Source organism: Triticum urartu, chromosome 4A, assembly GCF_056163025.1.
Source record: "Triticum urartu cultivar PI428250 chromosome 4A, HENAU_Tu73, whole genome shotgun sequence".
NCBI classification, from domain to species: Eukaryota; Viridiplantae; Streptophyta; class Magnoliopsida; order Poales; family Poaceae; genus Triticum; species Triticum urartu.
The window spans coordinates 490,274,182-490,346,270 of NC_141876.1; the positions used below are offsets into that span (position 1 = coordinate 490,274,182).

General features: G+C 47.1%; 2 protein-coding genes across 2 annotated transcripts; both read left to right on the forward strand.

Annotated features, from left to right (window-relative positions):
- The first annotated feature begins 27,075 nt into the window (after positions 1-27,075).
- LOC125552255 (putative mitochondrial import inner membrane translocase subunit TIM21) lies at positions 27,076-32,866 on the forward strand. Its single transcript, XM_048715749.2, has 7 exons — positions 27,076-27,290; positions 27,795-27,813; positions 29,044-29,192; positions 30,083-30,261; positions 31,540-31,588; positions 31,681-31,800; positions 32,222-32,866. Exons 1-7 carry the CDS (start codon positions 27,174-27,176, stop codon positions 32,378-32,380), a joined length of 792 nt encoding a protein of 263 aa, XP_048571706.2. The 5' UTR covers positions 27,076-27,173; the 3' UTR covers positions 32,381-32,866.
- A 7,433-nt stretch (positions 32,867-40,299) lies between these two features.
- Positions 40,300-41,927, forward strand: LOC125553996 (uncharacterized). Its single transcript, XM_048717628.2, has one exon. The coding sequence runs from the start codon at positions 40,731-40,733 to the stop codon at positions 41,718-41,720; it is 990 nt and encodes a 329-aa protein (XP_048573585.1). The 5' UTR covers positions 40,300-40,730; the 3' UTR covers positions 41,721-41,927.
- Positions 41,928-72,089: the final 30,162 nt, after the last annotated feature.

Here is a 72,089-nt window from a genome sequence, read left to right on the forward strand (position 1 = left end):
GAGACATCCCTGTGGTGGCATGCAGATCTTGGTGAAGACATTCAAGATCAGATACACCCTTTAGAAGATGATGATCCTTGGCGGGATCCCAGCCAAGGAGGACCACAAGGCCCCCGGCAAGAGCCTTGCCGGGGATGACAGCAGGCGCCACGGCAAGACCCTTGCCGGGGCCCCGGCAAGGCCCTTGCCAAGAACACCCGTAGGGCCACCATCAGGCCCACGCCAGTCAAACCTCCATTGCCGTTCGCATGCAGCTGCCGACCCAACCAGCTGGGCAGGCACCTGCGTGGCGGCATGCGGATCTTCGTGGAGACCCACCACTGCGCCACCTCAGCTGTCTGCCTGCCTACATGGCACCGCGGGCGCCGCTGGCCAGGGCGCGTGTCGACACGAGAGGGAGCGGCAACGGACGATACATGGCTCTCCCCCGTCCCCGATAAAGCAAGGACACCTGGGCAAGCCGCATTAAATATGCCTTGTCATGTAATGCGAGGGATAACCTCACATCACTGTACCCTTTCCACCTCCTGTGTGCCACTGTGGCAACCCCTTTCCTATAAAAGGAGGCCCGAGGCGACCAGGAGGGGGATTCGGCTTTTTGGAGCTCCTCACGCCCCATAGCTAGCTCAAGAACACAGATGTACAATCCACCAAAGCAGGAGTAGGGTTTTACGCATCCTCGCAGCCCGAACCTGGATAAACGAACCGTGTGCTATCTGTTTGATCCGCTCTTCTCACGACCCCGTGCCCCGCAACCGTAGCAGGGATTCTTGTGATCCCATAGGTGTCGTTCCCACCGACATCCTTGGCGCGCCAGGTAGGGGGAGCAGTTGTGAGAATCGGCTCTAGCAGTTAGCCCGGCACTCCTTCATCTTCGTGACCCTTGAAGAAGAAAGGAGGGCAGAAGATCGACACTCGAGCGATCACAAACAGAAGCTAAGTTGCACTGAACCCTTATTTGTGCTACCCTTCTTATTTGAGGTTATTCCCCCCGGAGATATTTGCTTTGTATGAGAAACCTGCATGCCAGGGGGCTCTGCCACGATCGGCAACGCCCTTGACCTGTTTCGAGTCCGCTCAACAGCTCCAGCGGCTGCGTCGAGAATGGCAGAGTAGCCTTCCGCGATCTGCAACGCCCCCGATTCTGACTCGAGTCAAGCTCGACAGTTCGAGCGGCCGCGTTCAGAATGGAAAGGTGGCTCGTCCGGCAGCATGCGTACTTGGCCGGCCATGGGGATCCGTCCCCAAAATGCCGCTAGGGGCTTCCGCACCGGCAAGCCTTCCCGATTGACGTAGGGCACGCATACAAAGAGGAATTGAACGGGGAAATAACATGCATGAAAATTAAGAGTACTTCAAAGTTATATTACATCACATCATAGCTGCGGTTCTAACTAAAGATAAAATTTGTCTTGGTCGGGAACCCGTAGCGGCGAAGAAGAACGGGATGCCTAATCCCGGCGCTGGCCTTCCACCCTCTTGATTTCGTCGATGCAGTCGGTGATGGGCTTGATGCGCTCCTTGAGCACCATGAGGTCAGCACCATCCAGCAAGCTCTTCATCGCGGCCGCGAAGTCAAGATCGGCATTCCAGTACGCCATCTTGGTGAGGACCTTGGTCACGACCCTCCGGCAAAGTCGTCGGGCCTCCTCGGCCAGTGTGGCCGTCCTGTTGGAGTGGAGATAGGCCAAGGCTCCGAGGACGCCCTCGAAGAACAGGGTCAACTTGGTGTTGACGGTCCCGCTGCGCTCAGGGGCGTACCTCATGTTTGGCATCCCCATGGTGGCCAACTGCGAGGTGACCTTGCCGGCGACCTCCTCCAGACGGCTGATCCATCTGTTCTCGCCCGCCACATAATCCTGGTGGGAGGCAGCCTCGTTCGCCCGCAGTTGCTTCTCCTCCTCCAGGCTCCTGGTCAAGGTCTCCTCCCGAGCCCTGCTCTCCGACAGCATCTTCTCGAGATCCTCCAGCTTCAGCTTGAGGTCTCTGACGGAGTTTTGCGCTTCGGAGAGCTCCCCAGCCCTGCTGATGACCGCTCCTTGCGCCTCCACCAAGGCGCTGTTGAGCGTGCTCTTCTCGTTGGACAGCTTGAGGGCCTGCTCCTTCAGTTCGTCCTGCGCCACCTCCAACTCCCTTACCTTGATGGCATGGGCCAGAGCCTGGGCATCGAGTGCCTCCTTGTGCCTCTGCTCCAGCTCGCGAGTCCGCCACGCGACAAGGGCCTCGAGCTCCTCATCCTTTCCACGGAGCGCTGCGGTAAGCTTCACCCCACGCGCGGTGAGGTCCTCTTCCTGGGAATCCAGTGCGGCTTGATGTTGGTTCCGGACGGCCTCGGCCGCGGCAGCCAAGTTCGCCGCCCGTTCCTGGGCCTTCTCGATGTCAGCCATCTTCATGGTGAGCTCGACATTGCGCTTGGCCAATTCCTCCTGAAGGGCCCTCTACTCCTTGCGAGTCTGGTGGAACCAGGTCTGCATCTCAGCAACGCGCGCCTTGAAATCCACCTCCGCCTGGTCCACCGTTGCCATCCTGGACTTAACCTTGTCTAGACAGATACGGTAGAGCGCCTGGAGTTTTCGGAAGTTGGCCCCCATAGCGCGGAAAAGCTGCTCTTCCGGAGAACCGTCACCGCCAATGCCCGGATCACCGACAACCTCAAGCCTAGTGGCGGCAAGCACCTCGCCGTCAAAGACTTCCCCTTCGGCGGGCGCCCGGGAACTTGACGCCCCTGGGAGGTGGACGAAAAGATCGTCGCCCACCTTCAGATACCTGCCAGGGCCCGAGGTTAAGGAGGAGGGAGGCTGATCATCAACCGCCTCTTCCTCGGTGGTGGCCTTGCCGGCTTCCCCGGCAGGCCCACCATTGGTGCCCTCGGCAGAAGCCTCCCCGGTCGCCTTGGCGGCCCCCGCCGTGGTGTCCTCGGCAGCATCCTTGGCGGCCTCATCAGCGGCGACCTCAGCAGCGTCCTTGGCGGCCTCCTCAGCAATGTTCCCAGCAACGGTATCCACGTCCTCCGTACCTGTTGAAGGAGGGTCTGGGTAGTAAGGGGAGCATGGAAGCCAAGAAAAGAATAAGGGAAAAATAGAGACGAAGGACATGCGACTCACTAGTGCCAGGCTGTGAAGCAGAAGTCCCCTCTCCGCCAGCATTTGGCGCCGTGGCAGAGCCACCAGCGCCCAAGTTCCCCTCTTCCTCCATGGGTGTGGGCTCCGTGCCTGATGCCCTTGCCAGGGACGCCCCCCGTGGCGGTGTAGTCGATGGGGGTGGTGTGTTAGGAGTAGCCCTCTGTGGCTCCTCATGCTGCCGCTCCCATCCTGCAAACCCGGCAAGGTCAGCATCATAGCATCGAGCGCCTACCACATGTCGAGTAAGAAGAGGGTGGCAAACTTACGCTGGGGGCTGCGCCGGGGGCTGCTGTCCGGGCTGCTCAACACCACCAGTGGTGTCTTTGAAGCCCCAGTCGGGGGCTGGCTGCTCGCCGAGGTCCTCGCCCTCTTCACCCTCTGGGCCAACGTCTCTGCCTCCCTACGGAAGCAAAAATGGATCAAGACAAGCGACCCAATTCGAGGAAATGGAAATGACAGTAAGGAACGGAGAACTTACTCGTCATCCGTCTCCCCCTCTTCCACCAGTTTCCTTTTCCTCTCCGGGCTGAGAGGCCCGAGATCAAAAGGGAGCTCCACATCATCATCCGAGTCGACGCCTACCGGAGGAGGCGAAGGAGGCGGCGGGATTTGTGCGCGCCCGGATGAGGAAGGGGCTGTTGTCTTCTTCTTCTCAGCGGCCTTCGTCAGCCTCTTGGCTGCCGTGGCCCTCGTGTGGCGCCCAGACCCCTCCAGAGTCAATTGAGGCCGCGCAGCCCTGCCGGGCCGGACCGGCTCACTGGAGCCAGCCCGCCGCGGGACTCGCCCTCTTCCCCTGGTTGGCGTCAAGCCTGCCGCCACGTCCTCCTCCTCCCCCGACGACTCGTCGGCCGCGTCTTCGACAAGCGGAGATCTAGTGTCGGCGCTGCTGACCTCCCCGGAGGCCGCCGCCCACCGGGTGAGCTCCTCTTCCTCCGCCGCCATTGCGGCCTTGTCCTCCACGCCCCTGGCACTACCGGCCTCCATGGCAAGCTGTGCCTCCCTCGCCGTAGTGGCGATGTAGTCCAGCTCTGCCTGGGTGGTGGCCATGATAAGCCACCGCTCGGCGTCGGCATTGACATACACCTCAATCAGGGTGTCGAAGAATTGCTGGACATCCTCGTCCTTCGGCTTCTCCCAGCTCGGGACAGGGCCGTGCGCATTATAGTCTGGCATCATGGCGATGATCTCGGACCGACGCAAATTGTTGCACAACGGGACCACCCCCGCTGGCAACTTGAAAAATGGCCCCTTGAGGGCCTTGCCAACCTTTGTGGCAGCCCTCACGGCCTTGCCGATCCGCTCGACCTCGCCATCGCGACCCACATCAAGCTGGAAAAGCCGCTGGCAGAAGTGGGCATGCGCCAGCACTGTGAAGTTGTGATCGAGGCCGGGGCGGAGTCGCATAATGTCAGCCGGGTTCGTAAAGAGCCAAGCTGGCCTCCCCTTGTTGTGCAACGGGGCGATCCGGCGGCGAATGAAGTCCGCCCCGATCATCTCAAGGGTGATTCCGTCCTGGGTGAGCCGGAGAATCCTGGTGGTGGCGACGGTGAGCCTCCCATCGGCGGCGTCGACATCGCTCCAATCGCTACCGCGGACCGGCGGCACTCGGCGGACCTTGCAGAATTCCGGCGGATTTTCATCTTCAATCCAGCACCACCGGCCACGCCATTCCTCCCTCCTCTCCTTCACGGCACCGTCCGGGTACGCCCCCTTGGATCTTGGGATCCAGGTGACGCAACCGGAGACGGCTCCTCCCGGCTGGATTCGAGGGAAGAAGTAATGGCGGAAGAGCGCCGTGTTGGGCTGCACCCCGGCAAAGCCTTCGCAAAGATGCGCAAAGAAAGCCATGCACGCCACCGCATTCGGAGTAAAATCCAAGAGGCGAAATCCGAAGGGGGGCATAACTCGCAAGAAAAGTAATCAACGAAGAAGGGGTACCGATTTGGGGCAGGATCAGCGCAAGCGGCAGGAATGACGCGCGTCGCCGGGTGTCCCGAATCCTCTCCCCCCGTCTTCACTCCCCATAGGGGCTTGAAGGAGGCCCGGAGCTCTTGAACATCAACCGTTGAGGGGAAGAAGAAGGCGGACTTCGTCCGGTCCCCCGACAGCGCGCTCTCCGGCGGCTCCACCGTCCCGGCGCCCTTAGCCACCCCCTTGCCCTTGGCGAATTTGGGAGCCATGGCGACCAAGAAGTTCAGAGGGCTGAGGAAGGGGGATGGCAAAGCAACGGCGGCGGGCGACAGCGAAAGCTTAGGAAGGAAGGAAGAGAGGGAACGACGGCTCTGAGATTGGAAAAGGCATGAGGGAAGAGGAGAAAGTGAGAAGCACGCCCACGGTTATTCCTTCTTATGGGGGAAAAACGCGGGTGTCGGATTTTGGGTTCCGGCAGACCCTTGAGGTTCGAACACTAGGGTGTGTGCGGAGATTTCGCCTTCTACCTACCTGCACCCCTCCGCCTCGCTAAGATCTAAGCTATGGAAAGAACAGCACAAGAGACACATGGTTTATACTGGTTCGGGCCACCGTTGTGGTGTAATACCCTACTCCAGTGTGTGATGTGGTGGATTGCCTCTTGGGCTGATGATGATGAGTAATACAAGGAAGAACATCCTCGCGAGGGTCTGTTCTTGGCTGGGGTGACGAACTGCTAGGAGGAGTTCGGTCACCCTTCCCTCTCTCTGATTTCCCCCCTTCCTACCCTGGGGGTGTCTAGTTCTATTTATAGGCAAAGGCCCTGGGCCTCTTCCCAAATATTGAGCGGGAAGGGCGCCAACAATTGGCCATTTTAAAGGGGGACATCTGGTACACTTATCCTGACTAAAGTTGGTCCTCGCCTGCCAAAGGCTCTGGTGGTGACGATGGCTTGGGATCCACAATGACTTCCTCCCTGCCGTTGGGCTAGTCTTGGTCTCGTTGCACCGAAACGGGTGCCTTTGCTTGATGCCCTCGCCTGCGCTTGCTCCCTTTGCACCAAAGAGGAAAGGAGGACACTGCGCGGGCTGACGCCCGCCTGGCACCCTTGGTCGTCATGGCTTGCGTCACGGGCACGTCGTGAGGTGCCCCGCCTTGATCTCTCCGCCTCCTTGCGAGCCAGCCTAATGAGGCCGTGCCTGAGGAAGCTCTGTGTCGTCCGCCCCGCGAGGCTTGACCCCTCGCGAGGGTCTTGGGTCTGTGTTGATGAAGATGGGTCGTGCTGGGCCCCTCCTCGAGCCATGCCGCAGGCCACAGGCAGGCAAGTCTGGGGACCCCCGTTCCCAGAACACCGATAGTAGCCCCCGGGCCCAAGGCGCGCCCGGACTTGCCCGTGCAGGGAGGCGAAAGGGCAAGTGCGAAGCGCCGCGGGCCCTAACAGACTGCGGCCTTGGGCGCCACGTGGCGGTTGATTGGACATGGGCGTCTCCACTTCCCCACGGTGCCTCGTCAACTGCACGGATTGGACAAGTCCCTGCATGCAAAGCGGGTCATGATTACCTGCGATCATGGGGACCGACGGTTGGCCCTCGCCGGTTATAAGTACGGATCGGCGCGTGCCCTTCCAGTTCATTCCCTCTTGCTTCTCCTTCTCCTTCATGGCCCCGTCGAGGAGGTTCTCGACCGCAGAGAAGGGGAAGGCTCACCAGGTTGAGCCTGCCTCTCCCCCGCCCAAGCGCGGCCGAGGGCGCCCTCGCAAACATCCTGTGGCCACCACGGCAGCTCCCCGCGGCCGTGGAGATGATTCCCAGCACGGTGACGGGTGGACTGCTATGGCCGGGGGGCGCGCTTCGGTCGCGCGTCCCCCTAGGCCGTGCTTTCGCGCTGCAGAGGTGCTGCCGGAGTTCGTTGTGTGGTCGGCGGAGCCGACTAGCACCTGGCTTCAACTTCCTCGCTTCCTCCTCGGCGAGCTCCCGGCCGGCGCCCCGGGCGGCCTCTGGCTTCAGGCAAACGGCTGCTGCAGCCAGGCCTCATGGGCTTCACTGGAGGTCTCCGCAGCCGGGAGCCTGGCCTTGACCCGCAGTTGGCAGACGTTTGCCCGCGCGCATGGCCTGAGCCGTCGGTGCACCCTGCACTTCAAGTTTGACGGCGATGCCACCCTCTACGTGAGGGTGTTTGGGGAAGATGGTCGCCGCGCAGGGTGTTGTCCTGAGGACGACGACCGCGGCCGGGAACCCAGCCCCGGCGATGATGGAGAGGGCAGCGCTCGCGTGATTGGCGGCGCTCAGGGTTCCCCAAGCTTCACCGGTTCTTCTTCAGGCGGCGACTCTTCTAGCGATGACCGCGGTCAGCCCCCACGCCGTTGTACCTGCTTGGGAGGTGGTAGCGTGTCTGCCCGCCGTCGCGTTTCGGTGAAGCGCGAGAGGGAGTTTGCCTGAGCCCCGGAGGCATCTCGAGCCTTCCCTGCGGGCCGGTGTGAGGCGAGCTACGCCTGATTTGTTCTTTCTTTTCCTTTTTCCTGCGTAAAAAGACAGTAGCGTGGAGCCCCGCGGGGGCGTGTTTAGGTTATTGCTGCTAATCATCGCTTTTCTTCCGTTATCGTGCCTTCCAGCTATGTGCCCGCGTGTGGATAGTTCCCGGCCCCAGCCGTGGGGGGCGACCGACCCAGGCCCTGTGTTCGTGTCGCGGTGCCCGTGGGGCACGGACTGGAGGGGTGCTCCTATAATGGACCCAGGTCGCGAAACCTTTGAACGACTAGGACAGGAACACTCGCGAGGGCGCTCGGCTGCCCACCTCGCGAGGCCTTGCATAAGAGAAATCGAGGCAGGAGAGTGAAAAGTCGAAGAACCACGAGCCAAAGACGGCAACAGCTTCAATAAAACTTCGAATGAGAATGAACAAGCCAACTGCGGAAAGCAAATGAAAAAGCCGTGTCCGGCACCTAATCTAGTCTTCGACGTCTTCTCACCAGCGCGGAGCTAAGTGCTGCCACTGGGCGTGGGAGGGAGCCCCAGGGCCTGAGGCCGGCGCTCCTAAGACTCCGGGGCATGTACAGCCCCAACTCATTATTACGTGAGAGTGTCACGAGCGGCGAGCTTCACAGGCGTTGGCCTTCTTCACAGGCTCCGGGACTTTCTTGGGGGAAGCAGGCTTCACGGGCATTTGCCCTCTTCACAGGCTCCAGGCCTTTTCCAAAACGCGACATCTTCACAGGCATTCGCCTTCTTCACAGGCTCTGGGCCTTTTCCAAAACGCGACAGCTTCACAGGCATTCGCCTTCTTCACAGGCTTTGGGCCTTTTCCAAAAAGGATAATCTTCACAGGCATTTGCCTTCTTCACAGGCTCTGGGCCTTTTCCAAAAAGGATAATCTTCACAGGCATTCGCCTTCTTCACAGGCTCTGGGCCTTTTCCAAAACGCAACAGCTTCACAGGCATTCGCCTTCTTCACAGGCTCTGGGCCTTTTCCAAAAAGGATAATCTTCACAGGCATTCGCCTTCTTCACAGGCTCTCGACCTTTTTAGGGGTAGAACCTCCGGAGGTGCTGGATGTTCCATGTGTTCTGGACCGGCACCCCCTCCTGAGTCTCCAAGCGCGTGGAGCCGGGCCTGGAAACATGAACAACCTTGAACGGGCCCTCCCACATGGAAGAGAGCTTGTGCAGTCCCTCCCTGGAGAGAACCCGCCTGAGCACGAGGTCTCCTACCTCGAGAGTTCTGGGGCGGATGTTGCGGCAGTGATATCGTCACAGTGCCTGTTGGTACCTCGCCGCTCGCAACGCGGCTTCTCGGCGACGTTCCTCCCCCAGCACGAGGTCCATCCCCCGCATGGCGTCCTGCTGCGCCTCGTCGAATGCCATGACCCACGCGGAGCGACGTCTAACCTCGTGAGGGAGGACCGCTTCGGCTCTGTAGACCAGGAAGAACGGGGTCTCTCCAGTCGGCTTGGTCGTGGTTGTGCGGATGGACCACAACACGGACTAAAGCTCGTCGTACCAACCTCTGCCGCAGGCCTCCAGCTTCTTCTTGAACATCCTGGTCTTGAGGCCCCTCAGGACCTCTGCGTTGGCTCGCTCGGCCTGGCCGTTGCTTCGGGGGTGCGCCACCGAAGCGTAGCATATCTGCGTTCCAAGGTTAGCATAGTATGTTTTGAAGAGGTTACTGGTGAACTGCGAACCGTTGTCTGTGATGATGCGGTTCGGCACCCCGAACCGGCTCACGATGCCCCTGATGAACTTGACCGCGGAACCCACGGGGATGGTGCGGACGGCCTCTACTTCAGCCCACTTTGTGAACTTGTCCACGGCGATGTAGAGGTAGCGGTAGCCCCCTGGTGCCCGAGGAAACGGGCCCAGGATGTCCAGCCCCCAGACTGCGAATGGCCACGAAAGGGGTATAGTCTGCAGGCCTCCTGCCGGCTGATGGATTTGCTTGGCGTGGAACTGGCAGGCCTCACAAGCTTTCACCAGTTCGACGGCGTCATTGAGTGCGGTGGGCCAATAAAACCCACTGCGGAATGCCTTGCCGACGAGGGTCCGTGATGATGAATGATGTCCACAGTCTCCGACGTGTATATCTTCCAGCAGTTCCTTTCCTTGCTCCCTGGAGATGCAGCGCAGGGATACATCGTTTGGTCACTTCCGATAGAGCTCTCCATCCTTGATGCAGTATGCCGTGGCCTGCCATGCCACACGCTCCGCTTCCTCCTCCTTCTCCGGCAGGGTCCCTTGTGTTAAGTAACTCCGGAGCTCCGTGATCCAGCACCCCTCCTGAGGTTCCATCGTCAGGAGCAGGCGTGCTCCTGAGGCCGGGCCACAGACCGGGGCTCCTGAGGTAACTGCCTGGACGCCCGTTTGGCGATGTCGTCGGCCTCCTGATTGGTGCCACGGGGCACATGCTACAACTCCAACCCCCAGAACTGCTTCTCCATCCTGCGGACCTCCGCAAGGTAGGCTTCCATGTGCTCATCTTTCGGCTCGTACACCTTGTTGGAGAAATTGACAAGGAGCTGCGAATCGTCCTTGATGGTGAGGCGTTTCACCCCCAGGGCAGCTGCAGCCTTCAAGCCCGCTATTAAACCTTCATACTCCGCTATGTTGTTGGAGACCTTTTCACCTTGCTGGAAACAGAGTTGTACAGCGTAGTAGAGCTTGTCCTGAGTGGGCGATATAAGCACCGCCCCAGCCCCAGCGCCATGCCTGGAGAACGCCCCATCGAAGCACATGACCCAGCCTTCTGGCGCCTCGCTTCCCGGGGAGAGGGACCGATCCTCGTCGGCCTTGAGGCATGGTGCCTCCGTCCATTCTGCCACAAAATCCACTAATGCTGCTCCCTTGATGACTCTGGTCATGTTGAATTCGAGCTGAAATGCTTGCAGTTCTATGTTCCACTCAGCGACCCTTCCAGCTGAGTTAGGGCTCCTGAGCACTCTCTCCTGTGGGTATGACGAGACGACCTTGATGGGGTGACCCTGAAAATAGTGCCGCAGCTTGCGCGAGGCCACCAGTAGCGCGAGGAGGAGCTTCTGAGGCATGGGGTACCGTGCCCTCACGTCCCGCAACACCGTGCCGACGAAGTACACTGGGTGCTCAACGAGGTTGGGTGCGTCAGTGCTGGTGGCGCCCTCTGGGGACCATGGCGCCTCCTGAGGCGATGAGGCCTCCTGAGGCTGGCCATCTGGGAGAGGGGCCTCTTCCGCCTCCGGTGCACTCCTCTGCGGCGGCTGATCCTCCTCAGCCGTGGTGGCGGTTTCTGTGGGCCTTCCTTGTTCCTGTTTTGCCTTGTCCCGGGTTGCTGCTGTGGTTTTGATTCGACGCTCCTCCCTAACCGCCACCAGGGCTGCGCTGGCGGAGTAGGGAGTGGCGGCGAGGTAAAGCACCAGGGGCTCTTGAGGGCGCGGGGCCACCATGATCGGAGGGCTGGTCAGGTATCTCTTGAGATCCTGGAACGCCTTGTCGGCCTCTTCAGTCCATTCAAAGGGCCCCTTTTTCTTCATTAGCTGGAAGAAGGGCAGCGCTCGCTCCCCCAACTTGGAGATGAAGCGCCCCAGTGCGGTCACGCGCCCAGTGAGCTTCTGCATTTATCTGAGGGTCTTTGGCGGGCTCATGTCCTCGACCGCCTTGACCTTTTCCGGGTTCGCCTCGATGCCTCGGTGGGACACGAGGAAACCCAAGAGCTTGCCCGAGGGGACTCCGAACACACACTTCTCTGGGTTGAGCCGCAGGTTCACTGCGTTGAGGCTCGCGAAGGTTTCCTCTAGGTCTTGTATCAGGGTCCTGGCCTCCCGAGACTTCACCACAATGTCATCGACGTAAGCCTCGACATTCTTCCCGAGCTGCGGGCCCAAGGTGATGTGCACCAGCCGCTGAAAGGTCGCCCCTGCGTTACGCAGCCCGAATGGCATGCACGTGTAGCAGTACACCCCACACGGGGTTAGGAAGGCTGTCTTTTCGACGTCTTCTACCGCCATCTTGATCTGGTGATACCCAGAGAAGGCATCCAAGAAGCATAGCAGGTCGCATTCTGCGGTGGAATCGATGATCTGGTCGATGCGGGGGAGCGCGAACGGATCTTGCGGGCATGCCTTGTTGAGGTTGGTGAAGTCGACACACATGCGCTCCTTCCCTCCCTTCTTTGGTACAACGACAGGGTTGGCCAACCAATCCGGGTATCGGACCTCGCGAATGACCCTAGCGGCTTCTAGTTTGCGGGTCTCTTGGACGATGAAGGCCTGCTTTTCTGTGGACTGCCGCCTTGCCTTCTGCTTCACAGGGCGCACGTTGGGGCACACGTTGAGGTGATGCTCGATTACGCTCCTAGGGATCCCCGCTAACTGGTCAGACTCCCAAGCGAATACCTTCTTGTTTGCGCGCAGGAACCTGACCAGGGCCTCCTCCTGCTTGGGCTCGAGGTTGGCTCCTATGGTGAAAGTGGCATGGGTGGACCCGTCCTCATCGACGGGTATCTGCTTGGTTTCTGCCTTGTCTTGGGTGAACAACTATTTCTTCTTGGCGGGTGCAGCCCCCTTGGGTTCAGGGGTCTCCGAGCCGGCGGGCTGTGCTGACGCCGCCGTCTTGAAGGCGAGCTTGAGCACTCGCAGCGCGTCTCCGGTGTCCCCGTGCACGGTGAGGACACTGCTGCTCCCGGGCATCTTCATGAGGTTGTACGCCGGGTGCGTCGCGGCCATGAACTGGGCCAGCGCTGGGTAGCCGAGGATGGTGTTGTAGGGGAGGCCGATGGGAGCGATGTCGAAGTCGACCAGCTCCGTGCGGAAGTTGTTGTAGGTGCCGAAGGTTACTGGGAGCCGGATCTGTCCCAAGGAGCTGGATGATCCACCCCCAACGCCTGAGAAGGGCCGGCTGGGTTGCAGCCGTTCCAGGGGTATGCAGAGGAGGTTGAAGGCCTCAACCGAGAGCACGCTGAGGCCCGCACCACCATCGATGAGAGTTCTGGTGACGGCCACCTGGCAGATGGTGGGGGTGCACAGTATGGGGAGCGCACCCGAGCAGGCCGAGTTGGAGGGGTGGTTCTCCGAGCTGAAGGTCAGGCCGGCCTTGGGCGCCGCCTGGTCCGGGAGAGCCCCCTGCCGCGTGGAAGCGGCGCCGACCCGGCGGGTGAACGGCTTGACGTGGTGACTTGTAGGCGGCACCTGCGAGCCGCCCAGGAGGGCCGCGACGACCGGGGGTGTTGGTGTAGCGTGGTGGGCGGGGAAGAGGCTGCGGAGCTCTTCCCAAGAGGCCACGGAGGCTGCCGGCAGGTGGAGCAGCCATGCGCGCGGAGCGCCGGTGAGGGCCGTGGGGATCCAGTTGGCCATGACCCTATCGTCACCTCCAGCTTTGAGGATGGCCTCCTCGTACGCCAGCAAGAAGGCCAGCGGATCAGTCGCGCCGCTGTAGCACGGCGGCGTCGTTGGCTTGAACTTGTCCGACCACCGTACCCGTTGCAGGGCCGGGGCCAGGGCTCGGAGCCCCCTGGCCCCCGTGCTGGCGCCGGCGGCCGGAGCGGGCGACGCGCTACTCATCGCGAGGCAGGTCATGGCGGTGGCGGAAGGGAGAACTCCGGTGCACCCCTATGTGGCGCGCCAAATGTCAGATTTCGGGTTCCGGCAGACCCTTGAGGTTCGAACACTGGGGTGCGCACGGAGATTTCGCCTTCTACCTACCTGCACCCCTCCGCCTCGCTAAGATCTAAGCTATGGAAAGAACAGCACAAGAGACATAGGGTTTATACTGGTTCGGGCCACCGTTGTGGTGTAATACCCTACTCCAGTGTGTGGTGTGGTGGATTGCCTCTTGGGCTGATGATGATGAGTAATACAAGGAAGAACAGCCTCGCGAGGGTCTGTTCTTGGCTGGGGCGACGAACTGCTAGGAGGAGTTTGGTCACCCTTCCCTCTCTCTGATTTCCCCCCTTCCTACCCTGGGGGTGGCTAGTTCTATTTATAGGCAAAGGCCCTGGGCCTCTTCCCAAATATTGAGCGGGAAGGCCGCCAACAATTGGCCATTTTAAAGGGGGACATCTGGTACACTTATCCTGACTATAGTTGGTCCTCGCCTGCCAAAGGCTCTGGTGGTGACAATGGCTTGGGCTCCACAATGACTTCCTCCCTGCCGTTGGGCTGGTCTTGGTCTCGTTGCACCGAAATAGGTGCCTTTGCTTGATGCCCTCGCCTGTGCTTGCTCCCTTTGCACCAAAGAGGAAAGGAGGACACTGCACGGGCTGATGCCCGCCTGGCACCCTTGGTCGTCATGGCTTGCGTCACGGGCACGTCGTGAGGTGCCCCGCCTTGATCTCTCCGCCTCCTTGCGAGCCAGCCTGATGAGGCCGTGCCTGAGGAAGCTCTGTGTCGTCCGCCCCGTGAGGTTTGACCCCTCGCGAGGGTCTTGGGTCTGTGTTGATGAAGATGGGTCGTGCTGGGCCCCTCCTCGAGCCACGCCGCAGGCCACAGGCAGGCAAGTCTGGGGACCCCCGTTCCCAGAATGCCGACAGCGGGCCGCCTCCTTTCACACTAACTGGGATGTGATGCATGCCTGCGGGAAGCAGCCCCACGCATGCCGCCCACGTCACACACGCCTCCCCATGCCGCGCCACGCGCGGGAAGCATGGGAAGCGCAGCGCGCGAAGAGACTTACCGCGGTAAAAACCGCCCCGCCTGCCCGCACACCGTTTTTAGGCCTAGCCCAACGACGCGATTGCGCTTACGTGTGGCCCAGGCCCGGGGGCTCCTGTCGGTGTACAAAAAGAGGGGTACGCTTTTTGTACCCCTATAACTGTGCACGGGCAGTCTGAGCCACGGGCACCACCACACTGAGCAAGGCAAGGGAGGTGAGCCAAGGTAAGGCCGAAGCTCGAGAGAAGTAGAATGACGCCAAGACCAAGCCCACAAAGAGCAAAGGAGACGAAGCGGACTCCCCCCCGGCAAGATCCTTGCCGAGAGGCGGTTTTAGCAAACCCGGCAAGACCCTTGTCGTGGCAGCTCGCCCCACACCTACGGAGTGAGTCACCCTTGAGTCCACTGCCCCCATGGGGCAAGGATTCGGGAGACATCCCCGTGGTGGCATGCAGATCTTGGTGAAGACATTCAAGATCAGATACACCCTTTAGAAGATGATGATCCTTGGCGGGATCCCAGCCAAGGAGGACCACAAGGCCCCCGGCAAGAGCCTTGCCGGGGATGACAGCAGGCGCCATGACAAGACCCTTGCCGGGGCCCCGACAAGGCCCTTGCCAAGAACACCCGTAGGGCCACCATCAGGCCCACGCCAGTCAAACCTCCACTGCCGTTCGCATGCAGCTGCCGACCCAACCAGCTGGGCAGGCACCTGCGTGGCGGCATGCGGATCTTCATGGAGACCCACCACTGCGCCACCTCAGTTGCCTGCCTGCCTACATGGCACCGCGGGCGCCGCTGGCCAGGGCGCGTGTCGACACGAGAGGGAGCAGCGACGGACGAGACAGGGCTCTCCCCCGTCCCCGATAAAGCAAGGACACCTGGGCAAGACGCATTAAATACGCCTTGTCATGTAATGCGAGGGATAACCTCACATCACTGTACCCTTTCCACCTCCTGTGTGCCACTGTGGCAACCCCTTTCCTATAAAAGGAGGCCCGAGGCGACCAGGAGGGGGATTCGGCTTTTTGGAGCTCCTCACACCCCATAGCTAGCTCAAGAACACAGATATACAATCCACCAAAGCAGGAGTAGGGTTTTACGCATCCTCGCAGCCCGAACCTAGATAAACGAACCGTGTGCTATCTGTTTGATCCGCTCTTCTCACGACCCCGCGCCCCGCAACCGTAGCAGGGATTCTTGTGATCCCATAGGTGTCGTTCCCACCGACAGATATGGTTGAAAGAATTGCACTCCGGATAGCAAGATGAAGAAAACTTGAGCTCCTCAGAAAAGAATCTTGATGAACACTTCGAGAAGGAATTAATCCTTGATGAACCATCATGTAGAACCTTCATGAAGAACTCCGGTAAACAAAAGGAATGATCAATCGAAAAGAAAGGCCTTGCAATGATTAGATGAAGCTTTGCAACGAGATAAAGTGGAAACTTGGAACTCTAGAAGGAAAGACAAAGCATCTCAAACCAAGAATGTGGTATGATGAACCACTCCGGAATAAAGAATTAATCCCTTGGATGAAACAATAATAAGGATTACGTTATGCGTATCCTTCACCAATTTAGATTGATGGCAAGCAACGGATTTTGCACACTACTTATTCTTGTAGAAAGGATTAAGATAGATATAGCACAAACTTGGGAAAATCTTCAATGAACCACCGGTAGAATTGAAAACAACAAATGAATTGATATGATAACAAGGTAAGAAGAATCTTGAACGAACCACCGTAAGAATTGAAAAAGAACGAATAAAAGATAACGAATCACTGGGAAGAATTTGCAAATGAACGAAGATGCTCGAGAGAATCTAGATACATGAGAACGAAGGGATCACGAACTGATTAGAGATCACTTGAACGAAGCACCGGTAAGATTTGGAGAACCATAGCTAAAAGCTGAGAATGAATAAATTCTGAGATGATGGGCTCCGGAGAAACAAACTAAAAAGAATCTTGAATTGCTCCGGATGGGTGAAAAGAATTCTCACGACCAAAACAATTATGAGAGGATGGCATCGCTCTAGAACCATGAATCTTTGAGAGAATAGATAAGATATGGAGGAAAAACTCTTCTTCGGTCTTCAAAATCCGAGAATGACGAGGAGAAACACCACCAAGAATTGTTGAGATACTCCGGGAGAATGAAAAGCGAAGAGGTAGAGCCAACAATGAAAATAATTTGAAAACGATCTTGGAGAAGGCATTTGACTGATGATAACTCATTCTTACGTCAAACTTCAAAAAGAATTTAGGATAGCTCCGGGAAAATAAGAAGAGTCAGGTAAGATCCTGGAAAAAGACCTGTGGGTTAGGGCCCACTGAAAAGATACACCGTTGAAATGATTTACAAGATAGATTGCGCCGGTTGAATTAAATGGCTTGAATGAGATAACATCCTCGAAAGATCTTGACCGAAAGCAGAGTAGAGACATGAATCTTCGTAATATCTTGAGCACTACGGAACAAAAGAATAGCAAGAAGTGGACGGTTAAGAGGTGCACCGGCATGAGAAGGTATTTGAAACAAGGAAAAGGGGGTATGATCAACAAAGCTTGACTTGGATCCACCGGAGAAGAAAAGAATGAATAATGGTGAACTAGAAGAACACCTTCAAGGGAACCACTGGGTAAGAATAATGATAGAAAAGAATGGAGAGACTTCGCATCAATAAGATGGATACTTGATTAAGAAATCTTAGTCCTCGAAGAAAAAGGGAGGGTGGGCGGGAAAACAAAGGCAGCTTGGAGACGAATGAAACAAACACCGTTGAGAAGACTTGAGTTGATCTTGCGGATGTTGAAATGATCGGATCCACTTGAAGAGAAACACGCCGGTTGAAAAGGATTGACATGACACTCTCGATTATCATGAAGGATTTGTATTCACATCGGAGTATGAGAACACCGTTTAGGAAAGGTATGGAATCAACACTTGACTTCGAAGCAACTTGAATACCACAACTCGAAACAACACAAAGGATTGGCTTGCAAAATAAGCCGGAACAAACATATGATAGAGATTTCGTCAGAAGTTTTCGTGGTGGGGCCTACACGGGCTCGATCGTACAGCACCATCATGTACAAGGCAGTGCACATGACATACGAAGCATCCCCGAGTCGGCATAGCCAAGGACTCTTTAAGACACAACGAGACCACTGTAAAACCAATCGTGGATAGGCGGACCACTAGACGTCGAACCCCAATTTCATATCATACATCTGTCGGAAAGATATCCTAAGAGCTACTTGAATTCCCACTTATAAACTCTCGAAATTTTCCGGTTATGCAATCAGGTGTTGGGGATACAGGGGAAGCATAATATCTCACCCAAAACTAGCAAATCCTACATCCAGCTGTATCCATCCTTCAACACATAACCAAGAAACCTTCAGAAATCGTCTACCTCAACCTTCGAAAAGCATCTGTTATACTAGTTATGGCAATACTCCCGAACTCCCGCACCGGTACTGGGTGGCGTCGAGGTTATCTCACCAACAACTGCATAAGAGAATTTCGATGTCAGCGAAACTAATCTCAGGTATTCCAGAACTGCAATGATAAAATTGTGACGGCAACACCTCGAAGCTCAACTCCCTGGGACACTGCCACAACCCCTAAATGTCAGGAGGCACCAAGAACAATGTTCTCGTCACAAATCGATCGGAACGATTCCAAGATACCCGCGTGATCCTAATTTTTTTTAGTGAAATTTGAGAAGAGAAGAGTCAAAACTCTACGTCAGGATGCCTTACCAGAGCGATGATGGGACTGGGGAGTAAAAAGAATTCCTAACTCTCTGATATATATAATTCCTAAATGACTCAAAACATTTTTCTAGACTCAACTCGTCCGCTAATTCGATCAAGCAATGGGGCTCCTAAGGTCGGGGAAGGCTCTGATACCAACTTGTAACGCCCTCGATGCGGCTATATCTCCCACGTGTCGAAGCACGACTTAGAGGCATAACCGCATTGAAAGCAATGTCGCAAGTGAGGTAATCTTCACACAACCCATGTAATACATAAGGGAAAGAGATACATAGTTGGCTTACAATCGCCACTTCACACAATTACATGAATAAAGCATTACAACATCCAAATACAATCAAGGTCCGACTACGGAACCAAAATAAAATAAGAACCCCAAATGCGACAAGGTCCCCGATCGACCCCAACTGGGCTCCACTACTGATCAACTAGAACGAAACAACACAAAGGACAAGATCTTCATCGAGCTCCTCCTGAGCTTGGTCGCGTCATCTGCACGGACTCATCGGCACCTGCAAGCTGGTTTTGGAAGTATCTGTGAGTCACGGGGACTCAGCAATCTCACACCCTCGCGATCAAGACTATTTAAGCTTATAGGTAGGGTAAAGGTATGATGGTGGAGCTGCAGCAAGCGACTAGCATATATGGTGGCTAACATATTCGCAAAAGAGAGCGAGAAGAGAAAGCAAAAGCACGGTCGAACAACTATGATCAAGAAGTGATCCTAGAACAATCTACGTCAAGCATTACTCCAACACCGTGTTCACTTCTCGGACTTCGCCGAGAAGAGACCATCACGGTTACACACGCGGTTGACGTATTTTAATTAAGGTCAACTTCAGGTTTTCTACAACCGGACATTAACAAATTCCCATCTGCCCATAACCGCGGGCACGGCTTTCGAAAGTTCAAATTCCTGTAGGGGTGTCCCAACTTAGCCCATCACAAGCTCTCACGGTCAATGAAGGATAAACTTTCTCCCGAGACATTCCGATCAGACTCGGCATCCCGGTTCTACAAGACAACTTCGACAAAGATAAAACAAGTCCAGCAACACCGCCCGAATGTGCCGACAAATCCCGATAGGAGCTGCACATATCTCGTTCTTAGGGCACACTCAGATGAGCTCTCCATACAACTAAAACCAAACCTCGAGTTTCCCTGAGGGGGCGCTGCACAGGACTCTAGTTTGGACCAACACTCAGAGGAGCACTGGCCCGGGGGGGTAAAATAATGATGACCCTCAGGAGCGCGACTCCCAAGGGAAAAGAAAAGGCTAGGTGGCGAATGGTAAAACCAATGTTGGGCATTGCTGGAAGAGTCTTATTCAAGGCGAACTGTCAAGGGGTTCCCATTATTACCCAACCGCGTAAGGAACGCAAAATCCGGGAACATAACACCGATATGAAGGAAACTAGGGCGGCAAGAGTGGAACAAAACACCAGGCATAAGGCCAAGCCTTCCACCCTTTACCAAGTATATAGATGCATTAATTAAATAAGATATATTGTGATATCCCAACAAGTAAACATGTTCCAAACAAGGAACAACATCTCCATGTTCCAACAAGGAACAAACTTCAATCTTCACCTGCAACTAACAACGCTATAAGAGGGGCTGAGCAAAGCGGTAACATAGCCAAACAACGGTTTGCTAGGACAAGGTGGGTTAGAGGCTTGGTTCAACAATATGGGAGGCATGATAAGCAAGTGGTAGGTATCGCAGCATAGGTATAGCAAAAGAGCGAGCAACTAGCAAGCAAAGATAGAAGTGATTTCGAGGGTATGGTCATCTTGCCTGAGATCCCACAAGGAAGAAGAATGAGTCCATGAAGAAGACAAATGGACGTAGTCGAACGGATCCTCACAAACGCGACGTTAATGGAACTAACCCGAAGAAGCAACACCGGAAAGAAGCAAACAACATGGTAAACAACAAACACAAGCATGGCATGATGCACAACCAAGTATGATGCATGTCCGGTTTAAAGAAGCATGGCATGGCAAAGTGCAACAAACAACACTACAAATTAAGTGGAGCTCAATATGCAACGGGTTGCATATTGATGGAACACCACATCAATTATTTAGTTCTCTCTTGTTTATGTACTCACCAATATTAAATGTTGTTAAGCATGTCAAGAGATGATACATAACAAAACTATACCATCTAAACAATTTAAATGGGGCCGGGTATAATAAACAACAAACCCGGTAAAACCCCATATGCCTTAGTAATTTAAAGCAACAACAATTTAAACATTTTAATTATTGTTATCATGATGCGGATGACATGAACAAGTTTTATGCATTTTTTATTAAAAGTTGACAAGAGCATTATGAAGCATTTGTCATCGTGGCGGAAAATGAAAAGGGGTGCCACGGCAACGATAACGAAACGGTGCCACGACAACGTCCCGGTTTCCGGTAACTCGGTTGAGATGCGGGTGCAAAAGGAAAAGTGACGGGGGCGTGTCATGCAAGGATGGTGGGGTGCTCCCGGATACCGGGTCCCCATGGGTTAGCGGCAAAAGAGGAGGACCGAGCAAGTGACAACTCGGACACGGTGCAGACAACGGGTGCATCTCAAACATCGCAAGCATTCGTTCACGGACGTCGTCTCGGGGTTATACCTTCGGAGCGTGCAAAGGGGACAACTCTCATTCGTAGAGGTAAGTAGGCATTCTCGCGACGGCGGTAGTGGAAGTAGTCGTTCTCGCTTCGTAGATGTTCACACTCCGTAGGTGTTCGGGGTCAACAAGGAACTTGTCGTCCACGGGTCTTCGAGGGTCGACGATACATGTTCTGTAAACGTTCGAGCGACGGTAGTGGTACACATTCACGGAGTAGGTCGTACACGTCGACGGTCTTATCGGAACCTCGTCAACGTTCGCGACCCACCTTGGCGATCCGAAGGGGTACTTCGCGTCATGGTACTTGGGTCTTCGGACTTGCCGGTCTCGGTTCTTGCGACGGTAGTTGTACAAGGTCGTCGTGGGAGGTAGTGGTACTCGCGAACTTGTCGGATCCACAGCGACGGTTGTGGAACCTCACGGATTCGTGGTCTCCGGGCGGTCCCGGTCTTGACGATGGGGTACTTGACGCATCCCGGATATGTAGTCGTACACGGTGTTACATGTAGCCGAACTTGAGGTGGTCTTGGCGTCGGACTTGCGCGTTGGACAGAACCATGGCGAGGTTCAACAGCTACCCCACGTCCATGATGAAAAACGGAGCTCGGGCAGAGAGTCGAAGCAACTAGCAGGGACGTGTGTGGAGCAACAACATAACACCAACAAAGACCATAGCGACATGGAGCCTTGGGCACCATCGGGGTGGAAGGATGCGGTTCCTTCCAAGCTCTCGGAGAGGCCGGCCATGGAGGCAGGAAGGTGACGACACTGGGGATCGATGATGGGGCTCCGGCGAACTCCAGCAACGCAGACGACGAAGGGAGCGAGCGGCGCGAGGCTCCTGCTGGGCGCTCGAGGTGGCGCAGGCATGCCGGAGCCACCGGACAAGATGCAGCTCACCGGAAGGTTCAGCAGGGGCGCGATGGCCATGGAGGTGGGGCGCAGCACGGCGGCAGAGCGGCGGCGGCTGCAGGGCGCCGGCGGCGGGGCGCCATGGCCGCTTGATGAGGAAGGAGGGTGGCGCAGGTTGGTAGAGGAGGGCGGCTCGCATCCTCGGGGTTCCCTGCTCGCGAGCACAAGGGTGCAGGAGGATGGTCGGGGTGCGCGAGGGCATCGGGTGCAGGCGCGAGATCGAGAGGAGAGGGAGGGGATCGTGGGAGAAGGGTGGCTGCGGAAGGGAAGCGAGGAGGAGATGGGATCGGGAGAGGAGTCGGGCAGCGGTCTCCCTGGCGGCGCTGGGAGAGATCGAGAGGGAGATGGATGGGCATCGAGGGAACGGGCTCAGGAAGGCTAGGGTTAGGAAAGGAGACCGGGCCTTAGGAAAATGGGCCGAAGTGGTGGAGGGCGCTGGTTGCGGGCCTGGTAGAGCTGGCAGGGACGCTGGGCTCTTCACTCCCTCTCTCATCTCTTAAACTCTCCTTTTCCATTTAAAAACAAAACAGAATAGAGAAAGAAAAGAAAGAGGAGGAAGGGGTGGAATCTAGGCATGGGGATAATATTCCCGGACTCGCAAAAATGTGTATGATCCAAGAAAAATGGAGTGGCCATTTTTCAAAGTTTAAAATTCACACTCATTTGATTTGAATTCAAATGGTTCGAATAGGAAGTGAGGGTTAGGAAGGTCCAAAAATGTTCGGATTTTTGGTGGAGCTCCGGAAAATGATGAGAGAATATATGGCAAGGTTTGATGAGCAACTCGAAGCAGAAAAGACTTGAGAGTTACATTGCAAGTGCGTCAAGGTAACTCCACAAGAATGGAAATATTTATAATAGCTCCCTAATATTGGGAGGATATGTTATAAAGAGAATCACCATGTGAATTCTCTCGATTTAAATGGACCGAAAATCCATGCAATTTATTTAGTGAGATGCAAAAGACTTATGACATGATGACATGATGCAAAGCACAAATAAAAGGGCGGGCACAAAAGAAACACACGGCGAAACCCGGAACACATGGAAGTCTTCTCGAGCATCGGTCTCGGGGCGTCATAGAAGGGGGATGTAAAGAGCTTCAAAATGAGCTAAAGAACGACAAAAACGGACTCCGGATGAATTAGTTATGGACAAAACGGTGAAACGGGGATGGCTGAGATGTCAGGGGCCGGAAATCAGAACCTGATGTCCAGAAATGCGTGCAAATTGCGCTCCAGGAGCCGGATGTCCGGCTTGGGGCCCAGATGTCCGGCCAGGTGGCCCGGATGTCTGGCCTGAGGCCTCGATGTCCGGCCCGACGATTCCAGATCGGGATTTGGACTTCGAAACTCGATTTGGGGGTGGAAATAGATGATTTTAGGGGCAAAATTGCAGAGATTTCGTGGATGGAAAGTGTGGAAACTTGGGGATATGTTAGATCCACTTGAAACCAAGCAAATCCATGGATCAAATCCAATAAAACTTCATCAAACCAACAAATCACAAAAAAAATTGGAGCTATTTTTGGTGGGGATTTTCGAATTTGGGGAAGAACATAACAAAATTAGGCTAGAAAACAGAGAGGGGAGGCTCCAAAATCGTGATAAACGTGGCTCATGATACCAAGATGATGTAGGTTGGAACCCTAATCGGCCGATCTTTCATGAAAGGAGCGGATCCCGCGAAGAACACGAGGAACACGAGGGGGGAAAGAGGGAAAACACAAGGGGAAACACAAGAGGAAACACTAAACCAACACGAATAAGACACACATGTGCTAGATCCTCGAGTACATAAGGAAAGATACACAATCCACGGACAACTAAGGATGATACAAGGGTAGCCGGTCTTCTCCATGAGGAGGTCTTGAGTTCTTCCCTAAAAGGGGTCTTGAATCCGCTTGGGGGATTTTCTCTGGTGGAGGCTCGAATCTCCGAGGAGAAGGTATCCAAGTGGATGAGCAAAGCTCTCACACAAAGTATGAGCTAATCCTTTGCTAACCCTAAAACGTAGGTGGAGGGGGAGTATATATAGTCTAAGGGTCGAAGGGGTACATGGGCCTTGGCCTAGATGCACTGCACACAGGCAGGGGAGGCCGGACGTCCGGGTGACGGGCCGGATGTCCGGGGCTTCACGGAGAGCCGGATGTCTGGGATGGCAGGGCGGATGTCCGGGCTGGAGGAGCTCACTTTGTTTCTCTCTGTTTGGAGGGTGCCGGATTTCCGGGGGCGAGGCCGGATGTCTGGGACTTGGCGAGGCGCCGGATGTCCGGGGTTGACGTTGGATGTCCGGAGCCTGTAGCACTTGGCGGTTGGGCGGCTGTTGCTGTAGTGGTCGTCTCCAGCGGCCGGATGTCCGGGCCTGGGGCCGGATGTCCGGGTCCCTGGAGCTGCCTTCTTCTCCTTTCGGCGTTTCTCTTCATCCGTGGACTTGGCGGTTTGTCCGACTTCACGTGCAACTTCGGGAGGGTACTCTTGATACCTAATCATGCATAACATTCCAGACTTAGGTAGTAGCCATGCCTCTAGAGGATCAAATGGGATATCACTAAGGAAAGAAGTCACCTCGTTCTCGAGAGCTCTAGCTCGTGCTCGTGTCATGGGGATGATCGTAGGATGCTCCGCATCATATTAGATAATGGGTTGTGAGAGTGACAGAAGTTTAAACCCTAGTTTATGCACTATTCCGTAAGGGACTGATTTGGATCCAAAAGTTTAATGCTATGGTTAGAATTTATTCTTAATACTTTTCTCGTAGTTGCGGATGCTTGCGAGGGGGTTAATCATAAGTAGGACGTTTGTTCAAGTAAGAACAACACCTAAGCACCGGTCCACCCACATATCAAATTATCAAAGTATGAACACAAATCGAACCAACATGATGAAAGTGACTAGATGAAATTCCTGTGTACCCTCAAGAACGCTTTGCTTATCATTAGAGACCGTTTTGGCATGTCCTTTGCCTCAAAAGGATTGGGCTACCTTGCTACACTTTTGTTACTACTATCGTTACTTGCTCGTTACAAATTATCTTGCTATCAAACTACTCGTTACTTATAATTTCAGTGCTTCCAGAGAATACCTTGCTGAAAACCACTTGTCATTTCCTTCAGCTCCTCGTTTGGTTCGACATTCTTACTTATCGAAAGGACTATGATTGATCCCATATACTTGTTGTCATCAAGTGTCAAGGTCTAGAGCATCCAAGAGGAATTATGGATCGTGGCCAAGTTTGTGAAGGTTTGGAAGTCACCTTGAAGACTTACCACGAGTGATTGGGCGAAGTCCGTGTGACCTTAGCTCAAGGAGAATACAGTAAGGACTGTGTGTCCATTGGTTTAAATACCAAGCTGCTCCAACCAGACGAACAACTGTCACAACAGTTGGAACTGGTCTACCAAATCACTGTCTTCACCGAGCTACTGGTTTTATTTCCTCAACTCTTTAAATTCCTCGCTTACTTGTTGTTGAACTTGATCGTTACTGTTTGAAGACTTTGACTGAAGAATTTCTCAATTTTCTCAATCCTATTTCTTCAGTCACCTTGTCTTCTGCCTGCTTATCCTGTTTACACGCTACTTGTGCTCTGTGCTTGTTTTTATCTCATCACGATGAATGTGTTACTGCCATGTTATGCTTGCACCGGAGTACTTTTTCCGCTGCTTGTATTTCGTCACTTAGCAAATTCCTCAAGTAGTAATTCCTTAGTGACGAATTTGTAAAAATTGCCTATTCACCCCCTCTAGTCGATATAATGCACTTTCATTACCTATCTTTGTTGTGGCGAGTGTAGGCCAACTTAAACGCTCATATTCTCATCTATGCTTGTATGGTATTTTGTGATGTTCGCCTTGTTTCCGACATGTGACAATTGTTTGTATGATTAGTCACATGTTGGGGCGTACCCAATATGCGCTTCTATCCTTAGCGGAGACTGCAAAGTCTTTGTTCGGGCTACAACTACATGTTGAGCGTTACACATACTTACCACCTCCGTTTTGAAAAGTGCTACAATACTTCCTGCGTCTGGGGATTACCAGGGTCTAAATGATCTCGTTGTCATGGATTCATTGGCTTCTTAGGGTTTGTGCCAAAGGCAATACCATGCCATATACGTTGGTTTAGATAATGGGTTGTAGTAGCCTCTATGTATAGTTGGGTATTGTATATATGACATGTTAGGAGATAGAGACTTAGCGTTGCCGCGACGCCCCATTAAAGCTCTGACAGCTAGCCGATGACAAGATGATGTATCGACGTTGCAGCTAGAACCTAAATGCCTAAGAAAGCACCACATAATTACATTGTAGATTAATAGCTGGTAAACGAACGAATACAAACATAACCCACCAATGTAGATCCACTTGAGATTAGAGCTTGCACGACATAAAACGATTTCGATAAGGAAGATCGGTAGTGCAATAACGAGCACGCTCGCCATTAGCTTCGTGATAGGTATCATGAGATTAAGCTTTAACATATTAGACATAAGGAATGGTGAGCCAGTAGACGTTGGTAAAGCAGCACCACTATGAGCCTGACTAATGATGGCTGCTGGAGCAATAGCCGGACGGGTTGGGAGCAACCACACATGTAGCATTAGCAAGGATTGTTGCATATGTGTATTGTCACTCGTAGAAGTGCACTTCCCAGACCGCAAGATGAAGATTTATATGAGTCGACAAGAAAGAAATAAATAGATTAAAATTGTGTCGGATGTGGTGGGGGTTTGATGGTAAGTATCTTATATGAAGGAGTCAACACTTGTAAAGTCGATCCCTGGGCCTGGATCCGCAATGGCAGCAGGGACACATGCTGAGGGGAAGAGCTTCTGGTACCTTGGCTATAGACCAAAAAGCAATGGATCATACTCTTTATGCTTGTGCGGTATTGTGGTGGGAAAGAGTCCGAGTGGTAGTTTTGTTTTTAATGAGGCCTAGCCTATAGAAGCGATGGTACATAACAAAATGCCGTGACATAGAAGTGATCCCCGACGTATATATATTTGATGGTTAAACAGATATACTCCATCTATTTCAAAATAACTGAATCTCTAGGACTGTTTTATGTTAAACAAACATCAACCATTTCAAATGTATCTAATATGAAAATATGTTTTATAATGAATCTATCGAAGCAAATTTGATGCTGTAGATGTTGACATATTTTTATATAGACTTGATCAAACTTATTAAAGTTTGACTTAAAACGGACTAGAACCTCAATTAGTCTGCAATAAAGGGAGTACACTATTAAACATGTTTCAGAAGTGGATCATTTCACCTTGCAAAAAGTATGATGACATGATAAACACATGAGATAAGCAACACACATAAAACTATGTGAATGGGCGGATCATCTGAACCTAGAGTCAAATTCAGAACCCATGGGTCCAAGCATGTACTCTCTTTAAAAACAAGTAATCTAAACAATCTTATATTTCTTTCGGATCTAGCAAATTTATTTTCTTTTACAATTTTATATATTAAGGGTTACATTTTAATAAATGTCGGATGACGTCTATCCCAGGCGTGAAAATCAGTTAGCATCTGCAAAAATGTCCCTCACCGTCGGATTCATAATCGAACATTGGATGGAACGGCTCCAAAATAAAGACACCCAACCGCAGTCCATACTCCTATTTCCCCCCATCTCGCCTGTTCTTCTTCTTCCCCTCCCCCAAGCAAACGAGAAGGATCAATGGCCGCTCGGATCATGAGGCTGCTCCACCACCACAACCGCCGCCTCCTCGCCACCGCGGCGGAGGCCACCGCTCGTCGCCTGCCGCGCGCTCCCCTTGGCGGCGCCATCTACAAGGTAAACCAGTGACGGGAGTAGATAGCCCTATACCCCACTCAAGGTGTTCGACGCAATGCCGACGTCGGTCTCGACGCCATTGTCGTTGCCTCCTGATTTCTTCGGTTCAAGTGGGACTTGTTCTATACCGCAATATCTTCTTTGGTCTCATAAGGCAACCCAATGCATGACCCGTGTCAGATTTGAAGTAGCAATCGGTCCTCAGTGTGTTGCTGCTCACACCATCTACTTGTAGTCTTGAGCAATGCATGTGCTTGTAATTTATCTAATAAGTGAATGATTCCTGTGAAATTTTGTTTGTAAACTAGCAGCACTCCTCTCGTACCCGCCCCCCCCCCCCCCCCCCCCCCCGCGATTTTTTTTTCATCTAAGCGCATATATTCTTCAGGACATTATAGCATTTTTTTACATACCATAATTTTTTCTGAGATAGTTTAGGGTTTCTTCTTTGGCAATGTACACAAAGACTGATTTTGTTTTTACTCTTACCTACATTTTCACCAGGATGTTGCAAAGGCTGAAGGTTCTCACCTCTGATCTTGAAGCTTGCTGTATGATGCTGTATTATGAAAATTCAATTATTCTTATGTGCCTGCATTCCATTTCTTTTGGTCTTCTGGCTACCGTTTCATCTGTGATATTCTTTTTGTTCCTGGTGGTCGGTGCTGTGTGAGAAGGAATTTAAAACGCTTGGTTTGCTTTAGTTGGAATGAAATTATGTTCACAAATAAGTGTATTTTACAATGCAGTTATAATAGAGTGTTCGTATATTTGATGCTTAAACGGAGTCCTGGTCTTGTGAAAGGGCCATCCAGCCTTTTGTACGTTGCATGAACTAACTTTGTCCAACGACGTTTTGTAAACTGAGATTGGATAGTACAAGAGAAGAGCATCATGAACAGTCAAATATCCGCAGCATACTCCATAAGGCTACAACTTATACTGTTTCTCAGCATTATCTACTATTGGTTCTGGCTGCAGAACTGCTGTTACCGAAATATACCAGATTAGTATAATTCATATGTGTACAATTTAAATACTATCAGTTTTTAGACCCCAGCTACAGGTAATGGTGTTACAAAGCATAGCTGTCCAGTAGTTCCCTTGTTGAGGACAGTTCTACTTAGTGTCTCATTGGGCTTGAACACCTGCACGTGCACCTGGATGCCCTACATGCACTACTTACATGATGGCTGATGTAGTAACCACCCAGAAATGTCATCAGCCAGTGGTACTCAGGATTTTGTCTATTTTCTGTTAACATCTTTTATAAGGGATTGTTTGGATAGAATTGTGTGCCCTGCTATTATATCCACTTCTCGCCAAGAATTATCCCACTTTTATAAGTCCTGTCAGGATTTTTTTGGTAACATCTCTTATCTATGTTCAAACATAGAATTACATATCCTGCTATTATTATATCTACTGTCATCGTCTTTAATTTTTAATCTTAATTTTACTAGAAAACGTACTGAAAAAAACTTCCTTAAACTTCTTTATGGAACCTTTCTTTGAGAGCATTCTGCCATTGCTATAATACAAATCTGAGATACTCGTTTTTACTTTGTACATAAAACTTAATTGATCAAATTTATCATATGTTTGGTACCCAATAAAGGTATTAAATAACTATTTGACTCTTCCGTTCTTTGTTGTCGAAAATCTGGACCAACAGTCATTTACTGTACCATGCCCACTTTTGCTGTGGACCCTATTTAATGCAGACATGGTTTTCTTTTGGCAAACATTCCAGCATCCTCTTTAAAAAATTCAAGGTGGTACATGACCAAGTCAAGCCCTTCTAGTCCTCTGACAATGCAGGAGTACCGCAAAACATTTCCTTCTTTAATAAGGTCATCTGCATCTTACTCCTCACAAGCTTCAGACCAAAATCCCAAAGAGGTACATGATGCTAGCTAGTTCTGTTCGTGTTTGATTATTAAAATTATTCAATGTCGTGTTGTACATTTTCCTGCTTGTTTTAGTCTTCTCTTGGTATAGTTTTGAGCAGTGCTGTCCATATTTTGAACATGCTACTATAAATTGTACAAGGACAATATATGAAATTATTAGTTGTGTCACCTTGTAACCATCTGCACTCTGCAGTACTGCTAAGCACCTGTGCATACATCATCAGCTTCTGTGAGCTTCTTTCCATTTTCATAAGACTAAATTATGTAGGTGTCAGTGCATCAGGAAGTGGCTGTATCACTATTGATGAATGTGTATACATTAGCCTCTGTAATGGGGTTTTTTTAAACAATATTTGAAGATTAGTATGTACTATTTTAAATGCTGTCGGAACGGGACGATCACGCTGAAAAGGTTCTGCCTCATTGGTTGTATCAGTATACATAAATTTCTAGGTGCTTCTTTGGTCTTGAATCCTAGATGTTCTCGCATGAGATAACCCAATTAGGATCTTCATTTTGTTTAACCCAGATTCCATGGCTGATGGCAAGGTAGGAATTAATGGTCCGATTCTGTTGTTTAGAGTTTATTTATTGAAAAAGAGTCGAGTATGTCTGTTCTCTTCTTGTGTATTTAGTTTCCCTTAGAAATATTAATCACCTAATGTCTTGTTTATTTTTTATTTTTAGTTTTTGAGGTTCCCTGTTCATGTATATATCTTGACCCAAATTGAAAATTATTAGCAAAGTACTCTTTGTATGGTTTAATAGTTGTTCATGTTTCCTATTTAATAACTAATATTTTGCCTTACGGTGCAAGCCAATGCTGAATCATATTTCATTTTTATATTGCTTATAGATCACTGCCCTCTTTATCCTCAGGGGAAAAAAGACTTGTCAACTGTTGGAGATCCCTTCGATGCCCCTACGTATAATATACCCGAGAAGCCAGTGACTTTTGCTGAGGGGGCTTCTTACAGTGTTGTAATACTCGCGGGGCTTGGAGTTGCAGCATTAGCTGGATATTCTGTTTTCAAGGAGCTTATTTTTGAACCAAAAGAGTAAGCCTTTTGCATTCTTCTGATTGAACTTAAGGCATTAAATAACAAAATTCTGTATGTAACTGTATTTTTTGCTTAGGAAACTTGTTGGTTATATCTCATTATGGTATTTTGAGAACACCTACTTGTTACTACCTCTGTTCCTAAATGTAAGACATGTTGGCAGTTCAAATTGAACTGCCAAAACGTATTACATTTTGGAACAGAGGGTGTACTTTCCAAGGGCGTATAGGGAGTATGTACTGCCACTAAGAAATACCATGTCAGGCATGTGCGAAGTTTTCTTTTCCTCTCCAGTGTTAAGCATCATCCTCTCTCCTCGGTGGTAGCCACAACTAAATAAATGGATCTCATTCTGTTCTCTCCCTTCCCCATTTCACTGATGATTGGGCCCATGATTTTTCGTGAGTTGGTGACGGAGTAAGTTATGGCGCTGTTTTTTTGGCTTGGCTCTCCTAGCCTTCATGTATCACCAAGCCACCTCACCTGGTACCGGCTTCAAAGGCACATTGCACATCACCTTGGTAGTAACAAATACTGTCCCATTTTTACAAATTATGTAGTAATATTTCTTATCTCAAAATGCTCCCTCCGTCCCATATAATGTCAAAAAACGTCTTACATTATGGGATGGAGGGAGTACTTGCAATGTCTATCTGAACTGCAGGAATTCACTGTCGTTAATATTGTATACTTTGTTAGCGAAAAAGTCTGCTAATTTTACTACTATATATATTTAAAATCTGGAGGACCTTGTGGTATATATATTTTTAAAAGTATGCTATTTCCCCTTTTCATTGTGTGCCACTACCTACCACCTGGTTGATGTTCTAGCTGCTCCAACTTGCAGAAAATCATGCTGTCGTTCATTAGTAATCTACACACTTTTCGTATTACGCTGTATTACAGTGTCACAATCAGCTTTGTGCCTGCATTTCTTGGCATCTTTTACTCTTACTAATGACACTTCTCCTTGAAGCTGCTTACACAATAGAATTCATGCTCATTATAGCCTGGATGTTAAGTTTTTGTTTAGCATGTTGTCAGTTTTCGTATATGGATTGATACTCTCCTGCCAGATTTACTGAATTTCTTTTGTGCATCAAATGATATGTTTTGTCAGTTTGAATGCCTCAATCTCTTTTTTACATCACATAGTTTTTCACATTGCTTTTGGCTACGTATTATCTATGGGTTTTTTCGGGAAGATGCCTGTGGTATTTGCGTGCAACCTGAAAGTGAGATTGCTTAACGCGTGTTGTTGTTACCATCCTACAGGTACAAGATCTTTGGGAAAGCTCTAGCAAGAGTTCAGAGTGATAGTCAGGTTTGTGGGTGTTAGTGTTTTTTCTGTTCATCCTGACATAGTATTGTAGTTTTCCTCTCTTATTATATTTCGTATTTCACATGTTTTGTCAGGTTACAGCGAGAATTGGGTACCCTATTACTGGTTATGGTAATGAAAGCAGAAACCGTGCAGCTCGACAGCGTATTCCAAACAGGGTTTGGACAGATGAGGATGGTGTTGAACATGTGGAGGTACTATATTATTCCTGTCTCTGCTGTTCTGCTGCTGTGACTTCTATGTTGTCTTGTACATCAAGATTAGTGTATCAAATTCAATAAAAAAAATACAAGTTCACTGTAGGGGGCTGCAACTTGAACTTTGACTGTTTCTTAGCGGTATATGGCAATGAGCCAGCAACTTCCTTAACCAGGATCAAGCTTGCGAATGATAACACAGCGACAGAAATTAAGATGAAATCCAACATGCTTCTTTTTTTGTTGTCGTGTAATGGCTTCTTGCAAGTTTTATATATGCCTTTTAGAATTCAGATGATGCTTTGCTACCGTGGAAAGGAACACTAGGATGCCATTTTATAAGAGTTTCCATAGTTGCATTGCAAGCCTTCAAACTTGATTATTGGTCACTTGAATCGACATACATGTATCATTTCAGGTCAACTTTTACATCCGAGGTCCGCATGGAGCTGGAAAGGTATATTCAGAGATGTTCAAAGATAACTCTGACAGGACATGGAAGTTCATGTACCTTCTTGTTGAGTTTACAGCACCGCTACAGGGACAAGTAATGTTAGAATCTTACATACCAGCGTAAGGATGCATGAGACAATAGTTGCTAGGAACCTTGGTAATATGGGTCGAGGAACTGGGTAGCAGGACGCGGGTCGCCACCTCTTCAGGTAGAGCTGTGGCGAACCTCTTTGGGTTAGGTGTGACAGAGTACACATTTTTGGGACATGGGCCATGACCCCCAAAAAAATTTGGTTGATGGCCCGGGTCTCTTCTATACATTTTTATTACTAGTGCAGTACAATTTTTTTAGAACAATGATGCCTGATCACTGGATGTTCTTGTGGATGTTTTCCTTGCGTGTACTCACCCGACGTCATGTTATATTGTCTAGACTTGCATGTGCTACCTACTGTAAAAGGGTTTATAGCACATGATGTCCAATGCTCTTTCTATGATTGGAGTAGTTGTAGAATTAAATTATTTTGGAAAGAAATGTTTCGAAGCATGACCCTAATTGTATGGATAGATTCTTCTTTGACTAATTTAGAACATGTCATTGCGTTTTCTTCGGGGATGGCGATGGTACTTGCAACTACTTCTAGTTAGTTATAAACATGATTTCCTTTGTGAATTTTCGTCAACAATAATTTTAGTTATCACTATCAAACGTTGGGATCAATTAGGTGAGGTGATTGTTCTTTGTTTGTGGTTCCTGATAGATAATCTTGTTCATCAGATATTCTATAGTTCGATGCCTTTTTACCAAAATGTTTGGTTGCTGGGTTTGAATTCATCACTTTGCCCCCTCCCACGCCTTCTCGATCCATCTCGTTAGCGGCTGCTACGGCAGATGAGGAGGATGAGCTTGGAAGGATGCGAGGGGAGCCACACTGTCATACTAGTAGTATTTTATTAGCAACAAAAAGGGGTGATGGATCAGGGGAGCAACGGGCATTATCCTAGAGCACCTCCAACGGGGAACATATAATCAGTCCCCGAAAGTGGCATGCTACACTTTGTTTCCCTTCCTTAAAATAACGGCGTGCAGTACTTTGCAGAGCCTTTCCTGCGAGTATCAAACCCTGCATGATCATGCCTATTACTCTCTCCCAACCATGAGTCCACTCGTGGCCCTCGACACCCCATATCTATATCTTACGTGCCATCAACCATCCACAGTGAGATCACAGAAATCCTGGCGCAGATCACCCACCCCTTTAGGACTTTTTGGCGCAGGGATGTAAGACTTTTGGAGGTTCAGTCACCTCATGATTCCACCCTACCTACACATGGACCAGAGCCATTCTCAAACCAAACTCATTGCCCCGGGCGTCCTCGCCCCGCCCTCCCTCTTGTCCTCATGCTCCTACGTCCTACCAGACAAATCTCTCTCACCGGTCACCGTAGGGGCCTCCGGTTGCTTCAACGGTGCAAGCCTCTGCCGATGTTGCTGTTGCCGGCGTTGCTTTCATCTGTTGGATCAGCGTCCCTCCCCTGATTTGGTGCAAAAGCTGTACCACGTACATGCATGGTAGTGGTAGGCCCTTGAGATTCACCTGCCCCCAATAACGCATCAAGTGGACGTATCTTTCAGGCCTCATATCTTCCCTGTAGATGCATGATCGTGTTGTCGATTCCCTCCCGTCGCCGACCCGGAAAGGGCACGCACTTTCACCATGCGTGGAGAGGCAATTGCGCTTCCTACCTGGTGCAGGAGTAGCAAAGGTTTTTTTTTTTTGAAACAGGTAGCAAAGAAAATATTCGTGTCAGGGATAAGGTTGATGCCGCGGGTGTCTGACAAGAATCGAGCGGCTTTTATAAGAATATATAAAAATAAATCTGGCTAAAATGTGCCCTTGCTAGCAAAAATCCAGAGAGAAACGTTCAAAAATATAAAATATGATGCCTTTTTATTTTGGTGTACAAAATTATACTGTAGAAGTTTAATAAACCATAATCTAGGCTGGTCATGTTGTATCCTTCTCTCTCTTTAATACAGTATAATATAGTACTCCCTCCATTCTTTTTTTTGCGGGTAGAAATTTGTATTACTCAAAGCATCAAGTCCTTACAATCCATCGCTGCCAACTCCAAAGCATCTGGAGGTCCCGAACCAAGCCAAGTCATGGTTCTACCCTCGCTACGAGCAAAATATGCTAAACTATCACTAACTTTATTTTGGCTACGATTAACATGAGTAATACAAAAATCACGAAGGGACAAAAGATATCTAATCTCCTTGATGATGGACGAGTAGACCGATCTATCAATATCTGAAGCTTGAATCAATTTTACTGCCATTAGGGAGTCCATCTCAACCTGCACAGGCAAGTCGCTTCTCTGGATAGAAAATGATAAACCTTCCATGCATGCACATAGCTCAGCTTCGAGTGCGTCCCGACAGTGAAACAATTGCCTACAGGAAGAGAAGATGATGGCACCCCTCTCATCCCTTAACACCATACCTGCACCAGCCGAGCCATCCTCAGCAAAGGAACCGTCAGTGTTTAACTTGACAAATTCAACGCTAGGAGCAGTCCACTTGGGGTCTGCACTTTTGTCCATAAGAGGCCGAGATGCTCCATATAATATCAGGAATTTTCCTTTGGACGATTCAGCAGCAAGATTAGACTTTATGCCAATGATAGAGTCCAGGTAGCTCGTCAAAAATCTGCGTGAAACTTCCATGGGTGGCGGGGCTTTGTTGTGAACAATCTCATTGCGTATATGCCACGCCCTCCACAGAGTCATTAGCAGCATGGACCGTTCAATGTCCTGCAATTTAGAGAGCATTTGCAGCAGCCATTCATGACCGGAGGACTGGAAGGAAGATAGGTTTGGTAAAGGCCAGACTTCCGACATGATATCATAGAGCACACATGATAATGTACAGCGACAAAGAGCATGAAATGAGTCCTCAGTTTCCACAGAACATACCGGACACAGGTCATTTACCTCAAGCCCTCTTTTGTGCTTATTATTCCACGTAGGAAATGATTCAGTAGCAGCTCGCCATGCAAAGTTACGAACTGAGGGAGGAACATCGGCGGACCAAATGAGTTTCCAACAATCACGACGTCCATCCGGCCTCGAGCTAGAACCCGTGGCGCTGTCCATGAAGGCCTCCTCAAAGCCGAATTGATATGCACTTTTAACAGAGAATAAGCCAAATTTTCCTGGACCCCAAGCCAAGGTATCCTCCTCCAATCTTGGCGAGGCCCTAATCTTTAAGATTTCAAACACATCCGCGGGCACAAAAAATTGCTGCAGTAAATCGGTCTTCCAGAAACCGTTATCATTAAGAAAATCCGAGACAAAGTGATACCTGCATCTTCCTCTTGCAGAAATAGGTTTGTAGGAGTATGGTCTAGGGATCCAATTGTCACGCCATACACGAATACTCCTTCCATTCCCAACTCTCCAAACCAGACCTTTCTTCAAGAGTTCAAGACCATAACTAATTGCTTGCCAGGAGGACGAAGCGTTACCCGTGAAAACCGTGTCCACAAGATTACTGTCCGGGTAGTATCTCGCTTTTAGAATTTGAGCACATAGATTATTAGGCTTGGAAATCAGTCTCCAAGCCTGCCTTGCTAATAAGGCTTGATTGAAAATTCTGAAATCTCTGAAACCAACCCCTCCTTTGCACTTTGGTTGCATCAGATCATCCCAAGCTCTCCAGTGCACTTTTCTCTTGCCCTTTTCTGCTCCCCAATAATATGCTCGCACCATCCTTGTGAGTTCATCGCACACCGAAAAAAGGTAGTTTGAAGACTCCCATCATATATGTGGGGAGGGCCTGGGCTACAGATTTGATCAATACCTCCCTCCCAGGCTGGCCTAGGAGCCCATCCCCCCATTGGATCAGTCTCTTTGTCAAGCTCATCTCGAGGTTTTGAAACTTTCCCTTGGACATACGCCCATCCGGCGTTGGAAGCCCAAGGTACTTTTCCTCAAAAACCAAGCTAGTGACGTGAAGAACGTCTCTGACCTCCTCCTGAACAGCAAAAGGGCAGGCTTCGCCGAACATAATCGAGCATTTATCGAAGTTCAAGCACTGCCCCGTTGCCTTACCATACTGATCCAAAATGTAATGTTTATCGAGCATTTATCGAAGTTCAAGCATTTATCCAAGTTCAAGCATTTATCGAAGTTCAAGTACTCCCTCCGTTCCACAATGTAGTGTTTCCTCTATCCTCGTGCTTCAACTTTGACCGTAAATTTAACTACCAAGACCGATTGTGGCGGGAGCAAAAATTATATCAGTGAATTCGTATTCGAAAGAAGTTTTTAATTATGTAACTTTTTCTCCCGCCGCAGTCGGTCTCGTACGTTAAATTTATGGTCAAAGTTCGACCTCGGAAAGCGCGAGCGCACTATATTTTAGAATGGAGGGAGTACATGCAGCTCTCTCACATGGTTCGAAAAATCTTTCCTTAATAATAAAGCACGGATTGACTCCGTGGGTTCACCGTCACAATACGCTTCTTTCCGTGATTTTATGCTTTTAGTTTGAATTTAAAACATATTCGAGGTGGTACTAAAGATCTCTGTGGTTTTTTACAATTGACTGTTTTGAAGTGGCGAAGAGATAAAACGTTTCGTTCCGGTAGAAAAAAAAAGGTCATGGAATCGAACCCACCGACCAGAACACGAGATGACACATGCCATACCAACACACCAAGAGTCCACATTAACAAAATGACTAGAATATTTCCATATGAGGTACAAATTCTGTTCCGAGGCCCAGCTTTTAGGTTGTTCCGTTTTTAAATCTCCTCTCGTGGGCCTCGGGCCGAGTTGAAGTGGCAGCCCGGCAATAGGAGAGTGGGCTTAGGAAAAAATTATTGCGCCGGCAAGGTATCAAACTCACAACCTCTCCGTCCTTTCTAAGAAGGCAACCAGCGAGCTAGCTTTTCCTTGTGTTAAAAAATGTTCTTTTTTGAATCAATAGTCCCACCTCGCTATAGTATATCAGAACGCACCAATTTATATACGTCGGTATGTAGACAATTAACAAGCCCTAAGATGAGGTCTGGGATTAGACGGTCGGAACGGACAATTAAAAGTAAAATGAGGTGCATGACGTTGCATACGTGCATTGTAAAAAAAGAGGAATTGCGGGCTATGAAAGGAAGGATGGATTTGAGGATTATTTATGGGATGCAATGATATTGCCATACATGAAAGGATGGAAGGAATTGGATGATTAGAAGGAATCAGATGCATGACGTCTACATGCATCCTAAAAAGGAATTGTGGGCTATTAATGGGGAAGGATCTATATGAGGATTATTATGGGAGCAAGGATGGAAGGAATTGTGCATGAAAAAAGATGGAAGGACGTGTGCATGTTGCAAGACAACTTATATGAAAAGGATGCATTCCAGGATTGCTGCAAACGGTAGAATTTAAACTGACGGATTGCCAAAAAAAGAACTATTTTTCCTAAGAACACATAATCCTTATTTTTTGGATAATGTGGGCTGACAGTGGAATACCGAGATGAGAAAACATGGACTAACCGCAAGCCAAGCGGACAAATAAGGGATATCATGAGAGTCCTAAAAATGTCTGAGGCGTTACGGTCCAAAACTATATAAGGGCAAAGTATGTATTACCTCGCATTGGAGATGTCCTTACCATCGGCACCAGAACTCATTTTGCGATCATTGTGCAACTGAGACCAAGTGGTCCACCAGTCTAATAACACCTTGCAAAGAGAGTATAACATGACCCCACACTTTTTCTAAACCACGATTCGTGTGCCTACTTGCCGGTGGTGGCACCGTCCGGATGTCATACCGCGTGGGTGGGTGTTTTCAAGGATCGGGCAATTAGTATTTTCTCCGTACCGAAGCACGAGGTGTTGTGCTTGCAGATGGACGCCAATTTATCCTTCCCCTTGCAACGCACGGGCATATGTCCTAGTAAAAATAAACCATGATCTAACATGTCCAACAAAATACACCAACTCTTCGACCCCCTTGAGCATCTCGTGTTTTGAATATATGGCCTAACTGCAAGGTACTCGCACCTTACGGTTGTTAGCCAGGCAGACATCCTAATGAATCCTGTCTGTCAGTACTGAAATTTAAAAGTTTTTCGCGGTACCAGAATGTCGTGATCCCGGACATGTAAATTCCCAGGGTTACTCGCTCCGTCGCTCAAAAGGGCGTCTTTCCCGTAGCAGATATTGACTCGCGCGGGCTGCTGCATCTCTGCACCTACGTGGATTGACGTGCGCAGATGGCTCTCGTGTCACAGATTGCCTGCCACTGCAGCATGATGCAGAGCAGACTCGGCCAATTAATGATAGACTAGAAGAAGAAGCTGGCCTAGCCGACTCTTCTTCTGATGTTGAAACATTCTCGGTTTGGCTCCACGGCCTCCACAAGCAACATGTTTCACAATATAACATATGGAGTCCTTCTCAGAGACGGGGTCCAATGTCTTTCCCAATATTTCTGGGCTTGCACCAAGTTTGAGATCACTGTTGTTTGAAGCCTGGATGGACGCAGAGATTATTATTATTATTATCTAAAAGATTTACCCAACATCCTGAGCAGCTGCCATTCCCAGCCTATAGATATCCATTTCCGTGGCGCATCAGCACATGTTTGGCAAGAGGATGAGGAACGAAGCTGTCCTGTAGGCTGTAGCCTGTAGGGGGGTGAATATGAAACAAGCAGTGGCACCTTTCCACATGATGCATGCCCACACGACTATATCCAATTGAGGAGTTGGTGACCTATTCTATATGGTCATGTGGAGATATCAATATTGTAGCCTTCGTTCAGCGTTCAGCGCTGCCTCACATGACCGCTTTCAGAAAAGTTTTTCACCAGCAGCGGTCGTTTTACCAGAGAGAGACAGACATGCGGAGCACAAACGTTAGACTGGGACGCCACGACCCTCCTCCTTCCTCCAGTCTAGGGAAAGATAGGGGAGGATCATGGCCTACCTGGCTGTCTGAGTTGTGGACACCTACCACCAAATAATTCCAGCAGAGACAAATAAGTCGTCCTGCACACCGGTGGATAAAAGATATAGATATTATCCTCATGATGCCTTTCTTTTTAGATACAATGATCCTGATCGATGATGCCATGGAGCCCTGAATGATAGCACCATCATTTCTCTGCCGTGTAATGTAAAAAAAAAACTCTTCTAACACGAAGAAGCAGAGCATCCATACCATGATACCAACTCACCTTTTATAAGCTGATGAACAACTACAAGGTCAAAAAGAAAAAAAAACACTAACGTGCGCATGCAAGACGAAGTAGCTAGCTACTCCCTCCGTTCCCAAATATTTGTCTTTCTAGAGATTTCAAGAAGTGACTACATACGGAGCAAAATGAATGAATCTACAGTCTAAAATATGTCTACATACATCCGTATCTTGTGTCCATTTGAAATGTCTAGAAAGACAAGTATTTGGGAACGGAGGGAGTAGATGCTGAATCGATCCATCGCTAATCATGCATGCCCAATGATGCATGTAAACTACTCCCTCCGTTTCTAAATATTTGTCTTTCTAGAAATTTTAACAATTGACTACATACAAAGCAAAATGAGTGAATCTACATTTCAAAATATATCTATATACATTCGTATGTGATAGTCTATTTTAAATCTTTAAAAAGATAAATATTTAGGAACGGAGGGACTAGTATTGCTGAACCAGCCAGCCCCATATTCTCACCAAACACCCCAACAAACTGCGTACTTTGACAAAAATCAAACCAAATACGAGCCCCCAACAAACTTGAACTACCGCTAACAGACAGCTGGTACTGCAACGTGTACACCAAATTATACAATCGTACTTACGTACCAGATGTCTGTCTTCGTCCTCGCTCGCCTACCAACCAATGCAGCAGCAGTACAAACGAAGTCAAACAATCCTTCCCTCCATCAGCCTCGCCTACTCTCCCTTTCTCTTCTCTCTTCTCCCCCGGCCCAACCACCATGACAGCAAACCATCGCCGCCACATGACCAAAACGCCCCCGCCACAAAAGCCTCCGCTAATGATATCAGCAGCCCATATATCTCTCTCTATCTTGAGAACCCAGGATCATTTAATAATGGCGAGGTGCGTGCCGTTTCAAAGTTTCAGATCAGGGGCAGGCATGTCAAGTTCCCCCCGAGCCTCCAGTTAAACCTTCCCTATCCGATTCCAACTCCCTCATTTCTTACAACTCCAGCACACAAAAATCCATCCATCCATCCACCCAAGGAGGAGAGAAAAAGAGTGTAGGAGGAGGAGGAGGTGCCTCTGAAAGCAAGCCATCATTCGGCCACCAAATGCGGGAATGCGTATCGGCTAACAGGACAAGAGGCCGAGCACCAAGGAGCAGGAGCTGCGTCGGCGTCGGCGTCGGCCGGGGGACGGACGCCGAGAGAGCAAGCTAGGTAGACGCCGGCCATGTCGTATGATCAGATGCTGTCGCCGCTGCTGGGAGGCGCCGGGCGGTCGGCGTGGACGCCGCGGCTGCAGCAGCTGGGCGGCGATGCGGTGACGAGGCAGATACTCAAGTGCACGCGGTGGCAGCTGGAGGAGACCACGGACTTCGTCACCTGCCCCTACCACTACTACTGCGACAGCTCCTACCCGGGCGACTACCACTCCGCCGTCGGCGCGCTCGTCGCCGCCTTCGCGGCCTACTGCTTCGTCGCCGCGCTGGCCTTCGCCGTGCTCGACCTCGTCCGGAGCGGCGCCGCTGGCGTGAGGGGCGTCAAGCGGAAGTACCTGGTCCCCTCGGGCCCGTTCCTGCTCCCGCTGGTGCTGCTGGCGCTGGCCAAGGGGCAGCGCGTCAACGCCGTGTTCCCGCTGGCCCAGCTCGGCCCGGCATTGCTGCTGCTGCTGCAGGCGTCGGCGCTGGCGTTCCGGAACGAGGCCGACGGCGACATCCGGTACGCGGTGCTGGAGGCCTCCACGGTCTCCGGGGTGCTGCACGCCAGCCTCTACCTGGACGCCGTGGTGCTGCCCTACTACACGGGGCTGGAGGCGCTCCGCTGGTCGCGCTTCTCCGGGGAGTGCGCGTCGTGCCTCTGCCGCATGGAGCCGCTGGTCGTCGGCGGCACGGCGATGCGGTACCGCGGCCTGTCCAAGACGGCGCTGGCCATCATCTTCGCGCTCTGCTCCAGGATGGTGTGCCGGATCTACGGCGAGGAGCGGCTGAGCGCGTGGACGCGGTCGGCGCTGGAGGGCGTCGGGTGGGTGTTCGTGGCGGCCGACGCCGTGTACCTCGTCGGCTGGGTGGCGGCGGAGGGCGGCGCCGTGGGCGTGGCGGCCTACAGCCTGGTGGCCGGGCTCGTCTTCCTCTGCGTCTTCGGCAAGGTGTACAGATTCTTGGCGTGGGTGGAGTCGCGGCAGTCGCAGTGGAAATCCAGCCTCTGCCACGCCGTCGTCTGATCGCCGTAAAATCTTCTCCCGTCCGTCTGTATGTAGAGAAAAAAACAAGAAATTAAGAGAAACAAATCTCCTCCTCCTCCATTTCTTAGTTCACCTTTTGTTTCTTCATTTTGATGTACAAATTTACAATGCATGACACAATGGGAAGAAAGGCAAGAAATTCTGCAAAAATTTCCCCTGAAGCAAGCCACTCCTCTGTTTTCTGTCGGTCACATTGCAGTTTTTTGTTATTTTTCGAAATCAGAAAAAGAATAGGCTGTGCTGCGCTTTAGTTGGTGGTAGTTTCAACCTCGCCGCACGCATTAGTGCGTCGACGGTGGATCGGCTCGTCGGCCGGAGTTAATAGCGTGAGCATTCGGCAGATGGGGCCGGGTTCAGAAAAGCGAAGAGGACAAGCCAGCAGCAACAATGTCGCCTGCTGGCTTGTTCAGGGGGCTTGTCCGTGGCGATCGGGCGATGACCTAACCGCTGGCGGCTTCTGGAAGCCAGTGCTTGGAGGCTTCCTGCGATCTCTGACACTTGTTCCACTCGAGCTCTCTCTCTTGTCATCATCAGTTAATAAGTTTGAGAGCAAGTGGTCTCACCCAGTTGGGAATGAACCCAAAATTTGCCGCACCCGCCCGCGGAGTCACCGAGGACTGCTGTTTATCACAGTAGAGAATTTGTCAATGGGTGGAAATAAAATGACAGTAAATGTAGTGCTACTGCTTGTCACATAGTATGTGGCCATATGCATATAGTCTCCGTGAACCAGAGCGTTTGACTTGGCTGCGTACACTCCATATTTTCTTCGAATCTCTCTTGAGCAAGTTCCTTTCACCCTCATCATCACCGTGCGATTGCTGGGAAGAAAAGGCCAGTTGCATTCATAATTTTAAATAGCCGGCTAAGCTCCGATATAGCTGTTTGAGGGTGTTGCCGCTAAATGATTTCATATACAATTTGCCGCTATAGTCCAGCAATAGCTGTTTTTAAGAGTCGCCGCTAAATGACATAGCCCATTATTTAAAACATTGGTTGCATTGCATGCGGATGCGGCCATCCTTCCTCCTTCCTCTGGTCTGGAGGATGATTTGGTAGGGGCGATCGGGCCGGGCCACCGGCAGCCCGGAACGGGTCCTGGGTCTAAGTTTGTTGCACAAACCAATCAGTATAATGGTTTTTTCGTGCGTTGGAAGCAAGCAAGCTTAGGGAAGGATAACACAACGCATTCCCCGTCACTTTCCGTCCAGTCCAGTCGTGCGGGGCGGCTCGTGCTCGTGCGTGTCATTTCCTTGTCTTTCAGCCCAACCCCCGCCCCATGGCCATGCATGCCGCTTTTCGGCATGTGCACCTAAAGATCGCAGCTGTTGGGCGCTGATCAATTTGTCTTGTAAAGTACTCCAAGTGGGAGGTGCGTAATGCTCACATGGGCGAGTAATTTGGCCTCTGCGTCGATGCAGCGAGCTGGCCGAGTCGGGTTTCTCGCGTTCTTCAGATTTTCTCAGGCGATCGAGAAGGGGTGCTCGGCTGGCTTACAGGCTTCCATAACTATGCTGAGGGCTGAGCCATCCTACGTTTGGACCGTGGATTGGTGGCGAGCTTGGGTCGGTCCATTGCAGTGCACGTGAATGCAATAAGAATGTGCAGAGAGCCACAGCGGAGCCTGTCGCTGTCTCTGACCTGCGTGTACGCCATAGATAGTTTATTTATGAATCACGTACGTACTCACTGTCTATCCACCAGTTCTTTGCCCTTTTCTGTCGCTATTCCTGGCTGGCCGCATGCGTACACATAACCTTATTGTTCGAATTAAGACGCGCGCATATGATATGATATTCGGGAAGCGCGTTTTGACCGGCTCCTCGCGCGCGGTAGACGGACGGACGACGACGACGGTCGGCCGTGAGCCGTAGCTGGAGACGGGGAGGCGATGTTATCTACATTTTGCTACCTGGTCAACGGGAAAAACTCAGTCCCTGAACTCTGGGACTTGGAGGACACGCTGCGCCTGTAATGTTTTTCCTAGATCGAAACTGGCGGATGGTACGCAAAGCAGCGCATGCAGATGCAGCAGGGGACAAGCAACCAACGTGCCAACTGCGACACCGATGGAACTCCTGTAGCTCGCGGAGCCGACGGTGGGTACTGCCTAGTGCCTACTGGGGTAGTACGACGATGACCCCCCCGGTGGTCCAAAACTGATGATGCAGCGCTACCACTCAACTGCTCCGAATCCATCATCTTCCCAGACTCCAAATGGCTTCCTTGATCAAGCCATGCCTTGAATTGATACCACCTACTTACCGGGGTGTTACCGGTAAAGTAGCAAGGGCGTCTCCAACGCCAACCCCGTACACCGCCCGTATCCCTCTGGCCGCAGTTGTCTGGATCCCGCAGGTGATCAAACGACGACCGGCCCATCGATCCGCAGAGCAGTCTGGACCGCAATTTTCACGTAAACCGGAACCAAATAAGGGGTGCTTTGCGGGAGACTGGACACGAGCCACGTAGGACTCCGACACCCCATGTCCACCCTAAACTAATGCGGAGCCCACACTTTTTGTAGCTGGTTGCATTGTTTCCGCAGTAAAATCCTCCACTTTCCTCATCCATCCTGCCGCTCTTCATCTAATTCCCGCCCTTTTTCGCTGCCACCGACTCATGGACCCGCAGGAGAAGCTGTCGGAGATGGCAGTGTTGGAGGATCCGAGGCTCATGCTCGTCTGGAAGATCAACTCGGAGACAAGGCAAAATCGCCGCCTTAAAGCGTAGGCCGCAAAGACGAGCCGCTCAAGAAGCAGAAGGCTGGCGGAGGTGGCGGTCATGCAGTGGCGGGTGTGGTGGAGGGCGGAGCCTGGGACGCGAGCCCCCGCTGTTGTAGCCGATCGTGCAGATGCCGCCATGTCCGAAGCATTACAATGCCCCATACTACTACTACGCCAAGCAACTCGGTAGGCAATCCCCGGCATTCACTGCCATGTCCGGAGCATTACAATGCCCCATACTACTACGCCGCCAAGCAGCTCGGTAGGCAATCCCCGACATCCACCGCCATGTCCGGAGCATTACAATGCCCCGTACTACTACGCCGCCAAGCAGCTCGGCAGGCAATCCCCGACATCCGTCGTTGGGCAAGTGCCCTTCATCGTTGATGTCAACGCGGTGCCGCCACTTTTATCGAAGTGTTCATCACCGCAGCTTGACAGGACATCGGGCGTGGAGCAGCTAGGTGCCCGCACGCTGTTTACTGGTATGCCCAAAGCGGGCGAGCCGGCATACGACTATGTAGACATGAAGATGTTTGAGATGATCCACAACGTAAGAAAGAACTCACAGAGCCGGGATCAGTAACTAATAGTACTACTAACTAATACTAATATATCGAAATAGAAATGAACTAATATATAGATAATCGAAATTGAAAAGAACTATCTTTTCTGTATATTCTCTTTTCTATTGCTACCGCGGGACTTATGCAATCCTTCAGATCATATAGATATCCCTTCAACACAACACAGTGAAGGAAATATGCCCTAGAGGCAATAATAAAATTGTTATTTATATTTTCTTACATCATGATAAATGTTTATTATTCATGCTAGAATTGTATTAACCGGAAACTTAGTACATGTGTGAATACATAAACAATCAGAGTGTCCCTAGTATGCCTCTACTAGACTAGCTCGTTAATAAAAAATGATTAAGTTTCCTGACCATAGACATGTGTTGTCATTTGATGAACGGGATCACATCATTAGAGAATGGTGTGATGGACAAGACCCATCCGTTAGCTTAGCATAATGATCGTTTAGTTTTATTGCTATTGCTTTCTTCATGACTTATACATGTTCCTCTCACTATGAGATTATGCAACTCCCGAATACCAGAGGAACACCTTGTGTGCTATCAAACATCACAACATAACTGGATGATTATAAAGATGCTCTACAGGTGTCTCCGATGGTGTTTGTTAAGTTGGCATAGATCGAGATTAGGATTTGTCACTCTGTGTATCAGAGAGGTATCTCTGGGCCCTCTCGGTAATGCACATCACTATAAGCCTTGCAAACAATGTGATTAATGAGTTAGTTACGGGATGATGCATTACGGAACGAGTAAAGAGACTTGCTGGTAACAAGATTAAACTAGGTATGAGGATACCGACGATCGAATCTCGGGCAAGTGACATACCGATGACAAAGGGAATGACGTATGTTGTTAGGCGGTTTGACCGATAAAGATCTTCATAGAATATGTAGGAGCCAATATGAGCATCCAGGTTTTGGTATTGGTTATTGACCGGAGATGTGTCTCGGTCATGTCTACATAGTTCTCAAACCCGTAGGGTCCGCACGCTTAACGTTCGATGACGATTTGTATTATGAGTTATGTGATTTGATGACCGAAGTTTGTTCGGAGTCCCAGATGAGATCACGGACATGACGAGGAGTCTCGAAATGGTCGAGAGGTAAAGATTCATATATTGGAAGGTTGCATTTGGACATCGGAATGGTTCCGAGTGGTTTGGTGATGACCCACAAGTGTAGGGGATCTACCGTAGTCCTTTCGATAAGTAAGAGTGTCGAATCCAACGAGGAGCAGAAGGAAATGACAAGTGGTTTTCAGTAAGGTATTTTCTGCAAGCATTGAAATTATCGGTAACAGATAATTTTTTGATAAGGTAATTCGTAACGGGTAACAAGTAACAAAAGTAAACAAAGTGCAGCAAGGTGGCCCAATCCTTTTTGTAGCAAAGGACAAGCATGGACAAACTCTTATATAAAGGAAAGCGCTCCCGAGGACACATGGGAATTATCGTCAAGCTAGTTTTCATCATGCTCATATGATTCGCGTTCGTTACTTCGATAATTTGATATATGGGTGGACTGGTGCTTGGGTACTGCCCTTCCTTGGACAAGCATCCCACTTATGATTAACCCCCTCCGCAAGCATCCGCAACTACGAAATAAGAATTAAGGTAAACCTAACCATAGCATGAAACATATGGATCCAAATCAGCCCCTTACGAAGCAACACATAAACTAGGGTTTAAGCTTCGGTCACTCTAGCAACCCATCATCTACTTATTACTTCCCAATGCCTCCCCCTAGTCCCAAACAATGGTGAAGTGTCATGTAGTCGACGTTCACATAACACCACTAGAGGAAAGACAACATACATCTTATCAAAATATCAAACGAATACCAAATTCACATGACTACTTATAGCAAGACTTCTCCCATGTCCTCAGGAACAACATAACTATTCACAAATCATATTCATGTTCATAATCAGAGGGGTATTAATATGCATAAAGGATCTGAACATCTAATCTTCCATCGAATAAACCAACTAGCATCAACTACAAGGAGTAATCAACTCTACTAGCAACCCACAGGTACCAATCTGAGGTTTTGAGACAAAGATCGGATACAAGAGATGAACTAGGGTTTGAGAGGAGATGGTGCTGGTGAAGATGTTGATGGAGTTTGACCCCCTCCCGTTGAGAGGATCGATGGTGATGACGATGGTGATGATTTCCCCCTCCCGGAGGGATGTTTCCTCGGCAGAACAGCTCTGCCGTTCCCTAGATTGGTTCCGCCAAGGTTTCGCCTCGAGACGGCGGCACTTCATCCCCGAAAGATTCCTTCTGATTTTTTCCAGGGCAAAAGACACCTTATACCAGAAGATGGGCATTGGGGGGGGGGGGCTTCCAGGTGTCCCACGAGGCAGGGGCGCCCAGGGGGGTAGGGCACACCCTCCACCCTCGTGGACGGTGGGTAGCCCCCTGGTGCTTCCTTGGCCCAATATTTTTTTATATATTCCAAAATTGACTTTCGTGGAGTTTCAGGACTTTTGGAGTTGTGCAGAATAGGTCTCTAATATTTGCTCCTTTTCCAGCCCAGAATTCCAGCTGCCAGCATCCCCCCTCTTCATGTAAACCTTGTAAAATAAGAGAGAAAGGGCATAAGTATTGTGACATAATGTGTAATAAAGCCCATAATGCAATAAATATCGATATAAAAGCATGATGCAAAATGGACGTATCAACTCCCCCAAGCTTAGACCTCGCTTGTCCTCGAGCGGAAGCCGATATCAAAAAATATGTCCACAAGTTTAGAGATAGAGGTGTCGATAAAATAAAATACGGACATGAGGGCATCATGATCATTCTTAGATAGCAACACACACACATATATTGTCATATGATTTCTTATGCTAAAGTAACAATCTATTCACAATGTAAAGTATGAATCTGAAACTTCATTGAAAAACTAGCAAACTATAATCTCAGTCATTGAGGCAATTGCAATTTATCATAACATTGGAAAGAGTCAATATAAGAGCTTTTCAGCAAGTCCACATACTCAACTATCATTTAGTATTTCACAATTGCTAACACTCACGCAATACTTATGGGTATGAAGTTTTAATCAGACACAGAGAAAGATAGGGGCTTATAGTTTTGCCTCCCAACCTTTTACCTCAGGGGTAACGTCAACAATAATGCTTTATGAAAACCCACATCCAATTGGATATATATCAGGATCTTTCCAAGCATAGTGCTTGCCAAAGGATAAAGTGTAAAAAGAAAAGGTGAAGATCACCATGACTCTTGTATAAGGTATAAGACAAAAATAAAAGATAGGCCCTTCGCAGAGGGAAGCAGAGGTTGTCATGTGCTTTTATGGTTGGATGCACAAAATCTTAATGCAAAAGAACGTAAGTTTATATTGCCACTTGTGATAGGGACCGTTATTATGCAGTCCGTCGCTTTTATTTCTTCCATATCACAAGCTCGTATAAAGCTTATTTTCTCCACACTAATAGATCATACATATTTAGAGAGCAATTTTTATTGCTTGCAATAATGGCAACTTACTTGAAGGATCTTATTCAATCCATAGGTAGATACGGTGGACTCTCATGGAAAAACTGGGTTTAAGGATATTTGGAAGCACAAGTAGTATCTCTACTTGGTGCAAAGAATTTGGCTAGCATGAGGGGGAAAGGCAAGCTCAACATGTTTGATGATCCATGACAATATAATTTATTTCGGCTATAAGAAAACATAACCCATTACGTTGTCTTCCTTGTCCAACATCAACTTTTTAGCATGTCATATTTTAATGAGTGCTCACAATCATAAAAGATGTCCAAGATAGTATATTTATATGTGAAAACCTCTCTTTCTTTATTACTTCCTATTAATTACAACGATGACCAAAACTATGTTTGTCAGCTCTCAACAACTTTTATTCATCATACTCTTTATATGTGAAGTCATTACTCTCCATAAGATCAATATGATCTCTTTATTTCTTTTTATTCTTTCTCTTTTATTTTATTCCCTCAAGATCATAGCAAGATAACCAAGCCCTCAACTCAAGACTAATCTTTATTATATATAGCTCACGGACTCGATTACATAGATAAGGATCAACACAAAAACCCAAAGCTAGATCATACTGAACTTTATTCTACTAGGTCAAGATATAACCAAAAGGATCGAACTAAGAAAAACGGTAAAGATAGAAGTGTGATGGTGATACGATACCGGGGCACCTCCCCCAAGCTTGGCAGTTTCCAAGGGGAGTGCCCATACCCATGTATTTATGTCTCTTTCTTTGGAGGTGGTGATGATGGAGTTGTTGATGATGTAGGCTTGTCGTCCATCTTTCCAGGCATAGGCTCACCATCATAGAAGGATGATCGAGTCTCCGGGATCCTCAAATCTATAGCCAAACTCATCCTCTTGAATCTATATTCATACTCACAGTTTTGGTTTTGTAGGTCATAAATCTGGGCTTGGAGGTGCTTGATTTTCTCGTGAAGCTTGAAGATGGTCTCCCTAATGTTCTTGGCATCCAGCTTGTGGTTGTTGGTGAACTCCGCGATCATCATGTGGTTGGCGTTGAGTCAGCGTTCCACCATACCCCGACACTTGAAAACTTCTTGATCCATTGCTTTGAGTCTTATCTCCACGCTTCCGGTCCTCCTTGGTCCCTCAACATTGCGGATGTGCAGCACCCCTCACGCATCTCAATGGTTTGAGGGTGTTGCATCACCTCCGTGAGGTAGGCGTTGATGACCTTCTCAAAAAACTTGTCCTTGGGGGCGCTTGAAGACGTCATGGTGATCTAGATCTGTCAGAAAAACAGCTCGAAACAAAAGCAGGAGATATTTGCATGGTACGGTGGTCAAAACCTTCGGGAGATCATATAATGATTTTTTACTGACCAAAAGAAGTATCGTGCAAGAAAACGGAGTCCGGAGGGCACACGAGGTGCCCACGAGGCAGGGGTCGCGCCCAGGGGGGTAGGACGCGTCCTCCACCCTAGTGGATGCCTCGTGTCCATTCGGGACTACTTCTTATTTTCCTATTTTTTCTTAAATATTCCAAAATGGTGAAAAAATGCCATTAGAACTGTTTTGGAGTTGGTTTACTTACCGTACCACATACCTATTCCTTTTCGGAGTCTGAAACGTTCTGGAAAGTGTCCCTTATGTACTCCTCCGGGGTTACGGTATCAATAACATTGGTTTCAACATTTATGGGATTACCTGAGATATAATGTTTGATTCTTTGACCGTTCACCACCTTTGGATTTGTGCCTTCGAAGTTGTTGATTTTTATGGCACCGGAACGATAGAGCTCCTCGATAACGTAAGGACCTACCATTTAGAGAGGAGTTTTCCTGCAAAAAATCTTAAACGAGAGTTGTATAACAAAACATAATCACCTACATTAAACTCACGCTTTTGTATCCTTTTGTCATGCCATCTTTTAACTTTTTCTTTAAACAGTTTGGCATTCTCATAGGCCTGGGTTCTCCACTCATCGAGTGAGCTAATGTAAAATAGTCTCTTCTCACCGGCAAGTTTGAAATCATAATTGAGCTCTTTAATGGCCCAATATGCCTTGTGTTCTAGTTCGAGAGGTAAGTGACATGCTTTTCCATAAACCATTTTATACGGAGACATACCCGTATGATTTTTATATGCAGTTCTATAGGCCCATAATGCATCATCAAGTTTCTTGGACCAATTCTTTCTAGATCTATTAACAGTCTTTTGCAAAATTAATTTAATCTCTCTATTACTCAGTTCTACTTGACCACTAGACTGTGGGTGGTATGGAGATGCAATTCTATGATTAACATCATACTTAGCAAGCATTTTACGAAAAGCACCATGAATAAAATGTGAACCATCATCAATCATTAAGTATCTAGGGACTCAAACCTCGGAAAAATAACTTCTTTAAGCATCTTAATAGAGGTGTTATGATCAACACTACTAGTTGGAATAGCTTCTACCCACTTAGTAACGTAGTCAACAGCAACTAAAATATGTGTATACCCATTAGAGGAAGGAAACGGTCCCATATAATCAAAGCCCCAAACATCAAATGGTTCAATAACAAGTGAATAGTTCATAGGCATTTCTTGACGTCTACTAATATTACCAATTATTTGACATTCATCACAAGACAAGACAAACTTACGGGCATCTTTGAAAAGAGTAGGCCAATAAAAAACCGGATTGCAATTGCAGTTCTATCTCTAGCGTGGTGTCCTCTATAAGCCTCGGAGTGACACTTGCGTAGGATCTGTTCCTGTTCATGCTTAGGTACACAACATCTAATAACACCATCTACTCCTTCCTTATAAAGGTGTGCGTCATCCCAGAAGTAATGTCTTAAATCATAGAAAAACTTTTTATTTTATTGGTATGTGAAACTAGGTGGTATAAATTTAGCAACAATGTAATTAGCATAATCAGCATACCATGGAGCAGTACGAGAAGCATTTATGTCAGCTAATTATTCATCAGGAAAGCTATCATCTATAGGTAGTGGGTCATCAAGAACATTCTCTAACCTAGACAAGTTGTCTGCAACGGGGTTCTCAGCTCCCTTTCTATCAATAATATGCAAATCAAATTCTTGTAGCAAGAGAACCCATCTAATAAGTCTAGGTTTAGCATCTTTCTTTTCCATAAGATATTTAATAGCAGCATGATCAGTGTGAACAGTTACTTTGGAATCAACAATATAAGTGAAGGAAATATGCCCTAGAGGCAATAATAAAGTTGTTATTTATATTTCCTTATATCATGATAAATGTTTATTATTCATGCTAGAATTGTATTAACCAGAACTTAGTACATGTGTGAATACATAGACAAACAGAGTGTCCCCAGTATGCCTCTACTTGACTAGCTCGTTAATCAAAGATGGTCAACTTTCCTAGCCATGGACATGTGTTGTCATTTGATGAACGGGATCACATCATTAGAGAATGTTGTGATGGACTAGACCCATCCGCTAGCTTAGCACTATGATCTTTTAGTTTATTGCTATTGCTTTCTTCATGACTTATACATGTTCCTATGACTATGAGATTATGCAACTCTCGAATATCGGAGGAACACTTAGTGTGCTATCAAACGTCACAACGTAACTGGGTGATTATAAAGATGCTCTAGAGGTGTCTCCGATGGTGTTTGTTGAGTTGGCATAGATCGAGATTAGGATTTGTCACTCCGATTGTCGGAGAGGTATCTCTGGACCCTCTCGGTAATGCACATCACTATAAGCCTTGCAAGCAGTGTGATTAATGAGTTAGTTGCAGTATGCTGCATTATGGAACGAGTAAAGAGACTTTTTGGTGACGAGATTGAACTAGGTATGATGATACCGACGATCAAATCTTGGGCAAGTAACATACCGATGACAAAGGGAACAACGTATGTTGTTGTCTAGTTTGACCGATAAAGATCTTCATAGAATATGTAGGAACCAATATGATCATCCAGGTTCCGCTATTGGTTATTGACCGGAGATGTGTCTCGGTCATGTCTACATAGTTCTCAAACCCGTAGGGTCCGCACGCTTAACGTTCGATGATGATTTGTATTATGAGTTATGTGATTTGATGACCGAAGTTTGTTCGGAGTCCCTGATGAGATCACGGACATGACAAGGAGTCTCGAAATGGTCGAGAGGTAAAGATTCTTATATTGGAAGGCTATATTCGGACATTGGAAAGGTTCCGAGTGATTTGGGTATTTTTCAGAGAACCGAGGAGTTACGGGAATTCACCGGGGGAGGTATTGGGCCTTATTGGGCTTTAGTGGAAAGGAGAGAAGGGCCACAAGGGGAGGCAGCGCGCCCCCCATGGGCTGGTCCGAATTGGACTAGGAGGGGGTGGCGCCCCCTCTTTCCTTCTCCCTCTCCCTCTCCTTCCTTCTTCTCCTACTTGGACTAGGAAAGGGGGAAACCTACTCCTAGGAGTAGGAATCCCCCCTTTGGGCGCGCCCCTTGAGACCGACCCTCCTCCTCCTCCCCTCCTTTATATACGGGGGAGGGGGGCACCCCATAGACACACAAGTTGACCTTTAGCCATGTGCGGTGCCCCCTCCATAGTTTTCCACCTCGGTCATATTGTCGTAGTGCTTTGGCGAAGCCCTGCGTTGGTAACTTCATCATCACCGTCAACACGCCATCGTGCTGACGGAACTCACCCTCGGCCTCAGCTGGATCAAGAGTATGAGGGACGTCACTGAGTTGAACATGTGCAGATCGCGGAGGTGTCGTGCGTTCGGTACTTGATCAGTTGGATCGCGAAGACGTTCGACTACATCAACCGCGTTACTAAACGCTTCCGCTTTCGGTCTACGAGGGTACGTAGACACACTCTCCCCTCTTGTTTCTATGCATCTCCTAGATAGATCTTGTGTGATCATAGGAAAATTTTGAAATACTGCGTTCCCCAACAGTGGCATCCGAGCCAGGTCTATGCGTAGATGTTATATGCATGAGTAGAACACAAAGAGGTGTGGGCGATAATAGTCATACTGCTTACCAACATGTCATACTTTGATTCGGCGGTATTGTTGGATGAAGCGGTCCAGACCGACATTACATGGTCGCGTTAATGAGACTGGTTCTACCGACGTGCTTCGCACACAGGTGGCTAGTGGGTGTCTGTTTCTCCAACTTTAGTTGAATCGAGTGTGACTACGCCCGGTCCTTGTTGAAGGTTAAAACAACACACTTGATGAAAAATCGTTGTGGTTTTGATGTGTAGGTAAGAACGGTTCCTGCTAGAAGCCCGTTGCAGCCACATAAAACTTGCAACAACAAAGTAGAGGACGTCTAACTTGTTTTTGCAGGGCATGTTGTGATGTTATATGGTCAAGACGTGATTAGATATAAATTGTTGTATGAGGTGATCATGTTTTGTTAAAGTTATCGGCAACTGGCAGGAGCCTTATGGTTGTTTCTTTATTGCATAAGCGCTATATAATTGCTTTACTTTATCGCTATGTGATAGCAATAGTTGCAAAAGCAATAGTTGGCGAGACGACCATGTGACGACACGTTGATAGAGATCAAGATTATGGAGATCATGGTGTCATGCCGGTGATGATGGAGATCATGATGGTACTTTGGAGATGGAGATCAAAGGCACAAGATGATGATGGCCATATCATGTCACATATTTTGATTGCATGTGATGTTTATCTTTTATGCATCTTATTTTGCTTAGTACGACGGTAGCATTATGAGATGATCCCTTACTAAAATTTCAAGTTATAAGTGTTCTCCCTGAGTATGCACCGTTGCGACAGTTCTTCGTGCTGAGACACCATGTGATGATCGGGTGTGATAAGCTCTACGTTCACATACAACGGGTGCAAGCCAGTTTTGCACAAGTAGAATACTCAGGTTAAACTTGACAAGCCTAGCATATGCAGATATGGCCTTGGAACACTGAGACCGAAAGGTCGAGCGTGAATCATATAGTAGATATGATCAACATAGTGTTGTTCACCATTGAAAACTTCTCCATCTCACCTGATGATCGGACATGGTTTAGTTGATATGGATCACATGATCATTTAGATGACTAGAGGGATGTCTATCTAAGTGGGAGTTCTTAAGTAATATGATTAATTGAACTTAAATTTATCATGAACTTAGTCCTGATAGTATTTGCATATCTATGTTGTAGATTAATTGCTCGCGTATAGCTTCCCCATTTTATTTATGATATGTTCCTAGAGAATATGTTGAAAGATGTTAGTAGCAATGGTGCGGACTAGCTCCGTGATCTGAGGATTATCTTCATTGCTGCACAGAAAAATTATGTCCTTGATGCACCGCTAGGTGATGGACCTATTACAGGAGCAGAGGCAGACGTTATGAACATTTCGCAAGCTCGGTATGATGACTACTTGATAGTTTAGTGCGCCATGCTTTACGGCTTAGAACCAGGACTTCAAAAACATTTTAAACGCCACGGAGCATATAAGATGTTCCAAGAGTTAAAATTAGTATTTCAGACTCATGCCTGTGTCGAGAGGTATGAGACCTCTGAAAGTACTTTGCCTACAAGATGGAGGAGAATAGCTCAACTAGTGAGCATGTGCTCAGATTGTCTGGGTACTATAATTTCTTGAATCAAGTGGGAGTTAATCTTCCAGATAAGATAGTGATTGACGGAGTTCTCTAGTAACTATCACCAAGTTACTAGAACTTAGTGATGAACTATAATATGCAAGGGATGACGTAAAACGATTCCCGGGCTCTTCGCGATACTGAAATCGGCGAAGGTAGAAATCAATAAAAGCATCAAGTGTTGATGGTTGACAAGATCACTAGTTTCAAGTAAAAGGGCAAGGGAAAGACATGGAACTTCAAGAAGAATGGCAAGCAAGTTTCCACTCCCATGAAGAAGCCCAAAGCTAGACCCAAGCCTGAAATTGAGTGCTTCTACTGCAAAGGAAATGGTCACTAGAAGCGGAACTGCCCTAAATACTTGGCGGATAAGAAGGATGGCAAAGTGAACAAAAGTATATATGATATACATGTTATTGATTTGTACTTTACTAGTGTTCATAGTAGCCCCTAGGTATTTGATACTGGTTCAGTTGCTATGATTAGTAACTTGAAATAGGAGTTACAAAATGAACAGAGACTAGTGTAGGGCGAGGTGACGATGTGTGTTGGAAGTAAAGGTTGGTAAGATCACCATCACACACTCCCTTTACCATCGGGATTAGTGTTGAACCTAAAATAAATATTATTTGGTTTTTGCGTTGAGCATAATATGATTGGATCATGTTTATTGCAATACGGTTATTCATTTTAAGTCAAAGAATAATTGTTATTCTGTTTACATGAATAAAACCTTCTGTGGTCATACACCCAAGGTGAATGGTTTATTGAATCTCGATCGTAGTAATACACATATTCATAATATTGATGCCAAAAAATGCAAAGTTGATAATGATAGTGCAACATACTAGTGACACTGCCGTTTAGGTCATATTGGTGTAAAGTGCATGAAGAAACTCCATGCGGTTGGACTTTTGGAATCACTTGATTATGAATCATCTAATGCTTGTGAACCATGCCTCATGGGCAAGATGACTAAGACTCCGTTCTCCCGAACAATGGAGTGAACCACTGACCTATTGGAAATAATACATACTAATGTATGCGATCTGATGAGTGTTTAGGCTCGTGGCAGGTATCGTTATTTTATGACCTTCACAGATGATTTAAGCACATATGGGTATATATACTTAATGAAACACAAGTCTGAAACATTTGAAAAGTTCAAAGAATTTCAGAGCGAAGTGGAGAATCATTGTAACAAGAAAATAAAGTTTCTACAATCTGATCACGGAGACGAAATATTTGAGTTACGAGTTTGGCCTTCAGTTGAAACAATGTCAAATAGTTTCGCAACTCACGCCACCTGGAACACCACCGCGTAATGGTGTGTCCGAATGTCATAACCATACTTTATTAGATATGGTGCGATCTATGATGTCTCTTACCGATTTACCACTATCGTTTTGGGGTTATGCATTAGAGATAGCTCCATTCACGTTAAATATGGCACCGTCTAAAAATCTGTTGAGATGACACCGTATGAACTGTGGTTTAGCAAGAAACCTAAGCTGTCATTTCTTAAAGTTTGGGGTTGCGATGCTTATGTGAAAAAGTTTCAGCCTGATAAGCTCAAACCCAAATCGGAGAAGTGCGTCTTCATAGGATACCCAAAAGAAACTGTTGGGTACACCTTCTATCACAGATCTGAAGGCAAGATCTTTGTTGCTAAGAGTGGATCCTTTCTAGAGAAGGAGTTTCTCTTGAAAGAAGTGAGTGGAAGGAAAGTAGAACTTGATGAGGTAATTGTACCTTCTCCCGAATTGGAAAGTAGTTCATCACAGAAATCAGTTCCAGTGATGCCTACACCAATTAGTGAGGAAGTTAATGATGATGATCATGAAACTTCAGATCAAGTTACTACCAAACCTCGTAGGTCAACCAGAGTATGTTCCGCACCAGAGTGGTACGGTAATCCTGTTCTGGAAGTGATGTTACTAGACCATGACAAACCTACAAACTATGAGGAAGTGATGATGAGCCCAGATTCCGCGAAATGGCTTAAGGCCATGAAATATGAGATGGGATCCATGTATGAGAACAAAGTATGGACTTTGATTGACTTTCCCGATGATCGGTGAGCCATTCAGAATAAATGGATCTTCAAGAGGAAGACAAACGCTGATAGTAGTGTTACTATCTACAAAGCTCGAATTGTCGCAAAAGGTTTTCGACAAGTTCAAGGTGTTGACTACGATGAGATTTTCTCACTCGTATCGATGCTTAAAATCTGTCCGAATCATGTTAGCAGTTGCCGCATTTTATGAAATCTGGCAAATGGATATCAAAACTACATTCCTTAATGGATTTATTAAAAAAAGAGCTGTATATGATGCAACAAGAAGGTTTTGTTAATCCTAAATGTGTTAACAAAGTGTGCAAGCTCCAGCGATCCATCTATGGACTGGTGCAAGCATCTCGGAGTTGGAATATACGCTTTGATGAGTTGATCAAAGCATATAGTTTTATACAGACTTGCGGTGAAGCCTGTATTTACAAGAAAGTGAGTGGGGGAACTACAGACTTTCTGATAAGTATATGTGAATGACATATTGTTGATCGGAAATGATGTTGGATTTTCTGGAAAGCATAAAGGAGAATTTTAAAGGAGTTTTTCAAAGAAAGAATTACCTGTAAAGCTACTTGCATATTGGACATGAAGATCTATAAAGATAGATCAAGACGCTTGATAAGACTTTTGATGAGTACATACCTTGATAAGATTTTGAACGAGTTCAAAATGGATTAGTCAAAGGAGTTCTTGCCTGAGTTGTAAGGTGTGAAATTGAGTAAAGACTCAAAACCCGTCCACGGCAGAAAATAGAAAGAGAATGAAAAGTCATTCCCTATGCCTCAGTCATAGGTTCTATAAAGTATGCTATGCTTTGTACCAGCCCTATTGTATACCTTAGCATGATTTTGGCAAGGGAGTACAATAGTGATCTAGGAGTCGATCATTGGACAGCGGTCAAAATTATCCTTAGAGGACTAAGGAAATATTTCTCAGTTATGGAGGTGATAAAAGAGTTCGTTGTAAAGAGTTACGTTGATGCAAGCTTTTTACACCGATCTAGATGACTCTAAGCCTTGATCTAGATACATATTGAAAGTGGGAGCGATTAGCTAGAGTAGCTCCGTGCAGAGTATTGTAGACATAGACATTTGCAAAATACATACGGATCTGAATGTTGCAATCCCATAGACTAAACTTCTTTCACAAGCAAAACATGATCACTCTTTGGGTGTTAATCACATAGTGATGTGAACTAGATTATTGACTCTAGTAAACCCTTTGGGTATTAGTCACATGAAGATGTGATCTATTGGTGTGAAATCACATGACAATGTGAACTAGATTATTGACTCTAGTGCAACTTGGAGACTAAAGGAAATATGCCCTAGAGGCAATAATAAAGTTGTTATTTATATTTCCTTATATCATGATAAATGTTTATTATTCATGCTAGAATTGTATTAACCGGAAACTTAGTACATGTGTGAATACATAGACAAACAGAGTGTCCCTAGTATGCCTCTACTTGACTAGCTCGTTAATCAAAGATGGTTATGTTTCCTAGCCATGGACATGTGTTGTCATTTGATGAATGGGATCACATCATTAGAGAATGATGTGATGGACTAGACCCATCCGCTAGCTTAGCACTATGATCGTTTAGTTTATTGCTATTGATTTCTTCATGACTTATACATGTTCCTATGACCATGAGATTATGCAACTCCAGAATACCGGAGGAACACTTAGTGTGCTATCAAATGTCACAACGTAACTGGGTGATTATAAATATGCTCTAGAGGTGTCTCCAATCGTGTTTGTTGAGTTGGCATAGATTGAGATTAGGATTTGTCACTCTGATTGTCGGAGAGGTATCTCTGGACCCTCTCGGTAATGCACATCACTATAAGCCTTGTAAGCAATGTGACTAATGAGTTAGTTGCAGGATGATGCATTATAGAACGAGTAAAGAGACTTTCCGATGACGAGATTGAACTAGGTATGATGATACCGACGATCGAATCTCGGGCAAGTAACATACCGATGACAAAGGGAACAACGTACGTTGTTGTGCGGTTTGACCGATAAAGATCTTCATAGAATATGTAGGAACCAATATGAGCATCCAGGTTTCGCTATTGGTTATTGACCGGAGATGTGTCTCGGTCATGTATACATAGTTCTCGAACCCGTAGGGTCCGCACGGTTAACGTTCGATGACGATTTGTATTATGAGTTATGTGATTTGATGACCGAAGTTTGTCAGAGTCCCGGATGAGATCACGGACATGACTAGGAGTCTCGAAATGGTCGAGAGGTAAAGATTCATATATTGGAAGGCAATATTCGGACATCGGAAAGGTTCCGAGTGATTCGGGTATTTTTCAGAGAACCCGGGAGTTACGGGAATTCACTTGGGGAAGTATTGGGCCTTATTGGGCTTTAGTGGAAAGGAGAGAAGGGCCACAAGGGGAGGTAGCGCGCCCCCTATGGGCTGGTCCGAATTGGACTAGGAGGGGGTGGCGCCGCCCTCTTTCCTTCTCGCTCTCCCTCTCCTTCCTTCTTCTCCTACTTGGACTAGGAAAGGGGGAAACCTACTCCTATTAGGAGTAGGAATCCCCCCTTTGGGCGCGTCCCTTGAGACCGGCCCTCCTCCTCCTCCCCTCCTTTATATACGGGGAAGGGGGCACCCCATAGACACACAAGTTGATCTTTAGCCGTGTGCGGTGCCCCCCTCCACAGTTTTCCACCTCGGTCATATTGTCGTAGTGCTTTGGCGAAGCCATGCGTCGGTAACTTCATCATCACCGTCAACACGCCGTCGTGCTAAAGGAACACCCCCTCGGCCTCAACTGGATCAAGAATACGAGGGACGTCACCGAGCTGAACGTGTGCAGATCGCGGAGGTGTCGTGCGTTCGGTACTTGATCAGTTGGATCGCGAAGACGTTCGACTACATCAACCGCGTTACTAAACGCTTCCGCTTTCGGTCTACGAGGGTACATAGACACACTCTCCCCTCTCATTGCTATGCATCTCCTAGATAGATCTTGCGGGATAGTAGGAAAATTTTGAAATACTGCGTTCCCCAAGAATAAGGTCTGAACTTATCACCTACAAATACAATTGTCAAAAATTATTTTTCAGTAGTAGCATAATTTCTCTGGGCACTGTCTAGAGTTTTACTAGCATATTGGATAACATTTAATTTCTTATAAACTCTTTGTCCTAGAACATAACCTACAACATAATCACTAGCATCACACATAATTTCAAAGGGTAAATACCAATCAGGTGGCTAAACAATAGGTGCAGAAATCAAGGCTTTCTTAATTATTTCAAATGCTTCTACACAATCATCATCAAAGACAAAAGGAACGTCTTTTTGTAAGAGATTAGTCAGAGGCCTAGAAATTTTTGAGAAGTCTTTAATGAACCTCCTATAAAACCGACATGACCAAGGAAACTTCTTATACCTTTAATGTGCTTAGGACACGACATCTTTTCAGTAGCATCAACTTTAGCTTTATCAACTTCAATACCTCTTTCAGAAATTTTATGCCCCAAGACAATACCTTCATTAACCATAAAGTGGCACTTCTCCCAATTCAAGACAAGATTAGTTTCTTCACATCTGTGCAAAACTCGATCAAGGTTGCTTACACAATCATCAAAACAAGTTCCATACATGGAGAAATCATCCATGAAATGCTCATCAATCTTTTCACAAAAGTCAGAGAATATAGTAGTCATACATCTTTGAAAGGTAGCTGGTGCATTACATAAACCAAAAGGCATACGTCTATAAGCAAAGGTACTGAAAGGGTAAGTAAAAGTGGTCTTTTCCTGATCCTCTTTTGACACAGTTATTTGGGAGAAACCAGAATAACCATCTAGAATGCAAAAATATGTATGTTTGGATGATCTTTCTAGCATTTGATCAATAAAAGGTAAAGGGTAATGATCCGTTCTAGTACCTTTATTTAATTTGCGGAAGTCAATTATCATTCTATAACCTGTAACAATTCTTTGTGGGATCAATTCATCTTTATCATTAGGAACAACAGTAATACCTCCCTTCTTAGGTACACAATGGACAGGACTTACCCAGTGACTATCAGCAATAGGATAAATAATACCTGCCTCCAGAAGCTTTAGTATTTCATTTCTTACCACTTCTTTCATCTTAGGATTTAACCGTCGTTGGTGATCAACAACCGGTTTAGCATCTTTCTCCAATTTTATTTTGTGCTGGCATAGAGTGGGAGTAATGCCCTCAAGATCATCAAGAGTATATCCAATAGCAGCACGGTGCTTCTTCAGAGTTTTCAATAATTTCTCTTCTTCCTGCTCTGAAAGGTTAGCACTAATAATAACATGATATATCTTCTTTTCATCAAGATAAGCATAATTAAGAGTATCAGGTAATGGTTTAAGCTCAAACACGGGATCACCCTTGGGTGGAGGAGGATCCCCTAGAATTTCAACAGGCAAGTTGTGTTTCAAAATAGGTCCCTGTTTAAAGAATACTTCATCTATTTCCCTTCTTTCATTCATAAACATATCGTTTTCATGGTCTAGCAAATATTGTTCTAAAGGATCATTAGGAGGCCCGACAATAGAAGCAAGACCAATAGTTTCATCTTTACTAGGCAATTCTTTATCATGGGGTTGTCTACGAAATTTAGTAACATTAAAATCATGAGACATATCCCCTAAACCAATAGTAAAAATATCCTTTTTGCAGTCTATCTTAGCATCAACAGTATTCAGGAAGGGTCTACCAAATATAATGGGACAAAAGTCATCTTGTGGGGAACCAAGAACAAGAAAATTAGTAGGATATTTAACTTTCCCACACAAGACTTCAACATCTCTAACAATCCCAATTGGTGAAATAATATCTCTATTGGCAAGCTTAATTGTAACATCAATACCTCCTATCTCAGCAGGTGCAATATCATGCATAATTTCTTCGTATAAGGAATGAGGTATTGCACTCGCACTAGCACCCATGTCACATAAGCCATGATAGCAATGATCTCCTATTTAACAGAAACAACAGGCATGCCTACAATAGGTCTATGTTTATTTTTAGTATCGGGTCTAGCCATTCTAGCAGCTTCATCACAGAAGTAAATAACATGCCCATCAATATTATCGACCAAGAGATCTTTAACCATAGCAATACTAGGTTCGACTTTAATTTGTTCAGGGGGTGTAGGTGTTCTAGCATTACTCTTACGAACCACAGTTGAAGCTTTAGCATGATCCTTTATTCTAACAGGGAAAGGTGGTTTCTCAATATAAGCGGTAGGAACAGAACAATAGGATCAACATTATAAGTGATAGTCTTTTCTTCCACTTTAATAGATTCGACTACTTTTACTTCAATGGGAGGATGATATTTAAACCACTTCTCCTTAGGGATATCAACATGAGTAGCAAATGATTCGCAGAAAGAAGCTACTATCTCAGAGTCAAGTCCATATTTAGTGCTAAATTCATGAAAAGTATCGGTATCCATAAAAGATTTAACACAATCGAATTTAGGTGTTATACCTGACTCCTTACCTTCGTCGAGTTCCAAATCTTTAGAGTTGCATTTAATTCTTTCCAATAAATCCCATCTGAATTCAATAGTCTTCATCATAAAAGAACCAGTACAAGAAGTATCGAGCATGGAGCGATTATTGAGAGCAAGCCGAGCATAATTTTTTTGAATAATAATTTCTCTTGAGAGCTCATGATTGGGGCATGAATATAACATTGACTTAAGTCTCCCCCAAGTACTTTCTCCTTCGTGAGGCCAAAAATTATATATATATATATATATAATTACGATCACGATAAACCAGATGCATAGGATAAAACTTCTGATGAAATTCCAATTTCAATCGGTTGTAGTTCCACGATCCAATATCATCACATAGCCTAAACCATGTTAATGCCTTTCCCTTCAAAGATATAGGGAATACCTTCTTCTTGATAACATCCTCGAGCATACCTGCAAGTTTAAATAATCCACAAACTTCATCCATATAGATTAGGTGCATATCGGGATGTAATGTTCCATCTCCTGTAAAAGGATTAGCTAGCAGTTTCTCTATCATACCTGAAGGGATTTCAAAGTAAACATTTTCAGTAGGTTCAGTAGGTTGAGGAACAACTATTTTCTCTACTGGTCGGGGTGAAGATACCCCGAACAAGCCCCTCAAAGGATTATTTTCCATAGTAACAAGTGACAGTAAATATCAGCACACTATATAAATTTTTCCTTACCAAATTCCACCTACCAAAGGCGCTTCACTCACCGGGAACGGCGCCAGAAAAGAATCTTGATGACCCAAAAGTATAGGGGATCTATCGTAGTCCTTTCGATAAGTAAGAGTGTCGAACCCAACGAGGAGCAGAAGGAAATGGCAAGTGGTTTTCAGTAAGGTATTCTCTGCAAGCACTGAAATTATCGGTAACAGATAGTTTTATGATAAGGTAATTCGTAACGGGTAACAAGTAACAAAAGTAAACAAGGTGCAGCAAGGTGGCCCAATCCTTTTTGTAGCAAAGGACAAGCCTGGACAAACTCTTATATAAAGGAAAGCGCTCTCGAGGAGACATGGGAATTATCGTCAAGCTAGTTTTCATCATGCTCATATGATTCACATTCGTTACTTTGATAATTTGATATGTGGGTGGACCAGTGCTTGGGTACTGCCCTTCCTTGGACAAGCATCCCACTTATGATTAACCCCCCTCGCAAGCATCCACAACTACAAAAGAAGAATTAAGGTAAACCTAACCATAGCATGAAACATATGGATCCAAATCAGCCCCTTACGAAGCAACACATAAACTAGGGTTTAAAATTCTGTCACTCGAGCAACCCGTCACCTACTTATTACTTCCCAATGCCTTCCCCTAGGCCCAAACAATGGTGAAGTTGTAGGGGAACCCAGTAGAAAACAAAAAAAATCTGACTTATGCACCAGCCCAGGACCACTATGGAGAGTGCATACAAGGTTTGATCTTTTAGTTACCAACTCGTAGCGCAGCGGGAAGTAGAGTCGATGACGATTGGCGGTGCAGATCCCCGCAGCTAGGATTTACAACCTCCCAACCGCGAGGATGTGTACCCTCATATGCCCCTCGGACAGCCCTCTGGGAGGTGGTTGGACAATCCCCCTGACGGTGTCGCGGACAACCCTTCGAGAGGACCTTCGAAACTCGGACGGTCACTCGAACAGCCCTTCGGGAGGACATTTGAAACTCGGACGGTCACACGGACAGCCCTTCGGGAGGCATTCTCGAACTAAGACCGAAACTACGATCTCTCTACAGAGTTGCACAAATACGGTGTCATCTATCCAGCAGGGCTTCGCCGTCCAGAACTAGTTCCCACCGGAACCCAGACAACCTTTCGGCTCTACGAAACTATTTCGTAGGAGGGAGAGAGAAGCCAAATTATTTCAATGGCACTTGTATGTGAGAAAAGGTGAGTGTGGAGAGTGCATCTCCACCTCTATTTATAGGAAAACCCAAGGTAGGGGGCACATGAAAAACCCAAAATGCCCACACTTTATGTCACACATAAAGGGCATAAAGGGCATAAAGGGATGACAAGTGGAGCCCCATGGAGGAGCTGCACCCTCCAAGGTCCCACCATCATGGGGGGCCCCAAAGGGGGTTCCTTGATCCCCAAGTCCTTCTAGAAGCCTTTTGGGAAAAGCCCCAAAAGGTGGCTTTCCATAAATATCCCAAAAAGCATTTTCACTATTCACGATGACATTTTTCAGCGTCCGTTCGAATTGAAAATATTTATGTGGGCTTAGAACATTTCTAGTACCCACTAAAATAATTTTCAACGCGTTCCGATACAATTCTGGATTAGTGATTTTCATCTGCGAAAAGCATCTGAAGTGGTTCCGGCAGCTCCGGTGCATTTCCAGCTTTTATCCCAGAAAATTCCCGAAAGTTTCCAGAATGACTCTCATGGTCTAAGGAATTATGCAAACATTAACCATCTCTGTGTTATTAACCATAAACTTGTGACGAATGTATCTCATGGCATAACATCAATTCGGGTCGATTCAACACAAATGTTCTTCTAACATTGTGCCCTCAAAGTTGCTGGCATAGACATGCCCATGATTGGGAAAACATAATCATCATGCCATACTTGAGCTAGTCTTAGAGGCATGACTAGGAATACATTTTATTGTTTATTATTCCACACGTGCACATGGGTTTTCCCCAGAGCCTTTATGGATATACGGGCTCGGGAACCATAACAGATATAACATGGAACATAAACATAATCATGAACATGGAGATAAATAATATCATTTATTATTGCCTCTAGGGCATATCTCCTATAGAAGTGTCATGTAGTCGATGTTCAAATAACTGTTGGGGAACATAGTATTTCAAAAAAAATCCTACGTACATGCAAGATCCATCTTGGAGATGCATAGCAATGAGAGGGGGAGAGTATGTCTACGTACCCTCGTAGACTGAAAGCGGAAGCATTATGAAATGCGGTTGATGTAGTCGAATGTCTTGGTGATCCAACCGATCAAGTACCAAATGTGCGGCACCTCCGTGATCTGCACACATTCAGCTCGGTGACGTCCCTCGTACTCTTGATCCAGCTAAGGCCGAGGGAGAGTTTCGTCAGCACGACGGTGTGATGATGGTGATGATGAAGTTACCGATGCAGGGCTTCACCTAAGCACTACAACGATATGACTGAGGTGGAATTCTATGGAGGGGGGCACCGCACACGGCTAAACAATCAACTTGTGTGTCTATGGGGCGCCCTCCTCCCCCATATATAAAGGAGGGGAGGAGGAGGAGGGCCGGCCACAAGGGGCGCGCCCAAAGGGGGGATTCCTACTCCTAGTAGGAGTAGGTTTCCCCCTTTCCTAGTCCATGTAGGAGAAGAAGGAAGGAGAGGAGAGGGAGAAGGAAAGAGGGGGGCGCTGCCCCCTCCCAAGTCCAATTCGAACCAGCCCATTGGGGGGGGGGGCGACATCCCCTTGTGGCTCTTCTCTCCTTTCCACTAAGGCCCATGAAGGCCCAATACTTCCCCCGGCGAATTCTCGTAACTCTCCGGTACTCCATACCCGAACCACTCAGAACCTTTCAGATGTCCGAATATAGCCTTATAATATATCAATCTTTACGTCTCGATCATTTCGAGACTCCTCGTCATGTCCATGATCTCATCCGGGACTCCAAACAAACTTCGGTCATCAAATCACATAACTCATAATACAAATCGTCACCGAACGTTAAGTGTGCGGACCCTACGGGTTCGAGAACTATGTAGACATGACCGAGACATATCTCCGGTCAATAACCAATAGCGGAACCTGGATGCTCATATTGGCTCCTACATATTCTATGAAGATCTTTATCGGTCAAACCGCATAACAACATACGTTGTTCCTTTTGTCATCGATATGTTACTTGCCCGAGATTCGATCGTCGGTATGATCATACCTAGTTCAATCTCGTTACCGGCAAGTCTCTTTACTCGTTCCGTAATGCATCATCCCGTAACTAAGTCATTAGTCACATTGCTTGCAAGACTTATAGTGATGCGCATTACCGAGAGGGCCCAGAGATACCTCTCCGACAATCGGAGTGACAAAAATCGTAATCTCGATCTATGCCAACTCAACAAACACCATCAGAGACACCTGTAGAGCATCTTTATAATCACCCAGTTATGTTGTGATGTTTGATAGCACACTAAGTGTTCCTCCGATATTCGGGAGTTGCATAATCTCATAGTCATAGGAACATGTATAAGTCATGAAGAGAGCAATAGCAATAAACTAAACGATCATAGTGCTAAGCTAATGGATGGGTCTTGTCCATCACATCATTCTCTAATGATGTGATCCTGTTCATCAAATGACAACACATGTCTATGGTCAGGAAACTTAACCATCTTTGATTAACGAGCTAGTCAAGTAGAGGCATACTAGGGAAACTCTGTTTGTCTATGTATTCACACATGTACTAAGTTTCCAATTAATACAATTCTAGCATGAATAATAAACATTTATCATGATATAAAGAAATATAAATAACAACTTTATTATTGCCTCTAGGTCATATTTTCGTAAGTCTCCCAGTTACAGTAGAGTCAATAATCTAGTTCACATCGTCATGTGATTTCACACCAATAGTTCACATCTTTATGTGATTAGTTCACATCTCCATGTAACTAATCCGCAAAGGGTTTACTAGAGTCAATAATCTAGTTCACATCACTATGTGATTAACACCCAAAGTGTGATCATGTTTTGCTTGTGAGAGAAGTTTAGTTAACGGGTCTGCCACATTCAGAGCTGTATGTATTTTGTAAATTTTCTATGTCTAGAATGCTCTGCACGGAGCTACTTTAGCTAATCGCTCCCACCTTCAATATGTATCTAGATCGGGACTTAGAGTCATTGAGATCGGTGTCAAAGCTTGCATCGACGTAAATCTTTACGACGAACTCTTTGTCATCTCCTTAACCGAGAAATATTTCCTTATTCCACTAAGGATAATTTTGACCGTTGTTCAGTGATCCACTCCTGGATCACTATTGTACCCTCTTGCCAAACTCATGGTGAGGTACACACTAGGTCTGGTATACAGCATAACATATGTTATAGAACCTATGACTGAGTCACAGGGAATGACTTTTCATTCTCTTTCTATTTTCTGCCGTGGTTGGGTTTTGAGTCTTTAATCAACTTCACACCTTGCAACACAGGCAAAAACTCCTTCTTTGACTGCCCCATTTTGAACTATTTCAAAAAAAACTTGTCAATGTATGTACTCATTGAAAAAATTTATCGAGCGTCTTGATCTATCTCTATAGATCTTGATGCTCAATATGTAAGCAGCTTCACCGAGGTCTTTCTTTGAAAAACTCCTTTCAAACACTCCTTTATGCTTTCTAGAAAATTCTACATTATTTCCGATCAACAATATGTCATTCACATATACTTATCAGAAAGGCTGTAGTGCTCCCACTCACTTTCTTGTAAATACAGGCTTCACCGCAAGTCTGTATAAAACTATATGCTTTGATCAACTTATCAAAGCGTATATTCCAACTCCGAGATGCTTGCACCAGTCCATAGATGGATCGCTGGAGCTTGCACATTTTGTTAGCACCTTTATGATTGAGAAAACCTTCTTGTTGCATCATATACAACTCTTCTTTAAGAAATCCATTAAGGAATGCAGTTTTGACATCCATTTGCCAGATTTCATAAAATGTGGCAATTGCTAACATGATTCAGATAGACTTTAAGCATCGATACGAGTTAGAAAATCTCATCGTAGTCAACATCTTGAATTTGTCGAAAACCTTTTGCGACAATTTGACCTTTGTATATAGTAATACTACTATCAGCGTCTGTCTTCCTCTTGAAGATCCATTTATTCTCAATGGCTTGCCGATCATTGGGCAAGTCAACCAAAGTCCACACTTTGTTCTCATACATGGATCCCATCTCAGATTTCATGGCCTCAAGCCATTTTGCGGAATCTAGGCTCATCAATTCTTCCTCATAGTTTGTAGGTTCCTCATGGTCTAGTAACTTGATTTCCAGAAAGGATTACCGTACCACTCTGGTGCAGACCATACTCTGGATGACTTAAGAGGTTCGGTAGTAACTTGATCTGAAGTTTCATAATCATCATCATTAGCTTCCTCACTAATTGGCGTAGGAATCACTAGAACTGATTTATGTGATGAACTACTTTCTAATTCGGGAGAAGGTACAATTACCTCATCAAGTTCTACATTCCTCCCACTCACTTCTTTCGAGAGAAACTTCTTCTCTAGAAAGGATCCATTCTTAGCAATGAATATCTTGCCTTCAGATCTGTGATAGAAGGTGTACCCAACAATTTCCTTTGGGTATCCTATGAAGACACATTTCTCCCATTTGGGTTCGAGCTTATCAGGTTGAAACTTTTTCACATAAGCATCATATCCCCAAACTTTAAGAAACGACATCTTAGGTTTCTTGCTAAACCACAGTTCATATGGTGTCGTCTCAATGGATTTAGATGGTGCCCTATTTAACGTGAATGCAGCTGTCTCTAATGCATAACCCCAAAACAATAGTGATAAATCGGTAAGAGACATCATAGGTCGCACCATATCTAATAAAGTACGGTTATGACGTTCGAACACACCATTATGCTGTGGTGTTCCAGGTGGCGTGAGTTGCGAAACTATTCCACATGGTTTCAAATGAAGACCAAACTCGTAACTAAAATATTCGTCTCTGCGGTCAGATCGTAGAAACTTTATTTTCTTGTTACGATGATTTTCCACTTCACTCTAAAATTCTTTGAACTTTTCAAATGTTTCATACTTATGTTTCATCAAGTAGATATACCCATATCTGCTCAAATCATCCGTGAATGTCAGAAAATAACGATACCCGCCACGAGCCTCAACACTCATCGGATCGCATACATCAGTATGTATTATTTCCAATAAGTCAGTTGCTTGCTCTATTGTTCCGGAAAACGGAGTGTTAGTCATCTTTCCCATGAGGCATGGTTTGCAAGCATCAAATGATTCATAATACAGTGATTCCAAAAGCTCATCAGCATGGAGTTTCTTCATGCGCTTTACACCAATATGACCTAAACGGCAGTGCCACATATAACTTGCACTATCATTATTAACTTTGCATCTTTTGGCTTCAGTATTATGAATATGTGTATCACTACGATCGAGATTCAATAAACCATTTATATTGAGTGTATGACCATAGAAGGTTTTATTCATGTAAATAGAACAACAATTATTCTTTGACTTAAATGAATAATCGTATTGCAATAAACACCAAATAACATTTATTTTAGGTTCAACACTAATCCCGAAGGTAAAGGGAGTGTGCGATGGTGATCTTATCAACCTTGGAATCACTTCCGACACACATTGTCACCTTGCCCTCAACTAGTTTCTGTTCATTTTGAACTCATGTTTCAAGTTACTAATCATAGTAACTGAACCAGTATCATATACCCAGGGGCTATTATGAACACTAGTAAAGTACACATCAATAATTTGTATATCAAATATACCTTTGTTCACTTTGCCATCCTTCTTATCTGCCAAGTATTTGGGGTAGTTCCGCTTCTAGTGACCATTCCCTTTGCAGTAGAAGCACTCAGTTTCAGGCTTAGGTCTAGCTTTGGGTTTATTCACGGGAGTTGCAACTTGATTGCCATTCTTCGAAGTTCTCTTTCTTTTCCTTTTCCCCTCTTTCTTGAAACTAGTGGTCTCGTTAACCATCAACACTTGATGCTCTTTCTTGAATTCTACCTTCGTTGATTTCAGCATCACGAAGAGCTTGGGAATAGTTTTCGTCATCCCTTGCATATTATAGTTCATCACAAAGTTCCAGTAACTTGGTGATAGTGACTAGAGAACTCTGTTAATCACTATCTTATCTGGAAGATTAACTCCCACTTGATTCAAGCGATTGTAGTACTCAGACATTCTAAGCACATGCTCACTGGTTGAGCTATTCTCCTCCATCTTGTAGGCAAAGTACTTGTCAGAGGTCTCATACCTCTTGAGTCGGGCATGAGTCTGAAATACCAATTTCAGCTCTTGGAACATCTTATATGCTCCGTGGCGTTCAAAACGGTTTTGAAGTCCCGGTTCTAAGCCGTAAAGCATGGCGCACTAAACTATCAAGTAGTCATCATACTGAGCTTGCCAAACGCTCGTAACGTCTACATCTGCTCCTGCAATAGGTCTGTCACCTAGCGGTGCATCAAGGACATAATTCTTCTGTGCAGCAATGAGGATAATCCTCAGATCACGGACCAAGTCCGCATCATTGCTACTATCATCTTTCAACTTCTTTTTCTCTAGGAACATATAAAAAATAAAACATGGGAGCTATACCGAGCTATTGATGTACAACATAGATATGCAAAAACTACCAGGACTAAGTTCATGATAAATTAAAGTTCAATTAATCATATTACTTAAGAACTCCCACTTAGATAGACATCCCTCTAATCATCTAAGTGATCACAGGATCCATATCAACTAAACCATGTCCGATCATCACGTGAGATGGAGTAGTTTTTAATGGTGAACATCACTATGTTGATCATATCTACTATATGATTCACGCTCGACCTTTTAGTCTCAGTGTTCTGAGGCCATATTGTTGGAGATATGCCCTAGAGGCAATCATGTATGATGATATTTCCTATGTGTTTATGAATAAAGATAGTCCTTGGACATTATCAATGATGTGTATCAGCAAGTACGTACTTGTTTGTGGGACTATGCATTGTATGATGACTGTCCTAAAAGGTCCCTAGTCGAAAGGGCTGTGTGGACGCGCAGCCAACTAGACTAGAATATGACATGGTCGATGGCTTGGTCTCACTTGCCATGGAGCATTGGATGCTAATCGGATAATATGGACTTGGAAGGATCTAGTCGGATTCGACGTAGTCGGATCCGAGTCAAGATAAGGTCCGAGTCGGACAGACCCAACTATGAGACGCAGCGATATGTCATCTGTGAGTCTCGAGTACAACATATGTTCTATGTCCTAAGACCTGAGCTGACGCATGTACTCGGGATGGTGATAGACTTGCTTTGGGCCGACCAAACGCTACTCCGTAACTGGTTAGTTATAAAGGTAGGTTTCGGGTTTGTCCAGAACCATGCTGCGAGACATGGTCGAGCAAGATGGGATTTGCCCCTCTGATCAAGAGAGATATACTCTCGGCCCCTCGTGTGATCCGACCAGGATAAGCATGGCCATGCGACAAGGATTATGAGATAATCCGGTTTGTGGCCGGCATCACTTGAACGAGAAAGAGGTCGGGCTGGCACAAGGATGAC

Excerpts from the sequence above, each read along its gene's own strand:
- LOC125552255 (XM_048715749.2), top strand. The coding sequence starts at position 27,174 with ATGGCCGCTCGGATCATGAGGCTGCTCCACCACCACAACCGCCGCCTC. Across the intron at positions 31,589-31,680 it reads GAGTTCAGAGTGATAGTCAG|GTTACAGCGAGAATTGGGTA; the intron begins GTTTGTGGGTGT and ends ATGTTTTGTCAG. Across the intron at positions 31,801-32,221 it reads ATGGTGTTGAACATGTGGAG|GTCAACTTTTACATCCGAGG; the intron begins GTACTATATTAT and ends GTATCATTTCAG.
- LOC125553996 (XM_048717628.2), top strand. The coding sequence starts at position 40,731 with ATGTCGTATGATCAGATGCTGTCGCCGCTGCTGGGAGGCGCCGGGCGG.